Below are 72,089 nucleotides of genomic sequence, written 5' to 3' on the forward strand. Positions count from 1 at the left end.
CTGATCAGAGGGTCTCACTCCCATGGAGCCCAACAAGCTAAGAACCACTGGCTTGAAATTCTCACTGCCAGTACAGCAGTCTGAAGTCAACCTCGGATGATCGAGCTTGGTGAGGGAAGGGGTGTCTGTTATTACTAAGGCTTGAGTAGTCGGTTTTCCTCTAACAGTGCTAAAGAGGCCAGGAAGTTTGGACTGGGTGGAACTCAACAGAGCCAGCAAAGCGGCTGTGGCCAGACTGCCATTCTAGATTCCTCTTCACTGGGCAGAGCATCTCTGAAAGAAAGGTAGCAGCCCCAGTCAGGGGCTTATTTTTATTTATTTATTTATTTATTTTTGAGATGGAGTCTCGCTCTGTTGCCCAGGCTGGAGTGCAGTGGCACGATCTCTGCTCACTGCAAGCTCCGCCTCCTGGGTTCACGCCATTCTCCTGCCTCAGCCTCCGGAGTAGCTGGGAGTACAGGCGCCCGCCACCACGCCCAGCTGTTTTTTTCTATTTTTAGTTGAGATGAGGTTTCACCGTGTTAGCCAGGATGGTCTCTATCTCCTGACCTCATGATCCGCCCGCCTCGGCCTCCCAAAGTGCTGGGATTACAGGGTGAGCCACCGTGCCCGGCCCCCAGTCAGGGACTTATAAATAAAACTCCCATCTCCCTGGGACAGAGCATCTGGGGGAAGGGGTGGCTGTGGGCACAACCTTAGTGGACTTAAACGTTTCTGCCTGCTGGCTCTGAAGAGAGCAGCAGATCCTGACAAGGAGGATTTTCCCAGCACAGTGCTTGAGCTCAGCTAAAGGACAGACTGCCTCCTCAAGTTGGTCCCTGATCCCCATGCCTCCTGACTAGGAGAGACCTCCCAGGAGGGGTGGACAGACACCTCATACAGGAGAGCTCCAGCTGGCATCAGGCCGGTGCCCCTCTGGGACGAAGCTTCCAGAGGAAGGAGCAGGCAGCAGTCTTTGCTGTTCTGCAGCCTCCGCTGGTGATACCCAGGCAAACAGGGACTGGAGTGGACCTCCAGCAAACTGCAGCATACCTGCAGAAGAGGGGCTTGTTCAAGGAAAAACTAACAAACAGAAAGCAACAACATCAAAATCAACAAAAAGGACCCCTACCCAAAAACCCCATCCAAAGGTCATCAGCCTCAAAGATCAAAGGTAGCTAAATCCACAAAATGAGGAAAAACCAGCACAAAAATACTACAAATGCCAAAACCAGGATGCCTCTTCTCCTCCAAATGATAGCAACTCCTCTCCAGCAAGGGCACAAAACTGAATGGAGAATGAGTTTGACGGATTAACAGAAGTAGATTTCAGAAGGTGGGTAATAACAAAACTCTTCTGACCTAAAATACTATATTATAACCCAATGCAAGAAGCTAAGAACCTTGATAAAAGGTTACAGGAACTGCTAACTAGAATAACCAGTTTAGAGAAGAACATAAATGACCAGATGGAGCTGTAAAACACAGCATGAGAACTTTGTGAAGCATACACAAGTATCAATAGCCAAGTTGATCAAGTGGAAGAAAGGATATCAGAGATTGAAGATCAACTTACTGAAATAAGATAGGAAGACAAGATTAGAGAAAAAAGAATGAAAAGGAACAAACAAAGCCTCCAGGAAATATGGGACTATGTGAAAAGACCAAACCTACAATTGATTGGTGTGCCTGAAATTGATGGGGAGAATGGAACCCAGTTGGAAAACACACTTCAGGATGTTATTCAGGAGAACTTCCCCAACCTAGCAAGACAGGCCAACATTCAAATTCAGGAAATACAGAGAACACCACTAAGATACTCCTTGAGAAGGGCAACCCCAAGACACATAATCATCAGATTCTCCAAGGTTGAAACAAAGGAAAAAAAGTTAAGGGCAGCCAGAGAGAAAGGTCAGATTACCTACAAAGAGAAGCCCATTAGACTAACAGTGGATCTCTCTGCAGAAAGCCTACAAGCCAGAAGAGAGTGGGGACCAATATTCCACATTTTTAAACGAAATAATTTTCAACTCAGAATTTCGTATCCAGCCAAACTAAGCTTCATTAGCGAAGGAGAAATAAAATCCTTTCCAGACAAGCAAATGCTGAGGGATTTTGTCACCACCAGGCCTGCCTTACAATAACTGCTGAAGGAAGCACTAAATATGGAAAGGAAAAACTGGTACCAGCCACTGCAAAAACACACCAAAATATAAAGATCAATGGCCCTATGAGGAAACTGCATCAACTAATGTGCGAAATAACCAGCTAGCATCATGATGACAGGATCAAATTCACACATAACAATATTCACCTTAAATGTAAATGGACTAAATGACCCCAATTAAAAGACATGGACTGGCAAATTTGATAAAGAGTCAAGACCCATCAGTGTGCTGTATTCAGGAGACCCATTTCACATGCAAAGACACACATAGGCTCAAAATAAAGGGATGGAGGAATATTTACCAACCAAATGGAAAGCAAAGCAAAAAAAAGCAGGGGTTGCAATCCTAGTCTCTGGTAAAACAGACTTGAAACCAACAAAGATCAAAAAAGACAAAGAAGGGCATTATATAATGGTAAAGGGATCAATGCAACAAGAAGAGCTAGCTATCCTAAATATATATGCATCCAATACAGGAGCACCCAGATTCATAAAGCAAGTTCTTAGAGACCTACAAAGAGACCTAAACTCCCACACAATAATAGTAGGAAACTTTGACACCCCACTGTCAATATTAGAAAGATCAATGAGACAGAAAATTAACAAGAATGTTCAGGACTTGAACTCAGCTCTGGACCAAGCAGATCAAATAGACATCTACAGAACTCTCCACCCCAAATCTACAGAATATACATTCTTCACAGCACCACACAGCACTTATTCTAAAATTGACCACATAATTGGAAGTAAAACACTCCTCAGCAAATGAAAAAGAATGGAAATCACAGCAAACAGTCTCTCAGACCATGGTGCAATCAAATTAGAACTCAGGATTAAGAAACTCACTCAAAACTGCACAACTACATGGAAACTGAACAATCTGTTCCTGAATGACTACTGGGTAAATAACAAAATTAAGGCAGAAATAAAGAAGTTCTTTGAAACCGAAGAGAACAAAGACACAATGTACCAGAATCTCTGGGACATAGCTAAAGCAGTGTTAAGAGGGAAATTTATAGCACTAAATGCTCACATCAGAAGGTGGGGAAGATCTAAAATCAACACCCTAACATCACAATTAGAAGAACTAGAGAAGCAAGAGCAAACAAATTCAAAAGCTAGCAAAAGACAATAAATAACTAAGATCAGAGCAGAACTGAAGGAGGTAGAGACACAAAAAAGCCTTAAAAAATAAATGAATCTAGCAGCTGGTTTTTCGAAAAGATTAACAAAATAGATAGACTGCTAGCTAGACTAATAAAAAGGAAAAGAGAATAATCAAATAGACACAATAAAAAATGATTAAGGGGATATCACCACTGATCCCACAGAAATACAAACTACCATCAGAGAATGCTATAAATACCTTTATGTGAATAAACTAGAAAATCTAGAAGAGATGGATAAATTCCTGGACACATACACCCTCCTGAGACTAAACCAGAAAGAAGTTGAATCCCTAAATAGACCAATAACAAGTTCTGAAATTGAGGGAGTAATTAATAGCTTACCAACAAAAAAAGCCCAGGCAGCACCAGACTGATTCACAGTTGAATTCTACCAGAGGTACAAAGAGGAGCTGGTACCATTCCTTCTGAAGCTATTGCAAATAACAGAAAAAAAAGGAATCCTCCCTAACTCATTTTATAAGGCCAGCATCATCCCGATTCCAAAACCTGGCAGAGACACAACAAAAAAAGAAAATTTCAGGCCAATATCCCTGATGAACATCGATGCGAAAATCCTCAATAAATTACCGCCAGACTGAATCCAGCAGTACATCAAAAAGCTTATCCACTACAATCAAGTTGGCTTCATCCCTGAGATGCAAGGCTGGTTCAACATATGCAAATCAATAAACGTAATCCATCACATAAACAGAACCAATGACAAAAACCACCTGATTATCTCAATAAATGCAGAAAAGGCCTTTAATAAAATTTAACATCCCTTCATGCTAAAAACTCTCAGTAAACCAGGTATTGAGGGAGCATACTTCAAAATGAGAGCTATTTATGGCAAACCCATAGCCAATATCATACTGAATGAGCAAAAGTTGGAAGCATTCCCTTTGAAAACTGGCATAAGACAAGGAGGCCCTCTCTCACCACTCCTATTCAACATAGTATCGGAAATTCTGGCCAGGGGAATTGAGCAAGAGAAAGAAATAAGGCATATTCAAATAGGAAGAGAGGAAGTCAAATTGTCTGTTTGCAGACGACATGATTGTATATTTAGAAAACCTTATTGTCTCAGCCCAAAAACTCGTTAAGCTGATAACCAACTTCAACAAAGTCTCAGGATACAAAATCAATGTGCAGAAATTACAAGCATTCCTATACACCAATAATAGACAAGCAGAGGACCAAATAATGAATGAAATCCCATTGACAATTGCTACAAAGAGAATAAAATACCTAGGAATACAACTTACAAGGGACGTGAAGAACCTCTTCAAGGAGAACTACAAACCACTGCTCAAGGAAATAAGAGAGGACATAAACAAATGGAAAAAATGAATTCCATGCTCATGGGTAGGAAGAATCAATATTGTGAAAATGGCCATACTGCCCAAAGTAATTTAAAGATTCAATGCTATTCCCATCAAACTACCATTGACTTTCTTTGCAGAATTAGAAAAAACTACTTTAAATTTTATGTGGAACCAATAAAGAGCCCATGTAGCCAAGACAATCAGAAGCAAAAAGAACAAAGCTGGAGGCATCATGCTACCTGACATCAAACTATACAGCAAGGCTACAATAACCAAAACAGCATGGTACTGGTGCCAAAACAGATACGTAGACCAACAGAACAAAACAGAGGCCTCAGAAATACCACACATCTATAACCATCTGATCTTCTACAAACCTGAAAAACAAGCAATGGGGAAAGGAATCCCTATTTAATAAATGGTGCTGGGAAAACTGGCTAGTCATATGCAGAAAACAGAAACTGGACCCCTTCCTTACACCTTATACAAAAATTAACTCAAGATGGATTAAAGACTTAAATTAAAACCTAAAACCATAAAAACCCTTGAAGAACACCTAGGCAGTACCATTCAGGACATAGGCATGGGCAAAGACTTCATGCCTAAAACACCAAAAGCAATTGCAACAAAAACAAAAATTGACAAATGGAATCTAATTAAACTAAAGAGCTTCTGCATAGCAAAAGAAACTATCATCAGAGTGAACAGGCAACCTACAGAATGGGAGAAAATTTTGCAATCTATCCATCTAACAAAGGGCTAATATCCAGAATCTACAAGAAACTTAAACAAATTTACCAGAAAAAAACTAAACTAAACGACCCCATCGAAAAGTGAGTGAAGGATATGAACAAATACTTCCCAAAAGAAGACACATTTATGTGGCCAACAAACATATGAAAAAAGGCTCATTATCACTGGTCATTGGAGAAATGTGCAAACCAACACCACAATGAGATACCATCTCACGCCAGTTAGAATGGCGATCATTAAAAAGTCTGGAAACAATGGATGCTGGCTAGTATGTGGAGAAATAGGAACACTTTTACACTGATGGTGGGTGTGTAAATTAGTTCAACCATTGTGGAAGACAATGTGGCAATTCCTCAAGTATCTAGAACCAGAAATACCATTTGACCCAGCAATACCATTTGACCCAGCAATCCCATGACTGGGTATATATCCATAGGATTATAAATCATTCTACTATAAAGACACACGTACATGTATGTTTATTGCAGCACTGTTTGCAATAGCAATGACTTGGAACCAACCCAAATGCCCATCAATGATAGATTGGATAAAGAAAATGCGGCACATATACACCATGGAATACTATGCAACCATAAAAAAGAATGAGTTCCTGTCCTTTGCAGGGACATGGATGAAGCTGGAAACCATCATTCTCAGCAAACTAACACAGGAACAGAAAACCAAACAAACACCACATGTTCTCACTCATAAGTGGGAGTTGAACAATGGGAACACATGGACACAGGGTGGGGAACATCACACACCAGGGCCTGTTGGGGAGTGGGGCAAAAGGGGAGGGAAAGCATTAGGGCAAATACCTAATGCATGTGGGGCTTAAAACCTAGATGATGGGTTGATAGGTACAACAAACCACCATGGCACATGCACACCTGTGTAACTAGCCTGCATGTTCTGCACATGTATCCCAGAACTCAAAGTAAAATAAAATAAAAAATGTTGTAAAATGATGCCTACAATGGATACAGAATTATAAAATTTTTCAAAAATTACCTTCAAATCACAAAGGATTTTGCTCACATAAAGATAATATAGATTTCTCAATAAATACATTATAAAATTAAGTGTATTTTTATGACTTCTCACCTGAACAGGATAAAGCATCCTTTGACACCAGCCAAGAAACAAGAAAAAAATTAAACAAATTTAAAAGCATGTCATTCTCATGGATAGGAATAATCAATATCATGAAAATGGCCATACTGCCCAAAGCAACTTATAGATTCAATGCTATTCCCACTAAAGCACCATTAACATTCTTCACAGAACTAGACAAAAACTATTTTAAAATACATGTGGGAATAAAGTAGATCCCAAATTGGCAAAGCAATCCTAAGCAAAAAGAAGAAAGCTAGAGCCATCATGGTACCCAACTTCAAAGTGTAATACAGAGCTACAATAACCAAAAGGGCATATCACTAGTATAAGAACACATAGACCAAACGAATAGAATAGAAAACCCAGAAATAAGACTGCACACCTACAACTATCTGATCTTCAGCAAACTGGATAAAACCATGCAATGAGGAAAAGATTACCTATTCAATAAATGGTGCTGGGATAACTGGCTACCCATACGCAGAAGATTGAAACTGGACACCTTCCTTACACGATATACAAAAATGTACTCAAGATGAATTGAAGACTTAAATATAAAACCCCCAAACTATAAAAATCCTGGAAGACAACCTAAGCAACATCATTCAGGAGCTAGGCACAGGCAAAAATGTCATGACAAAGATGCCAAAAGCAATTGTAACAAAAGCAAAAAATAACAAATGGTATCAAATTGAACTAAAATGCTTCTGCACAGCAAAAGAAACTGTCAACAGAGTAGACAATCTACAGAATGAGAGAAAATTTTTGCAAATTATGCATCTGACAAAGGTCTAATATCCAACACCTATAAGTAGGTTAAACAAGTTTATAAGAAAAAGAAACCCTATTAAAAAGTGCGCAAAGGAGGTGAACAGACACTTCTGAAAAGAAGACATACAGATGGCCAATAATCATGTGAAAAAAGCTCAACATCACTGATGACTGGAGAAATGCAAATCAAAACCACAACAAGATACCATCTCACACCATTCAGAATGTCTGCTATTAAAAAGTCAAAAAATAATAGATGCTGGTGAGATTGTAGAGAAAAAGAAATGCTTATACACTGTTGGTGGGAGTGAAAATTAGTTCAACCAGGTGGAAGAGAGTGTGGCGATTCCTCAAAGACCTAAAGACAAAAGTACCATTCAACTCAGCAATCTCATTACTGAGTACATACCCAAAGGAATATAAATCATTGTATTGTAAAGACACATGCAAACACGTTATTGCTGCGCTATTCATAATAGCAAAAACGTGGAATCAACCTAAATGCCCATCAATGATAGAATGGATAAAGAAAATGTGGTACATATACACCATGGAATACTATGCAGCCATAAAAAAGAATGAGATCATGTCTTTTGTAGGGACATGAATGGAGTTGGAGGCCTTTATCCTTAATAAACTAATGCAGGAACAGACAACCAAATACAGCATGTTCTCACTTATAAGTGGGAACTATGTTATGAGAACACATAGACACACAGAGGAGAACAACACACACTGGGGCCTATCAGAGGGTGGCAGTTGGAAGGAAGAAGAGGATCAGGAGAAATAATGAATGGGTACTAGGCGTAATACTGGGGTGATGAAATAATCAGCACAACAAATCCCCATGACACATTTACCTATGTAACATACCTGCACATGTACCTCTGAACTTAAAAGTTAAAAAATAAATATATACAAGGCAAGACGTGAACAAAATTGAGGCCTGTAGTCCCCAACTGGACACCTAACTTTTTTCTGGTGTGTGAAAATTGTTATTAGTCCTTGAGGCATAGATGACTTTTCTCCCGGCCTCCTTGCTTGCTTGCTCCACATGTTCAGGAACTAAGATCTGGGCTGGTCCTCTGTCTCTAACAAGCCAGGCACCTCACTATGAGAATGAGGAGGAGTGGGGTTTGAGGAAAGTCAGAGGAGAAGGTGAGCTGTGGGAGAAGGGAAAACAGGACAACCAGGCACCTGGGGCCACTTGGTGGCAGTGTGGGCAGGAACGGCTGCTATCTAGGCAAGGTGGTCCGGGGTGCCAGGAGTCATTGCTATTCCCAACCTCCATCCAAGAGCACCAGGGCAAATCTGAAGTCATTCCTAAACTGGGTGCTCAAGAAACTGAAGAAGCAGCAGCTTCAGCTTGGAGTGGCATGAGGGTAGGTGCATTGCCCACCACCTGATGCCCACAGCTTTGTCTGCAGCCTGGGCCAGGGTGCCCACCAAAACAAGGTTGGTGCAGCTGCCCTCGTACTTCTCTCACCTTCTTCTGTTGTGCAAAATGTTCAGGTGGCTGCATCGCAGGCAGAGGGGTCAGAGATGTCTACAAGAAGCCCTGCTTGTGTTCTTGGCATGGAGGAGAGAGAAAGGTGGCCAGCTGGTTTGGGTTTTAGGGGGTAAAAACCTATAAGACCCTGTCTCTTCAGGGGTTTTTCACTGAAGTCTTAACTGGTCTCCACTCACCTGAGCCTCTGAAAACAGAAGAAATTGGCTCTTTTAGATTTTCCCAGCCATAGTGGTCAGGACCCTTGTGTGTGTGGCTCTCCGGAAGCCATTCTACTTCAGGAATATCCAATCAGGTGTAGTCAGGGCCTCCCAGCAGAGTTGCTGAGATGTCTGGGCAGATCTTCTTATTGAAACTGGCCTATCTAGCCTTCAGTGTTGCAGGCCATGTCTGTTGCTTGCAGAAGGCCCCTGCAAGCCTCAGTGTTGCTGGTCCCAGGCCCTGACTCCCTCTTTTTTTGTGTCCCATCTTTCTTTTTCTTTTTCTTTTTTTTTTTTTGAGACGGAGTCTCGCTCCGTCGCCCAGGCTGGAGTGCAGTGGCGCGATCTCGGCTCACTGCAAGCTCCGCCTCCCGGGTTCACGCCATTCTCCTGCCTCAGCCTCCCGAGTAGCTGGGACTACAGGCGCCCGCTACCACGCCCGGCTAATTTTTTGTATTTTTAGTAGAGACGGGGTTTCACCGTGTTAGCCAGGATGGTCTCGATCTCCTGACCTCGTGATCCGCCCGCCTCGGCCTTGTGTCCCATCTTTCACCTCAACACATGATCCAGAGCACTGACTCTGCCCTTCCTTCCCTTTCCCAGGACAGGACCCACACCCACTCCACTCTATCAATCAGGGCATGTCTGGACCATATGTGTGTCTCTTTGTTGTTAAAAAAGAGAAAATGATTTAATTGGCTTTTTCTTTTAACTTCATAGAACTGATTTATTATTAAAATGTTCATTTTATGGGTAAATATGCATGGAAATTTATACAAAAATGCTAATGATGTGAGATTAACATTCTTACACTTTGTTTGATGATTATGGAGTTGCTATTTCACCTTTCCCTATTTTTATCTTTATGTTTATATGTTCAATGGAAAAACATCCAGTGAAGTCTCCTCAGTATGATAGACAAAAGTTGTGCAATCAATCACTGATAGATGCACAGTAAAGCGACTTCCAGTTCCCATTTGGAGCTAGAATTAAAAACTCTTGATGGTAAACTCACATGATGAGGAGTTATAGAATGCTATCATTTTCTACACATCCATCTGCCTTCACAGTTGCTGTCTGAACTTGCCAAGGGAAAAAGTGGGCATATGTTTTCCTAAGACCTACTCTTCTCCATTTTATAGGTTTCTAGTTTGTGCTTTGTTCAGATTGCCCAGAAGCTGATGATCACAGAGAAGAGGTCATATTTGTCATGAGAAAGCTTTCCTGCACCAGGATTCAGTAAAGGCGTTTACCACCAGGGCCCATGGTGCCTCCAGAGGCAGGATGGTGCTCAAAACCCATCACTGAGGCCAGGAAGTGAGGACAAAAGTTGAGGACTGCCCATAGGAAAGAGAAAAAATGCTCCCTTTGGGTTTCCAAGTAGTTACTGCTTATTCTTGCATCAGTCTTGCTCCTGACCACGATGTGTTCCTTGTTCATTCTCCTTGGTATCCCACTGATTGTGCATCTACGAAAAAGAAGACTGGATGGGGGGTGGTGCAAAGAACAACTGCATCCTTCTAGAGCTGATGCCCTGGTGAGCTCTGAAGCACACTTAGCAGAGCCTGAAATCTACTCTCCCTGTGGGGTATGTTGTGAAAAAAAAATCCCCATCTACTCCCATGGGAATGGCAGCAGATTCAAGAGGCTGAGGAAGGGACCCAGAGCCAGTGAATGAGATATGGAGATTTACTGGGGGCTTACATAGAGGGGAGGGAGTCTAGTGTCAGTGGGCTGAGCAGGAGAACCACACTCACTTGCAAAATGCATGCAGTTTGTATAGCATTTTTATTTAGCACCTTCACCTGAACAACCTTCACCAGGCAACCTTCGTTTAACACAATGTGAAGGGCTTCAATATCCTGTATGGCCTGCATTCCATGGCCCAGGATGAGACAGGCCAGAAGCTCAGAGGTTCCTTATAGATAAATAGTGAATCTCCAGGTTGGCTGCTCCTAGATTCCTTAGCTCAGAACTCTGAACACTCATTCAGAAGCATTTTCCATACAGGGTCAGTCTTCAGGTATGCCCAAGTCAAGTTACCATTGTCAACTGCATCTGCCATACAGGGTGGTTCAGGAAGTGGAGGCTGTTTCTACTGAGCATCTAGATTCAAAAGTTTGTGCCTCTTTCTACATCTCTGGGTTGATAGGAGCTTATCCAAAAGGCTTGAAGTTTGTACACATTGCTGGTGTGGTTTTTCAAGTGAATGAGATGGCTCTTTAGTTGGTGGGTTTCGTTACTAAAACAGGTGTGACTGAATGTGTAAAGGCTGCTGGGGTGCTCCTTCTCCAGGTTACCATTGGACCATGAAATTCTGGGGCTCCTTGTTCCAGCCCAACTATTTTCCAAGATGGGACATGTCATGCTGAACCAGACCCTCAAATTGTGGCTTAGGGTGACCAGCCTGAAGCTGCCCTTTAAAGGGCAGAACTGCCAGGTCTGTGTCTTATTTTCCTTTTCATTCTGCTATATTCCTTGGTATGGAAGCCAGAAACGAGTCTGAGTATGTGAGAGCTCTATTCCTAGAGTTGGTACTATTGATACAAGTGTCAAGGTAGGTTGAGAGATCTCTCTTCCTGCCACAGCATGAGTGAGCAGGAGGATTGTGACCCTTAGTGCTTGGCAAACCATAAGATGTGTGGGGTAGAGAAAGAGCTGGTACAAATGACAAGTTGCAGGTCAAATAATTGGAGGCAGAAAGAGGATGAGACCTACTTAGAACAGTACACACACTGCCTGGGTGCAGCAGAACAGTCAGGCCAGTTCTCTGATTTGGGCCTTGTGCCATGGAATGAACAGGCCCATTTCTGCTCTGGCCTGGGTGCTGAATTATTTGGTTCTGGAACCAAATGTGAATTCTGGACTCTGGAATGCCAGTTGGGTTTCACAGGCCAGTAGAGTGAGGAGGCCCAGGTGGGCCCACAAGAGTGACTGTGGGTGGGCTTACCACACATGAGTGGTGGCTTCTACATCAACACTCACAAGGAAGAGGGATCTTCTCCCAGTTTCAGACAAGCCCAGGAAGGTCAGAGGCCTATGGAGGCCAGAGAACAAAGAAGGTAATGCCTCAGCCCAGTGCCTTTGCCCTACGTGGCTTGTGGTTTTGGAGACTCAATTTGCTGATCAGGAAAATGAACTGACTGGCTGCTCACTCCACTCTCACCAGGCCACTGCACTGTGCCCATCATGCAGCTTGAGGTACGGCCTGTGCTTTCAAAGGCTGAGGAGTCTCTGGGATAAGTTCAGGGCCCTGAGAGGGTTCTACCCCCAAGGACCCCTCATGCCTACCCCTCTGTGCCCACCTGACAGCTCAGCATGTCTTCTGGATGCCACCTTCATTGTCTGCTCTGGCCAAGAGCATGTCTCCCCAGGAGAGCTGGGGGCCCAGGATCACTGAAGCCCAGGTGGGCTGTCCAGCCTCCCTCCAGTGCACAGCCTCAGGCAGCTGCTACCCAGGTTCCCTCCTGGAATGTGATCCCAGGGGACCACAGCAGCACATTCTTTCCTAACCTATTTACTAATCAGTCACTTAATGTTCCAAGATGGATGTGGGCCCTGACACTTTTGATCCTTTCCCTAGCAAGGCTGCATTGGGGTTGCCACCTTGATTCCTCTGTTTAAAAAAAAAAGCTAGCAGGTGAGATAGGACCCAGGGGCCACGGACAGGACAGGGCACCCTCTAAGGCCCCCGTAGGCAGGAGGGCTCAGTGGAGTTCCAGGACCCTCTTCAAGGATGGTGCCCGTAGCCCCTCCCTGGACCTCCAAGAGGGTCAACTCCCTCTGCAACCTGCACCCACTAGTCTCTTGGAGGTGAGCATCCATCCATCTTTGTGCACATGGCTGTCTGCTTTATTTCCACTGGATAGTCTCCTTGGCAGAAACACCCAGGGAATCCTGGTGGGCCTGTGCCGGATGTTCTCTAAGTACCAAGGTCAGTAAGAGGGGCTTGAAAACTCAAGAATATAATTAATATTATTTTCTGCACTTTACTATCTCAGGGTTACTTTCCCTCCAAAATGTGTAAAAACAAATAATTGAGATCTCTATCCTTTACATTCTTTTAATTAAGTCATCATACAAACCTTTCATTTTCTTGAAATTTATTTTTATGCCATTCATTAAATTTTTGTTTTCTTCATTCAAATTGTTACCTGTTTTAGAGACAAAATTTTTAACATTATATGCTTCACAAATTCTAATAGGAAATGGCATTTTATTTATGTAATTACTAATGTAATTAATAAGCATATTAAAGAAGTAAATAATTGAAGTAAATTTAGTTTATATTATATGAATTATTTTACATTTTATCTTCTATCTTAAAAAAATTGTAACTAGTTATGCAATTCAAAATTGACAGATATTTTAACTCAGAACTTTAAACATAATATCCATTGATTTGTGAATTCTATGAAGATGTCAAAATATGAGTTAAAAATCTGTTGTTGCTTTGTAGTTAACATTTTATATTTCAATGATCCTAAATCACTTCATTTTGGTGTTAAGCTTTTTAGTTATTATGATGTTTTTAGATATTTGTTGTACTTTCCTTGGTTGATATTTTATTAGTTCTTTAAAATGTTTAAGCATGCCATATTTTCTCTATTTTGTTCAAAAAATCATTAGACAAGGCCAGGCGTGGTGGTTCACATTTGTAATCCCAGCACTTTGGGAGGCCAAAGCGGGTGGATCACCTGATGTCAGGAATTCAAGACCAGCCTGGCCAACATGGTTAAACCTCGTCTCTACTAAAAATACAAAAATTAGCTGTATTTTTGTGGCGGGCATGTAGTCCCAGCTACTCGGGAGGCTGAGGCAGGAGAATCACTTGAACCCGGGAGGTGGAGGTTGCAATGAGCCGAGATTGTGCCACTGCACTCCAGCCTGGGTGACAGAGTGAGACTCCAACTCAGAAACAAAACAAAACAAAAACCATGCAACAACAACAACAACAAACCATTAGACATAGCACTCTTATTTCATTTTTAACTTACTCTGACTTGTATATTTTCCACTCATTTTTCTCCTTTTCCTGGCATCTAAGTATTTCTTTTAGATCTTTCTTTTTTTTTTTTTTTTTTTTTAGATGGAGTCTCGTTCTGTCGCCCAGGCTGGAGTGCAGTGGCGCGATCTCAGCTCACTGCAACCTCTGCCTCCCAGGTTCAAGCAATTCTCCTGCTTCAGCTTCCCGAGTAGCTGGGATTACAGGCACGTGCCACCATGCCCGGCTAAGTTTTTGTATTTGTAGTAGAGATGGGGTTTCACCGTGTTAGCCAGGATGGCCTTGATCTCCTGACCTCGTGATCCGCCCGCCTCGGCCTCCCAAAGTGCTGGGATTACAGGCGTGAGCCACCGCACCCGGCCTTTTTAGCTCATTCTTTTACTTCTACTTTAGCTCATATTTTTTACTTTGCTCATATCCCTTATATTTATCTAAAAAACTATGTATATATTTTTTCTTTTTGTATTTTTGTAGAAATGAGGTTATGCTATGTTGACCAGGCTAGCCTTAAACTCCTGGCCTCAAGTGATTCTCCCGTCTTGGCCTCCCAAAGTGCTGGGATTACAGGCACGTGCCACCATGCCTAGCTTACATATTTTCGGCACATCTGCTTTGGAATTCCTTGACGTCTAGTTGTACAAGTATTTTATGATGTTATTTCTGAACAAAATTAATTTTTGTGTCCTTTAGTTTGCATATTTAAAAAAATTACATTGTGTGATTATACTTGACAAGTCTGAACTTAAAAGATTTTCAGTATCTTGGGTTGAGATTTTTTTCCCTCAAAAAAAATTGTCTGGAATTTTTGTTTTCTTCTCTACATGCATCTGGAAAACATTTAAATTAACTTATTAAATTTTTCTCTACAAAAACTCTGGGTCAATTCAAACCCCAACATATCAATACAGCTGGCCTTCCTTCCTACATCAGCCAAGGCACGGACTGACTAGTTTCACTATTTATCTCCCTTTGACTGCAGGCTGCATGTTCTATCTCATTTTTCTTAGATCCCCCTTACTTTGAATCTAGTGTGGCACCACATCTACCCCTGAGAGCTGTAAAAATCCAGGAAATGATTATCAACCTATTGTAGGAAGCCTCACCCTGCCAGATGTACTGTCTCATCCTCCCTTCTTTCTGCTGCTTGTGCTTCTTCATTTATTTTATTTTATGTTTTTGAGGTGGAGTCTCACTCTGTCACCCAGGCTGGAGTGCATTGGTGCTATCTTGGCTCACTGCAACCTCTGCCTCCCAGGTTTAAGCGATTCTTCTGCCTCAGCCTCCCAAGTAGCTGGGATTACAGGCGCCCACCACCATGACCAGCTAATTTTTTTTTTTGGATTTTTAGTACAGAGGGGGTTTTACCATGTTGGCCAGGCTGGTTTCAAACTCCTGACCTCAAGTAATCTGCCCACCTCAGCCTCCCAAAGTGCTGGGATTACAGGCGTGAGCCACCATGCCCAGTCTCCTTATTTTTACTTTAGCATTTAGAACTAATCTCTGCAGTTAAGCACATGTTACATTGTCCAGCTGTTATGGTGTTTTTTCAAGAGAACTATTTTTAAACATGTAACTTTTCAGAATATTTCCAGAATCCCAGATAGCCACATTTACCTTTGGAGGAATTGATTATCAGAATAATCAACACAATTATCTTTAGAAAAATCATGTGTCCCCAGGGAAAGTTCTAAATTTTTGGAGTGTGTATTGTGTGACATTTTTAGTAGAATGCAGTTATGACAATGTTACCATATGTTTCAAATATAAAATACTTTCTGTTATGTATTACATAAGGATTTTATGTGATCATGCCTTTTCCTGGGGAGAATGCACCTGTGTCTTGTTAAAATTGTTGATAATAATATTTTAATTGCTAATAAGAAAATTAATAATACCAAATCTTGTCATTCTCAACAGTACTACTCTTTTTGATCCCAGTTTCCACTTTTATCATATGCAACAGAAACATTTTTAGAAGTGTTTTCTTCTAGGTAAATAAATTATCTTTATTATGTATTATTAATTTTTTAAAACCATTAAGTAAGGAATATAAGTATGTCCTCTATTATACCTTACTGGAATGTGTGAAATTTTTATAGATTAAGCAAGATTAAGGAGAGGTTAAGCAAGATTTTTCTATTCCTAGATTTCTGGAGGTATTATTGTTAACGAGTAATGAATTTTGTCAAATGCTTTTGTGTGTCTACTGAAATCATTATGGCTTTGTCCTCTGTTCTATTAATATGGTATATTACAATGACTAATATTTGAATATTAAAATAAATTTGCATTGGTGAGTTAATTCCACTTGGTCATGTTGTCTAACATTCTTATGTGTTGCTGAATTCAGTTTTCTAGCGTCTTTAAAGATTTCTGGCCGGGTGCGGTGGCTCACGCCTGTAATCCTAGCAGTTTGTGAGGCCAAGGCAGTGGATCACGAGGTCAGGAGTTCAAGACCAGCCTGACCAACATGGTGAAACCCTGTCTCTACTAAAAAATACAAAAATTAGCTGGGCGTGGTGGTCTGTGCCTGTAATTTCAGCTACTCAGGAGGCTGAGGCAGGAGAATCACTTGAACCTGGGAGGCGGAGGTTGCAGTGAGCCGAGATCGCACCACTATACTCCAGCCTGGGCGACAGAGCAAGACTCCATCACCAAAAGAAAAAAAAAAGATTTCTGTGTCTATATTTATGAGGAATAATGGTTTCTCTTTTTTTTTTTTTTTTTGATGCTTTCATCTGGTTTTGTTTTCTGGGTGATACTGGCCTCAACAAATGAATTGTTTTCTTTCCCCTTTTATATTTTGCAGGTGTTTGTGTAGCATTCCTATTAATTATTCATTAAATATTTAGCAGAATTTACCAGTGAAGCTATCTGAACCTTTTTTATGGGAAGGAATTTTATTAACCTCTTTACCTGTTATAAGTATATTAATATATTCCCTTTCTTCTTGGATTAATTTTGATAATTTGTGTTTATCTGCAAACTTGTTTCTAATTTCTAGTATTTCATGCCTCTAGATTTTCCTGGAGGTTGAGATGTAAGAATAAAAAAAATAACGTTGAGAGAATAAAGCTTTGGGTAATTCATGAATGATCGAATATCTCATGATCTTCTGTTGTAAGATGGAGAAGCTTATTCTTCATGCTGTACTTAATATTCACATTTATATTGTAAAACAAATATGATATTCTATCTAAAGTGAACTAGGAAGACATGTTAGTTAACTTTGTGTTTAATCAGGATGGAAGTCTGAGTCTACCTTCTCTCTTCCATGAATATGTAGTCAGGACAGAAACATAATTTGAATAAGGACAAACACAAAATGATGGTAAGTGGAGAAGCGTACAACAGATTAAAATGTGATGAAACAGCACTGAACACGTACATAGAGTTCACAATGTGTTACGCACTATTCCAAGTCATTTGCACATACAGTTTTAATGCCTGTAAGACTAAAATAAACAACACAAACATTCATGTAAATGAGAAATTGAAACATTAAAAATAATATTAGGTGACATTAAACTGTCATAAAAATAAACTGTTTTCATATACAACAAATAAGTTAACATAAAGAGTGCACATTAACATTTTAAGACAGTTTGGGCTGGGCGCGGTGGCTCACACCTGTAATTCCAACACTTTGGGAGCCCGAGGTTGGTGAATCACCTGAGTTCAGGAGTTTGAGACCAGCCTGACCAACATGGAGAAACCCCGTCTCTACTAAAAATACAAAATTAGCCGGGCATGGTGGCACATGCCTGTAATCCCAGCTACTGGGGAGGCTGAAGCAGGAGAATCACTTGAACCTGAGAGATGGAGGTTGTGGTAAGCCAAGATCATGCCATTGCACTCCAGCCTGGGCAACAAGAGTGAAACTCCATCTCAAAAAAAAAAAAAAAAAAGTCAGTTTGATTAGTTATCAGATAAACAAATGGATAGCATTATAAACCTGTATAAAGAGCATACATATTATTTTCTTATTTTCAAATTCCATAGAAAATATTTAAAATTTTAAAATGTTGGATTCAAAATTATGTCAGTAACTTCATGAAAGTAGACATTCAATAGGTCATATTGTTTAGACATTGTGAAATGACATCAGAAGCCGTGAATTAGAGTGCAACCCATAAACAATATCTAGCCACAGACAAGTTTAAGACCAAGTTGAATAATTATTGAATTTCAAAGGAAATTCATACTGAGGTTAATTTAGAGATTCAATGACATGCCAAGAAAGAAGCATTGAGACTGGAACCAAATCACCAAATATTGCAAAACAAATTCTACCAGTACTAACTTACTGTTAAAGACAGAAACATTCATTTTAGCCATGTGCAGCTACTAATATTTTCACATATTAATAAAGTAAAGTAATCACACTGTTATGTGTGCAATGTGAATGTTTGTGCATCCCTACAATGCCAAATAGGGCTAAAAAAAGTCAGGACTTTGCAGGAACACAAATAAGAAAAGATTCAAAGGAGTTGTCAACATGAGAAGCCAATGGTTAATCACAAAGCAAAACTGATAATCTTGTGTCAGGTCAAGGAGAACAAACAAATAAAATATACAGACTGCAAATATTTATAAAAAAAATCTCCAAAACATGAGATCTAAATGATAAATTATGACATATACAAGCAAATAAGTTCTCAGAATTTTTTTTATTATACTTTAAGTTCTAGGGTACATGTGCACAACATGCAGGTTTGATACATAGGTATATATGTGCCATGTTAGTTTGCTGCACTCATCAACTTATCATTTACATTAGGTATTTCTCCTAATGTTATCCCTCCCCCAGCCCCTCCCGCCGTGACAGGCCCTGGTGTGTAATATTCCCTGCCCTGTGTCCAAGTGATCTCATTGTTCAATTCCCACCTATGAGTGAGAACATGCGGTGTTTGGTTTTCTGCCCTTGTAATAGTTTGCTGAGCTTGATGGTTTCCAGCTTCATCCATGTCCCTGCAAAGGACATGAACTCATCTTTTTTTGTGGCTGCATAGTATTCCATGGTGTATATGTGCCACATTTTCTTAATCCAGTCTGTCGAGTTCTCAGAATTTAGAGTAAGAAGAAATTGAATGTTGCATACATTTATAATATTAAAATTGTATTTAAAATGTTTAAATCAATTAAATGGTAAAAGAAGAAACCAAAATAATATTGAAAGAGGAAAACACTTTATTTATTTATTTATTTATTTATTTTTGAGACAGTGTCTCCCTCTGTCATCAAGGCTGGAGTGCAGTGTCTGCAATCTCAGCTCACTACAACCTCTGCATGCTGGGTTCAAGCAATTCTCCTGCCTCAGCCTCCTGAGTAGCTGGGACTACAGGCATGTGCCACCATGCCCGGCTAATTTTTGTATTTTTAGTAGAGATGGGATTTCACCATGCTGGCCAGGTTGGTTTCAAACTCCTGACCTCAGGTGTTCTGCCCGCCTCAGCCTCCCAAAGTGCTGGGATTACAGGCGTGAGTCATAGCACCTGGCTGAAGAAGAAACTTAAAAGTTGAAGAGTGTATGTGGAAAGAGCCAAATGTAAATTGAATGAAAGAAAAATAAAATTTATAAATTGGATATACATTGTATGGGTTAACTATTAACTTATAACAAGCCAATGAGAGAAACAGCTAACTGGGAGATTAAGCCGAGCAAATCTATGGTAATTAAAGACAAACTGATATAAAATGCAAATATATTTACAGATCTATAAAGACTAAAACTAGAAGGAATAAAATATACTCAATTGCTTTACAAAAATATATTTCAAAAATAGAACACAGTTTTAGTCAAAAAAAATTTTTTTGGAAAATTAAAAGCCAGAAATAAATTCTTTTATGCAGAAATGCAAAGTTTTCAACAAAAAAGCAAATAAAGGTAATAATTCCAGCAGAAATAATAGTCAAACTGTGTAACATTAAAGGGACAGAAAAAACCGAAAAGTAGGGAGATGGAAAACAGAAGTAAACCACAAATTTGTGAGCATCATCTCTACAGTCTCGATAGAAGCCAGAACACAGAGAAATATATATTGAGTGTAAGAATTTAATACTCAGCCAAATATTTTTAATAAATAAAGACAAGCCTGTAATCTCAGCACTTTGGGAGGCTGAGGTGGACAGATCACCTGAGCTCGGGAGTGAGACAAGCCTGTGCAACATGGAGAAACCCGTCTCTAACAAAAAAAATTAGCCAGGTGTGGTAGCATGCACCTGTAGTCTAAGCTACTCAGGAGGCTGAGACAGGAAGATCACTTGAACCTGGGAGCTTGGAGGTTGCAGTGAGCTAGATCACCCCCACTGCACTCCAGGCTGGGTGACAGGGCAAGACTGTCTCTAAATACATACATACCTACCTACTAAAAAATTATCCAAAATACCAACATGGAGAGATTTTATTGCCAGAAAGAGATTCTTTTTTTTTTTTCTATTTTATTTTTATTCTTTTGGAGGCAGAGTCCCATTCTGTTGCTCAGGCTGGAGTGTAGTGGCATGATCACGGCTTACTGCATCCTTGATCTCCTGGGCTCAGGTGATCCTCCCACCTCAGCCTCCTGAGTAGCTGAGACCACAGGTATGCACCACCACACCAGGCTATTTTTTTTTCTTTTCATTATTTTTTGTAGAGCTGGGGTCTCTCTATGTTGCCCAGGCTGATCTTGAACTCCTGGGCTCAAGCAATCCTTTCACCTTGGCCTCCTAAAGTGCTGGATTACGGGCGTGAGCCACCGTGCCTGGCCTCTTGCTTCCAGGTGAGGAGCAGCACAGGTACTCCACTGAGAGTGTATTAGGCCAGAGCCCAAGCCTACTGAATGAGAATCCTTTTATGAGAAAATTATGCCTTGGAGATTCTTATCAGTCTCTCTCAGGAAGTAGACATTTTCGTTCTCACGAAACGCTGTTTTTAATAGAATTTAAAGGCTGAACGCAGTGGCCCATGCCTATAATCCCAGCACTTTGAGTCCCAGGCAGGAAGATCACTTGAGGTCAGGAATTCGAGATCAGTCTACGCAACACAGTGAGACTCCGCATCGCTTTGGAGGTCCCCTCGTGGTCGCCAAAATGTTACCGGGGGTCCTTGTTCACAGAGCTCCCAAGATGGTGGTGAGCCACTTCTAAGATGGTGGCGGGCCGCTTCCAAGATGGTGGCAAGCCTTATGTTCTCTGACCTGGGATTCTTGGCCTCATGGATTCCAAGGAATGGAATCTTGGGCCATGCAGTGTTATAGCTCTATTAGAAGCTGTGGGTCACAGAAGAGAACAGTGGAACCCAGTGACTAGTGTTCAGCTCAATTAGGACGAACCCAGGCACTTAGCCCTGCAGGAACAATGGCAGCCTTCAGCACGAGTGGGAGTGGCAATGGGAGTCTCGTTGGATCCGGAGCACAGCGGACACCCTGCTGGATCTGGAGGGATGGGAGTCAGTGGCGGGATGGGAGTCAGCGGCGGGTCTGCGACAGTGGCAAAGAGCAGTGGTGGACAGCCAGCGAAAGCTCAGCTCTAGCCGTTAACAAACATGGACCAGAAGAGCGCAGTTGCAAGATTTAATAGAGTGAAGCAGAGTGAAAACAGAGCTCCCATACAAAGGGAGGGGACCCAAAGGGGGTTGTCCCAGAAAGATATTCTTAATATAACACTTCAGAAAGAATAAAAACTTTTCTATATTAAGGCCTGAAAATCAAAATGGAAGAGGAAGACACTTGTAAACAGATGGGAATATCAAACGATTATATATATATTAAGCTAGAGAAACCACGAACAATTGGCACAGTTTTAAAAATATTTAGAAATATTGAAAGTGTAAATCCATATATTTAAGTTAAATTAGATAGCAGGTTCTATGCTACTTAAATAACTTAACTGGTGAGAGAATAATCTGTTTTCAATAAAAAGAAAACTGAAACTTCTGTCTCACAGTTTGCATCACATTGGTTATTATTACTATTATTATTATTTTTTGAGGGAGTCTCGCTCTGTCGCCCAGGCCGGAGTGCAGTGGCGCGATCTCGGCTCACTGCAAGCTCCGCCTCCCGGGTTCACGCCATTCTCCTGCCTCAGCCTCCGGACTAGCTGGGACTTACAGGCGCCCGCCACCATGCCCGGCTAATTTTTTGTATTTTTAGTAGAGACGGGGTTTCACCGTGTTAGCCAGGATGGTTTCGATCTCCTGACCTCGCGTGATCCGCCCGCGTCAGCCTCCCAAAGTGCTGGGATTACAGGCTTGAGCCCCCGCACCCGGCCACATTGAGTATTCTTTTATCAGATCTGAGGAACACCAAAGGACTGACAGTGGCATATACGGTGCACACAAGCCTCTGGACACCCAGGACAACAGGGTCATATGCCCATAGTGAGGCTGAGGAGAATGAGATGATGAAATCGACCGAGTACACGACCACAAAGAAACTCACTAGCAGCAGGATGGTCTGAGTGGCACTCTGCTCTGGGGAAGGTCTTGGGGAGAGGCCGGTGCTGTGAAGGTACCAGGATTTCTTCTGATGGCTGAGCAAAAGAACCACCATGTATGCACTTGAAAGCAGCATCGGTCCTGCAAGAAAAACATATCTGGATAATGACAGAATAAGAAACAGTCCTCTGACCTCTGATGGTGGACTTCATGGGAAAAGCAAGCAGTATTTACTGAAATGCAGAAGATTGCTCAAGGTCCCACCTTATTCAGGTGAAAAAGATACTTTATACTTGAAGTCATTCTGAAACTACAGTGACTCAAACAGACCTGGAGACAACAGTGAAACCACAGCCAGGAGCATCACTATGTGGATGAGGGTCAGGTGACAGATGGTCACGTCAGTGGCTTAGGCCTCTGATCTAGAAAAAGTGTGAAGACATGGAATAGAAGGAGGAAACTGTTGGTTGAGATCCCAATGCCAGCTTGAAAAAAGAGGCATTTTTAAAATGGAAGCAGTGGAATGTAATAATCTAAATTGTAAAAAGACACATATTTTGAATATCTGAAAATAACAGACTTCACATCATATTATTTATTGTATGTTCAAAATCATCACTATCATGTTTTTATCTCACTAAATTTTTTTGATAAATCCTATTACATAAATTTTTTAAAATACAGTCTCATCATTATTTTATACACCATCTACTATCATCTATCTATCTATCTATCTATCATCTATCTATCTATCTATCTATCTGTGTGTATACTGGGAATATATATATTGTTTGTGTGTATATAAATTATATATATAAAATTTAATAATTCTTTCTAAAAAATCTGATTGACTCTCTCATATCACAGAATTCAGTTTCTCAGTCTCTCTTTCACATTTCAGGACTCTTGTGATTACCTGAGGCCCAAACTCATAATTTAGTTGGTGGCCCCCCAAATTAAAAGCTGTCATTTGTATTTAAATGTTCACTTAGACCCTTCAAGTTTGTTGTGCTCATTGGTGCGCATAGTTTCGTGATGACCCCAGCTGCACCCCTGGCCTAGCTGGCTGCCTGGTCTGCCATGCAGACCAGGCCATGCCTTTGCTTTAGCTCAGCTCTCAGGGGCTCCTGTGGGCTCCCACACGTTGGCCTGAAGTCTAAGCATAGCACCTGGGCATGCAGAGGTGCACACCACACCGTCAATGCAGATGCAGTCAGGTGGCCTTGGGTCTGGTGTTGCCCATTCTAAACTTTTGATAGCTGGATAGTATTCTATTCTACAGGTATACTTTTTCCCTTTGATTAGCTAATAGTTATTTGCGTTGTTTCTACTTTGGGTTACTGTGAATACTGCTGTTATGAGCATTCATATGAGTCTGTGTTGACATGGGTTTTCAATTATTCTGGGAACATTTCTGGCAGTAGAACTGCTGGATCATATGATAATCCTACATATGACACTCTGAAAAGCCACCAAATCGTTTTTCAAAGTGACTGCATTAGCTTACGTTTTTATGGGCAATGTACAGGGAGTCTGTATTCTGCCCCTCCTTGCTATCGTTATTGTCGTCTATTGTTTGGTAAGAGCATTCCAGTGGATGTAAAGCTGTATGGTATTGTAGTTGTATGGCATCTTTTTGCAGAAACACATTTTGCATTTTCAATAGTTTATCTTTTTTTAATGAGTAGTAAGAGAAGCTTTTGTCTGGATAGAAGCCCATTCTTAGATATATCCCTTTAAATATTTTATTCCTTCTGGTGGCTTCTCTATTTGAACAGATGAATATACAAAGAGATAACAGCCAGTCTATATAGAAAAAGATAACTCTGAATACGAACTACAATAACCAGTCCCAAACAGCCAAGTTCAAATCAATAAGTCACAGCTGTTCTGTTGCCTCTTTTTCCAAATTAGAACTAAACTGAGAAAGCCAAGCATACATCCTCACCAAGTAAATGGGATATTGTTTCTGGTTAGCCCTCCTACAGCTTCCCCGTGTCAACAGCCTCCAATAAAGGCCCATCTGAAGTCATGTCTTTTTTCACTATAAAGCTTTCCCACTCTTCTGCTGGTTTGAGTCTCCACCAAACATAAGTGATGGTGGCTAATTCCCCTCCTAGGGCAAAGCTAAAATACATAGTCATTTCTTGTTTTCATTTGGTTGATCTCCATTTATTTTCTATTATAAGTGTCACTGAAATTTCTGCTGCACTAACCTACTTGAGTCACACTGATGGTGATGGCATGGAAGTCACTAAAGAGGGAAGTGGTGTTAATGGTTCCACCTCTGCCCATTCTGTGAACACAGGAAAGCAGTTTGCATCCAAAATTACTAACGAAATGTTTCCATTTTCAAGGTGCCATGATTTCTGAGCCTTTTCTAAAGAGAATGATCAAGAATTTGCTGTAGTTAAGTGACAAAGAATATACCTGTGGACTGTAAACTGCACTCATAAAAATAAAAAGGATATAGTACAAAAGTGAGAAAATCTCTAAGACTCCAATATCAATCTGGAAAAGAAAAATCTTTCCAAATCTTAAATCCACAGAGGTTTTTCTTCTTGTTCAACATTTAACAAACACACTCAAAAATAAAAGATCCTGCATAAAAACATAAGTTATCTTATAAGCATTTCATTAAAAAATTCAAACTCCATCACTTCCCATTACCTCTCAAATATTTATTTCTAAGATATATTTTCTTTTAACAGCTTTCCAAATTCTGATGTGCTTCTACATATAGTGCTCACAATTTATGGCCTACCGTTATTAATGTTTTAACTATTCTAACTAATTTTATATTTGCCACACTTTGTGTTGGGATCTAATAACATTTTTCTTTTACAAAAGATGCTGATTGATTTAAGATTCTGGTCTGTGGAAAATGCATCATTCTTCTTATCTCAATTAGTTGATGCATTTACATCACTTAATGGTGCATTTACAACCCATAAATGACCTTAAACTTTCCGGGTTTTTTTTAAAGCATTTTACTGATTACAAAATTCCAAATATGTCACCAAAACCTACAAGTACTGTGTGAAATGACGCAGGCTGGGGAGAACAGTGAGAAAGCTGTAGCCATACTGCAGGCAAATAAAGTAAAAGGCTGTGATACCTATGTAGCTGGAGATGAATATAAAGAAATAGAAATAGACTAACAATATTTACAAAGTGAAAGAAACAATACTTTCTTCTAAATGTAGAGAGTCACTTGTGCAGCATGGGTACAGCTATTTTCTCTTCATAGGCAGAATCAATGTCATTTCTTCACTATAGGTATTTTCAATCTTTCACCTGAGGGCACAGGCTAACTTTAACAAGAATATTCATTATTAATTATTTAGCTTCTAGTACATAGCTAGCATTGTCCTGTGTTTGTTTACTTTATATATATGCCAAAAAGACCTCATGACTTATGAAGCCTCCAACTGTTTACTTGAATGAGTTGGCCCAATAAATTCAATAAACTCAATTATGCCCATTTTAAAAAGTAAAACGAACAATAACTAAACAAAATTGGATTAAACAGCATTCCCTAATTGAAAGAAAAATATACAACACATGAACTAAATAACATATAATAATACACTCACTGTGAAATTACTTACATCTTAAAATTATTTTGTGGACACCATTAAATTTTATAAAAGTCAATTTTATAATCCTAAGGGGATAATATAAAAAATACTTCATGAAATTTGACAAAAAGATAATTATATATTAGGTCTAGGGCAACAGGCAAATAAACAGAAAACAAAAATCTGCATAAGATTCTAAGCCAGGAGCAATAATATTTTAGATAAATGAATTCAATATAAAGCAGAGAAAATAGGTTTGCTTTCAAAATCTTTGAAGTTTCTGGTTTGCTGGTTAATTATCAATACTTGTAACATCATCTTTTTTATTGTATTATTTTTCTTTTCTTCTCAAAGTGGGTACACAGCTATACACAAATATATTACTTTCTCCATAGATCTGTTACACCTAAAGTTTATTTTAAGTGACACATCTGTATATTTAAATCCATGTAAATCAAAACTAAAGGTCTGTATGTGTTTTGCAGACCAGTCACATGTTCGACAACAAAAAAATGTAGGATAGTTGTTCAGAATTCAGAAACATATAGCTCCATTATACTTGTATAATCTTTTTTATAACCATCATAGTTACCTGTAGTTACAAAAAGAAAAAAATGAAAATGCAATTTGTAGGAAAAATATCCTCCAAATTGTTTGAAGTTTAAGGCCACTGACAAAAGGAATCACTACACATGTTATTCCATTGTCACCCAATAGTATATTGTCACCATCTGTTACCTACAACCTTGAGTCAGATAGAATAAGTTAATGTCAGTGACAAGATACATATTCAATGTAAAACACATTAAATATAACTTTAATTAAAACAAATTAAGTTGGCCAGGCGCAGTGGCTCACTCCTGTAATTCTAGCACTTTGGGAGGCTGAGGCGGGTGGATTGCCTGAGCTCAGGAGCTCGAGACCAGCCTGGGCAACACGGTGAAACCCCGTCTCTACTAAAATACAAAAAATTAGCCTGGTGTGGTGGCGTGTGCCTGTAATCCCAGCTACTTGGGAGGCTGAGACAGGAGAATCGCTTGAACCCGGGAGGTGGAGGTTGCAGTAAGCAGAGATTGTGCCATTGCACTACAGCCTGGGTGACAGTGCGAGACTCTGTCTCAAAACAAAAGACAAAAAACAAAAACAAATTAAGTTCACATTGTCATATAAAAGTATTTTGAAATTCACTGTATTTTAATTACCTTAATGTGCAAATGATAAAACAATTTACTTCTAAAACTAAAAATGTTTCTCTTACTTTAATGCAGAAGGGCATAACAAAATGATATAGGATTAATGATCCTAAATGTGTATGCACCCAACACAGAAGCACCCAGATTCATAAAGCAAATTCTTAGAGAGCTTCAAGGAGACACGGACTCCCATACAATGATAGTAAGAGAATTTAACACCCGCTGACAATATTAGACAGATAACTGAGACAAAAAATTAACAAGGATATTTAGAACCTGAATTCAGCACATAGTCAAATGGACCTGATAGATATATACAGAACTCTCCACTCAAAACAACAGAATATACATTCTTCTTATCACCACAAACACATACTCTAAAATCAGTCACATAACTGGAAATAAAACACCCCTCAGCAAATAAAAAAAAAAAACTGCTATCACAGCAATATCTTGAACCACCAAATTCAAAATCATGACTAAGAAATTCAGTCAAAACTATACAATTACATGGAAATTGAATAACCCTGCTCCTGAATGACTTAAGAGTAAATAATAAAATTAAGTCAGAAATAAAAAAGTTCTTTGAACCTAATGAGAATAAAGATATAATACAACAAACCAGCATCTTTGGGACACACCTAAGGCAGTGTTTAGACAAAAACTTATGGTACTAAATGCCTACATCAAAAAGTTAAAAAGACCTCAAGTTCACAACCTCACATCACAACTAGAAAACCAAGAACAAACAAATCCCAAAGCCAGCAGAAGACAAGAAATAACTAAAACTACAGCTGAGCTGAAGGAGACTGAGACATGAAAAACCATTAAAAAAGTCAATAAATTGTGGAGCAGAGGTACAAAAAAATCTACACTTCAACATTAGAAAACATATATAAGAAAATCAAAAAGCTAAGCAAATTTCAACTAAAATTAACACAAAGAGATTCCTAACAAGATACAATATAGGCAATATTTTGAAAGTCACAGACAAGAAAAGAATCTGGAATGCAGAAAGAGAAAATAGATGTGTCATTCATATTCATCCTCCTGCAAAATTACCAGTAAATTTATGAACAGAAGAAATATTTCAGGCAAGAAGAAAGTTGGATGCTATAGTTAAAACACTGAAAAATACAAAAATGTCCAACCAAGAATACCATATCCAGCAGAAGTATTCTTTTTTGTTTTGTTTTGAGAAGGAGTCTTGCTCTATTGCCCAGGCTGGAGTGCAGTGGTGCCATCTCGGCTCACTGCAACCTCCGCCTTCCAGGTTCAAGCTCCTGCCACAGCCTCCCGAGTAGCTGGGATTACAGGCACCCAACACCACACCCAACTAATTTTTGTATTTTTAGTAGAGAAGGGGTTTCACAGTGTTGGCTAGGCTGGTCTTGAACTCCTGACTTCAAGTGATCTGCCCACCTCAGCCTCCCAAAGCGCTGAGATTTCAGGCATGAGCAACCATGCCCAGCATATCCTTTAAAATACGGTAAAAAAGAGATTTTTCCAAGATGACCAAATGCAGAAAAATGTATCATCAGAAGAACTTTCCTACAACAAATGCAAAAAGGTCCCTCCCATTGAAAATAGTGTATCCTATAAAAGAAGAAAAAATCATGTAAAAATACATAAGTCTGGAAAAGATACACACATACACCAAAATAAAAATGTACTATACTATAATGATGATTCAAATAGCACTTTGAATTTGGCTCTAAAATTTGAACAATGTGTTTCAGCTAGTTCCTAATTTGTTAAACAAACAAACTGAAAAAGACTTCAAATAATAAAAGCATAAAAATAATTTTAAAAACTATTAATGTATATGCAATATAAAATATATTATTAGTGGTGTTGATAAAAAGGGACAGGTGTAATGAGTATCAATTTTTGTGTGCTACTAAAGGTAAGTTGTTACCAGTTTAAAGTAAATGGTAATGTTAAAAGGATTTATGTAATTCCCATGTTAATTACATTGAAAATAATTGTAGAGATAAAAAGTTAAGTTGAAGTCAAAGCATGTCACTAAATATAGAAAGACAAGAAAAAAGAAAAACAGAGACAAATTAGCTCAAATAGCCAAATAATAAAATGATAATAGTATGTTTTCTTTTAGAAAATTATTTAAATATTCATGAACTAAACTTCCTAATCAAAACACATACATGAATATATAGGAATTTTTTGAAAACTAAAAAAAAATTAACTATATCATGTCTCCAAGGGACTCACTTCAGATCTAATGAAAAAAATAGACTGAAAATGGGAGGCTGGAAAAAACATTCCAAAGAAGTGTTAAGCAACTGAGAAAAGGAGAGGCAACAATTATATTGTCAAAAACTGTTCATATTTTATATAATTTACTTTAAGTCAAAATTCACAAGAGACAAAGTAGGATGTTAACTTATAATAAGAGGGTTCATTCACTGAGAAACTATAAATATATCTGACATCAGTTTTCCCAAACACATAAAGCAAACATTGAAAGAATTGAAGCAAAAAATAGACAGCAGTATTATAATGGTAGGATACTTAAATATCCCACTTTTAGTAATGAATAATACTGAATACATAGGGATTTTTGACACAAGACAGAATATTAATAAGGGAACAAAAAACTTGAATGCACTATAAAACAATTACACTTAACAAATGTATACAGACAGCAAAATACACATTATTTTCAATAGCTCATAAAACATTTTCCTAGACAGACTGCTTGTGACACCACAAAACAAGTATCAGCAAATTTTTTAAAACTGAAATTTTACAGAGTATTATTTATGGCCCAAATGGAATGAAACTAGAAATCAGTAACAGAAGGAAAACTAAAAAATTAACAAAATATAAAAATTAAACAACATGGCTGAGCACAGTGGCCCATGCCTGTAATTCCAGCACTTTGGGAGGCCAAGGCGGGTGGATCACGAGGTCAGGAGTTCAAGACCAGCCTGGCCAACATAGTGAAACCCCGTCTCTACTATAGATTAAAAAAATTAGCTGGGCATGGTGGTGTGCGCATGTAATCCCAGCTACTCAGGAGGCTGGAGCAGCAGAATTGCTTGACCTGGGATGCAGAGGTTGCAGTGAGCCGAGATCGTGCCATTGCACGAGCCTGGGTGACGGGGCAAGACTCCACCTCAAAAAAATAAATAAATAAAAATAAAATAAAATAAAAAAACAACACACTCAAGCATGCTTTTGTTCAAGAGCTGGAAGACATAATGCTGTGAAGATATCCATACTGCCCAAAGTGACCCACACACTCAAGATAACCCTTTTCAATTACCCAAGAAGAAAAATACTGCAAGCATTACACTTAATCATTTCAAACACAAAACTAAAGCAGAGTAATCAAAGCACTTTGGTACCAGTATAAAGGCAGAACACCAAAGCAATGTAACTGAATGCAGCACGGATATAAACTCCTGCATATATGGTCAAGTGAGTTATTTGCTCACCATTTACTGACGCATTATCCACAAAAGCCAATAGGTGAAAGAAATTTAAACTTTTTTTTTTTTTTACCAGATGAACAGATGAATATAATTTGGAATACAAAAAAATGGAATATTATTCAGCTTTTTAAAAGCAGAAAATCTAATACGTGCTATAAAGACAAATTTTGAAGACATTATGCTAAATTTAATAAGGCAGCCATAGCCACAAAAATACTGTATGAGTCTATTTACATGGAATATCTAAAGTAGTTATACCCTTAAAAAAGAAAATAGAATAATGTTTGTAAAAGGCAGGGCAATGGGAAAAATGAGTAGTGGATTCACGTGTATTGCATATTGCTTTTACAAGAGTAAAAATGTTTTAGAGATATGTTGTTAACAATGTCAATATACTTAACATAACTAAACTATATAATGGAAAATATTAAAGATTACACATTTTGTAATGTATGTTTTACATTAAAAATAAAAATATCATTGACTACCCACCAAAAAAAGCAAATACACAAGTCATAAAATAGGGGTAATATTTATACAGGCAAACAAACATAGAAATAATTGTATTGGCAATAGATGTATAGCTGATTAATATATGTCAATGTTTAAACATTGTCCTAATGTGTACAGAGTTGAATATCGGCATACAAAATTATAATACATAAATAAAACTAAAAACACAATTAATCGGACATAGCCTAATCTAAAACATGAGACAAAGGAATGTAAAATGATAGAACAAATTTCAACAAAAAAATTAACCAAAAAATACTGAATAAACATAGTGTACCACTAAAGAATTTTTTTCAGATATCTACAATTTTCAGCTATGACTGTACATTCACAAAAAGCACGTATTTTGGTGTTTTTAAAGTTTCAACTTTTACTTTAGGTTCAGAGGGTTCATGTGTAGGTCTGTTACATGGGTATATTTTGTATTGCTAAGGTTTGGGGTACTACATCTACTACTCAGGTAGATAGCATAGTACCCAAGAGGTAGCTTTTCTGCCCTTGTCTCTTTCCTTGCCATCCTCCTCTAGTGGTCCGTAGTGTCCATTGTTTTTATCTTTACATCCATGTATACCCAATATTTAGCTCTCACTTATAAGCAAGAACATGCAGTATTTGGGTTTCTGTTTCAGCATTAATTTACTTCAGATAATGGCCTCCAGCAGCATCAATGTTGCTACAAAGAACATAATTTTGTTTTTTTTATGGCTGTGTAGTATTTCATGGTGTATAAGTACCACTTTTTTTTTTCAATCCAATCAACCACTGATGGGCATCTAGGTTGATTCCATGTCTTTGCTACTGAAGACAATAAGTTTGAATCATTAGTATACAATTAGAGCAATAAAATTTCATAGAAAATCCATCATAATCATTCGTGAAAAGCTCTGATAAAATTTATTGGAATAAGCATTTAAATAATACTGGAGAAACTTCTTATGTGATTAATATTTTGCTGTTATTTTTAAATAAAATGTAAAAGCTATAATGTAACCTTTGGAAGCAAAGCAAAGCATTGCATTTCAAAATAATATAAACAACATAAATACGATACAATATGGTAAGAAACACTAATATACAAAATGAACAATTAGAAATAAATTTATATAATCATTTAGATAAATTTTGAGAAAAGTGCACGAAAATGCTAACGATAACTTTTTGCATGCAGTAAACTAAAAAATTAAATCAAATATTTAAATAAATGTGGCATGCCTATTATCTAACTCACTTTTTATATAACATACATTCAAGCACACTATCTCAGAACTTGTGAAACTACAGGCAAAGTTGGCATACAGCAGATCAGAAAATGAAAATACATATAGGACACAGTTTTAGTAATCTTCATAGTAAAGAAAATAAAATCATAAAATAATAGTTATTAAGAAATATGTAACAATTGGAAATTTACTATATGCTGGGCAGTGTTCTAAGTAACCTATGGTATTAGTGTTTTTAAGAATTCTATGAGGTGAGTAGATAAAACCAACTTTTCTACCGTAGAGGTATTTATCATATTGCATTTAAATTTCTAAGCTTGGTTTCTACTAAGAAAAAGATACTTTTAAAGTAAAATAGATGTTTAGATTTTCTTGTACTTAATTAGATGCTTTGTGCTCTGATGAAAGTTTTCAGTCTCATTTTCTAAATGATCAACTGACTGAAAATTATAAAACAGAAAACAAAGGATATCTGTCTCCAGTGTCTCTGGAATCTCTTAACCAAATCCCGATGTCTCCCTTACTCCTCTCACAGATGTCTAACACGAGGCACAAACAGATCTTTTAAAACAGCTTAACATAGTGGTCTCCAAAAATGTGCACAAATTTTCCTAGGTCCCTCAAAGAAATGGAAAAGGCATGAGATTATATGGGTCCTCATATTATAAAAAGAGGAGTTTGCCTCTCACTATGAACGCATAGATCATTGAATGGACAGAAGACTTAGAGGATTTAAGACCATAATAAGCATACATCAGAAACTTTTCCTCCATGACAGTAAGAGAAATATACCTAGGCTTTCAGAATCAATTCCACTGAAGCACAGCCTCCCAATCCACATTTTATTTTATTTTTATTTTATTTATTTATTTATTTATTTTGAGACGGAGTCTCGCTCTCTCGCCCAGGCTGGAGTGCAGTGGTGCGATCTCGGCTCACTGCAACCTTCACCTCCTGGGTTCAAGCGATTCTTTGCCTCAGCCTCCCGAGTAGGTGGGACAACAGGCATGTGCCACCACACCCGGCTAGTTTTTGTATTTTTAGTAGAGACAAGGTTTCACTGTGCTGGCCAGGCTGGTCTCAACCACATTTTAAACTCTGGTTTTCTCCTTCACCTTTGGACCTTTCACATGTGTTATCTGCTAAATCATTCACACCTATCTGAGTGTATAACTATTCTTTCCTCTCTTTTCACATTTAAGGAATATTTTCTATGCTGCAGAATGTAACCAGGTCTAGCATAAAGACTGTCCAACACAACCCTTCTTTCCCTGAACAGCAACTGAGCTAAGAAAAACACAACCAACTCCCAGTATCTCCCTAAGGAGAAATATAGTACAGTGGATCCGTTCAAAGTTGTGGCATTTTAGTGGACTGTCTAATTACTACATTCTGTCTCCCTGAGAAGAAGGTGAACGCTTGTTACAATACTAAAGTAACTGCAATGCCACAGTCAACAAGGGAAGCAAAAGAATAGACAATCTGAAAAGAAAATGAAAAAAATATATATTGTTAACTTGGAAATTACCCACAAAGGTCCAAAGACACAACTGAGAACATGTTTGTGAAGCACTGAAAATCTATTGCTTGGTTAGTTGCTATAACCAGTCTTTAAGCAAGTCTTTAAATATTAGATTAGATGTCTGTGTATAAGTTGCCAAATTTTATCAAAGGATCACAGGACATAAAAACAAGGCACCTGAAGAAACAAAATAAATCTTCAGAACTCAATCCTTAAGAAAAGATGATCTTTGCATTATCTGACAAATATGTCAAAATAATGATACTAAATATGCTCCAATAGCAAAAATAGAACACAGACAGAAAGCAAAATAAGAAAAATTATGCATAAAAATGAGTTAACCAAAAGATAAAAACTATTTTAAAAAGAACCCAGTAGAAATTGCCAAACTAAAAAAAAAATTGTTATAAAGTTTACTAGAGTCACAATAGATTTAATGAGACAGAAAAAACTAAAAACAGAAGACATTATTTATAAATATTGAGCCATGAAAACAAAAAAATTGAGAAATATGAAACATTGGATACTATCAAGTAGACTAACATATTCATAAAAGGATTATCTGAAAAAGAATGCAGGGGAAGAGTGGTCAAGAGGTTATTTGAAGAGAAAAGGGACTAAGGACTTCCCAAATGTGAACGTGATCAAGAAAAAAATACTGCCGACCAAGGATACATAATCTGGGAGGCATTTACTTTAAAAATAATAAAAAAAAGACTTTCCAATATAAACAAAAGCTAACGGTGTTCATTACCCCCTAGAACAGTCTTATAAGAAATACTACATGGAGTTCATTATGTTGACAGACATGGTGGTTCACACCTGTAATCCTACCAACTTGGTAGGCTGAGGCAGAAAAATCACTTCAGGACAGGAGTTTGAGATCAGTCTAGGTAATATGGCAAGAACCCTTCTCAAAAAAGGAAACTTTATAATAATTTTGTTTCAAAGGGAGAAGGTTTTAAAAACCTGTTAATGTCAAAGACTACCTGGAGCCATTTTGAGAAGGCAGGCACTCATTCAAGTGACAAGCTTGAGAACCTTTGGTCTTGGCTACAAGGCAAGAAATTATCCACCTATCTTGACCCCAACCAAAATTCTGCAGTGACTCTGTAACCATCTCCAGCTCCTTCCAGCCATCGTGTAAAAGTCTTGCACATTCAGAGACCTGGGGGAGATGCCTATTTGTGGTTATAGAGGTAGGCCTGCAGAACGTGGCCTTTACTGTGACAGTAAACATTTCAGTGACTCAGTTTCAGCACTCGTAGCCACAGTTCATGGCTAGTTCTGCCCAGTTAGGAACCCAAAGAGTAACCTGGGGAAACCCTGCCAGATACTCAGGGAGAGTCACACTCAGCACTCACCCCACACCTCACATCGGATCCAACACATGCTGACTCAGCTGCAGAACACCCCCCTAGTGCTGGCCCTGTGGATCAACGTCCTGAAGGCAATCCAGTCTTCCAAAAAATAAGAGAAGGTTAATAACTACCCAGGCTAGTGGTAACAAGCCCACTAATGGCAAACTCCACTCAGACCAAGAAGCAGTCACATGACCCACCTACAACCCACATACCACTGCAAACCCAGAAGGGATGTTATCAGCCAGTCAACCCAAGAGAAGATCTATGCCTGCTGAAACCAGTCTATAAAAATGGAAGAGGTGTTTGGTCCTTCAGTTTCAAAGAAACCAATACAAGGGTACATTGTGACCATTAATGCTTCTATTTTTAACATAGTACTGAAATCCTAGGCAGAACAATTAGGAAAAAAATTTTTTAAAGCCATCCAGCCAGATGCAGTGACTTATATCTGTAGTGCCAGCACTTTGGGAGCCCAAGACGGGAGGATCAAGCCTAGTAATTTGAGACTGGACTGGGCATTGTAGTGAGACCCCATCTCTACAAAACATTAAGATATTAACCAGGTGTGGTAATGCATGCCTGTAGTCCCAGATACTTGGGAGGCTGAGGTGGGGGGATTGCTTGAGCCCAGGAGATTAAGGCTGCAGTGAGCCATGATCACGCCACTGGATTCCAGCCTGACAGAGTGAAACCCTGTCTCAATGGAAAAAAAGCATCTAAATTGAAAAACAAAAGTAAAAATGTCACCAAAAGACTGTTTCAGCTAATAAACACACTGAGTAAATTAGAGAAATATAAAACTGATATATAAATCATTTGTGTTTCCATACACTAACAACAAGCTATCAAATAGAAATGAAAAAGAAGATCTTAATTAAATAGCATCAAAATAATAACTTTCTTAGCAATATATTTAACCAAGGAGGTGAAAAAAATTTTTATTGAAATAGTTAAGATATTAATGAAAGAAATTGAAGATGACACAAATAAATGCAAAAATATTTCATGTCTATGGATTAGAAAAATAAATATTGTTAAAGTGTCACATTATTTAAAGTAATCTATAGATTTAATAAATATCCTATCAAAATTCCAGTGGAATTTTTTAAAGTAATAGAAAATGCAAACCTAAAATTTTTATGGAGCTGCAAGAGACTTGCTTGGAATAGCCAAGGCAGTTTTGAGGAATAACAAGGCTGAGGGCATTATACTTTCTGATTTCAAACTACATTTGCAGACTATTGTAATAAAAACAAGATGTCTGTGTGTAAAAAGGCACACCAAGGCCGGGTGCAGTGGCTCACGCCTGTAATCCCAGCACTTTGGGAGGCTGAGGCAGGCGAATCACCTGAGGTCAGGAGTTCGAGACCAGTCTGACCAACATGCAGAAACCCCGTCTCTACTAAAAATGCAAAATTAACCAGGCGTGCTGGCACATGCCTATAATCCCAGCTACTCGGGAGGCTGAGGCAGGAGAATCGCTTGAACCCAGGAGGCGGAGGTTGTGGTGAGCTGAGATCCGGCCATTGCACTCTAGCCTGGGCAACAAGAACTTGAACTCTGCCTCAAGAAAAAAAAAAAAAATGCACACCAAAATCAGTAGAGCAGAACGGACAGCCCAGAAACAAACCCCTCCATATTAAATCGACTTTGACATTGAGGCATTGAGAATACACCACACGGAAAGTACAGTCTCTCCCATACTTGCTGCTGGGAAAACTGAATACCCACAGGTAAAATAATAAAATTAGATATTTTTCTTACACTATATTTAAAAATTAACTAAATATAAAATAAAGACTCTAATGTAATACATAAATCCTTAAAAATCTTAAAAGAAAACATATGAAGAAACCTTAATATTGGTCTTGAAACTGAATTTTTGGATACGACAGCAAAAGTATAGCAATAAAAGCAAATATAAAAACGTTGGACTGCATCAGATTAAAAAGCTTCTGCACAACCAAGAAAACAATAAAATTAAAAACCCATATCTGATTTTAGTATCCAAAATATATAAGGAACTCATATAAATCAAAGGCAAAAACCTTAGTAATAATGGTAATAATACAATTGAAAAACAAGCCAAGGACTAAATATATGTTTTTTTCAATGAAAACATACAATTGGCCAGCAGGTATGTGGAAAGAGGCTCGATATCACCAATCTGGCAGTTGCAAATTAAAACCATGGTAAGGTATTACTTCACGCCTATTATGATTGCTAACATCAAAAATAAGTGTTATAAAAAGTGATGACATGAATATAAAAAAAGAAATGCTATACACTCTTGGTGATTTGTAATTTTTTAGAGTCATTATAAAATCAGTATGAAAGTTCTTTAAAAAATTTTTAATAATACTACTATACAATCCTGCCATTACATTTCTGCATATATAATAAATTTAGTATCTCAAAAAAATCTGCACCTTCATGTTTATTGAAGCCTTATTTGCAATTGCCAAGATATGAAAGCAACCTAAAATGTTTGTGGACACTGACTGGATAAAGAAAACATGGTATATATACAGAACAGAATATTATTTAGTCATGAAGCATAATAAAACCCTACCATTTCAACATAGATGGACCTAGATGACATTAGACTAAGTGGAATATGCCAAAAGCAAAAAGATAAATACTGTGCCATCTCGCTTTTAAGGGGAATATAAAAAGGTTGGACTCCTAGAAGCAGAGAGTTTAAAGCTGAGTACTAGGGCCTGAATATGGGAAAAATGGGACATGGTCAAATGGTACAAATTTTTAGTTATAAAACAAGTTATTGTGACCTAGTGTACAGCTTCATGACTATAGTTAATAATACTGTTAGGTATGCTGAAAATTTGCTGAGAGATCTTAATTGTTCTCACAACAAAAAGGGTAAGCATGTAAGGTGATAGATGTGTTTGTTCATTAATTTGATTGTATTAACCATTTCACTATATATATATATACACACATATAAAATAAATACATAGTAAACAGTAAACATACAGGTATTCAATTATTTGTGAAAAGATCCACATGTTACATACCCATACATATATACATGTGTGTACATATATGTATCTGTCTATGTGTATGTGTGTGTGTATATATATACATATTTGACACAGTCCCAGTAAGCTAAATACAAAATAAGAGAAAACTGTAAAATAACACTTATTTAAAAATAAAGTTAAAATTGAGAGTTTAATATATGCTCAGCAATGTTTTAAGCTCTTCAGTGACATAGTATATTTGATAAATGTGTGGAGTAAATATATCAAACTTATTACAGTTGAGGAATTTGGGTATACAGACTTTAATTTATCAATATTAGTTTATATAAAAAGAATAATATTTTGAATTAATGTAATTTTAGAGTTTCTTATATTTAGGGAGATGGTTAGTGTTTTGATAAAATTACTGAGTATAAATTCCTCTAAAATTCCATTTGAAACCACTGTAGAATAAAAAATTATAAAGCAGGAAACATATATCTTTTTGTGGTGTTCCTGGGATTTCTGAACCAAATCCCAATATCACCAAAACTCTCATGTAATTTAGACATTATCCAAAAAAAGAACCTTAAGAATGGTTTAACATACAGTTTCTCAAAAATACAGATATTACTGTTTCTCCCAAAGCAATGGAAGCCCGTCAGATCACACATTCTTAAGTTATCATTAAAACTTTTATTATCACTGTAAACTCAAAGGAAAAAATAAACCTTACTGAAGGGGAAGTACAGCACTTAAAAAATTTATGAGAATTGGACAAAAGATGCCTCTATGTCAAAACAAGAGAAAAAATGCAGGGTTCTAGAAACTGCTTTCACTGGAGGAGAGCTATTCAAACCGTGTGTAAAAGTCTGGCTTCCTCCTTGACATTGGGAACTCTCATTTGTGTCATTTCCTTCATTCACTCCCACCTACCTGGGTATTTGACTACTGTCTTCTGTCTCTTCACATTCCAGGGCTGTTTGCTCCAGAAGGGTAATCAAGTCTGGCTTGGAAATAACAAGACCTGTTTTATTAGAAAAGAATAACATGATTCTTGCTAGGATACTCCAATTACCAATCTAGTAATGTGCTCATTAGAGAAGAGAAAACATTATAGAGATTTTAGAAAATTAATACCAATATACTATTTCCTAACAGGAACTTTAGAATATTAAGAAAAAATTTTGGCCAGGCACGGTGGCTCATGCCTGTAATCCCAGCACTTTGGGAGGCCGAGGTGAGTGAATCACTTGAGGCCAGGAGTTCAAGACCAGCCTGGTGAACATGGTGAGAGCCCGTCTCTACTAAAAATACAAAATATATATGTGTGTATATATATATATGTGTGTGTGTGTGTGTGTGTGTGTGTATATTAACTGGGCATGGTGGCACAAGCCTCTAGTCCCAGCTACTCAGGAGGCTGAGACAGGAGAATTGCTTGAACCCAGGAGGCAGAGGTTGCAATGAGCTGAGATCATGCCATTGCACTCCAGCCTGGGTGACAGAGTGAGACTTCGTCTCAAAACAAACAAAACAAAACAAAACAAATTTTTTTTAGTATGTGGGTTCTTAGCTCTACTACTCAGTAATACTAAATGAAAAATTGGTGGTAAAAATTGGATTTTAAAGTGTGGGTAATGATATTTTATGCCACTAAATTTTTTGTATTACCAGTAATTTAGACTGAAGTATACAGATCAGCTCAAAAAAGGGAAAGATTAATGTTAACATGAAACATCTTAAACATTTTTTTCTACCTCAACAGATACCCAACTTTTTTTGTTTTTGCTTTTTTGAAGATGAATTCTGAAACTCATTTGTGCAAAGCAGAAACTCCCAGAAAAGGAAGAAAATAAAATATTTAGTGTGGAATGTGAATTGTATATTGAAGATATCCTCACCCAGAGACACCAGGTTTCCATAGTTCTCTAACATCGCATCCCTATGCAAACGCTGCTGAGCAGAGTCCAGGCATTCCCACTCTTCTGGGGAGAATTCTATGGCCACATCCCTGAATGGCAACACTCCCTGAAAAACAAAACATATTTAGCAAATGGTCATAGGAAGAATTCTCAATTTTACATTAGGTAAACAGAGAGCAAAGAGAACTGGTTCTGACTTATGTGAGTGACTGGAGTTATCCAATAAGATGCTTTCCAGCAGAAAAATATTCTCTACTGTATTCTTTAACTCTGAGAAAAGAAGATGGCATAAGATCTACAAAACCAGTGTAGATGCATTACTTTTCTTGATAATAAAATATACAATAAAGGGCACAAACACAGACATGTATATTTTTGAATGCTATATTTACATGATACAAGATAAGTTGTCCATAGCTAATAAATGGAAATTTCATGGTGAGTTAGAAACGTACTGCTCGAATCTTAATTGTGTACAATGATGAACAAGAGATCTTGTTAAAATGTAGACTTTGACTCTGGATTTAGGGTGAAACTTGAGTTTCAGAATTTCTAACAAGTTTGCCAGTGGTGTTATTGCTTCTGGCCCAAGGGGAATATTTTGTCAGAAATCTAGTAAGTGGCACAGCCTAGGTTTTCAGTTTATTTAACCAGTAAACAAAGATGAGAGCCTTCATTCTCCATATCTTCAAGCTGTATGCAAAGAGAATCTAAAGAAGGAAGAGCTATCAGATTAAATGTGGTTCAATACTGGTTTTTGTCCATCAGTTGACAAACCTCCCCAAGGTGCCTATTAATAATAAATAGAAAAATAACTCTAGAGTGAAAGAAAGTCTGTCAGAGAGCTTATTTACCAAGTGAATACAATTAACATCAACTATAAGAAATTTGTCTCAGGTGCTGATGCACACAGGATGATACAACACTACTGTGCTATTACTAACCAAAAAAAAGAGTCGACTTAATCTGAGTCTAGTCATGAAAAAAAACATCAGTTTTAAGCAAAGTTTAAGCTGCACATATCTCCCCTGTTTTGTAATCTCTAATGCTGTATGTATATAAATAAGTCTTTCTTTAGCATCCTAGAAAGGAAGTCTCTTCTAATTGTTTGTTATTCAGCACTTCCTGAGTTATCATGGGCAATAAAGGCCATTCTCATTAAAAGTGCATTTTTATAATCTGCTTTGCATAGAGTTTGTGGAAGCTAAAGAGTACATTGTCTTTTTCTTAAGAACCTGATTCCCATCTCCAGTAGGAGTCTTGGGCATCCAAAACTTCCCAGGTTCAACAGTCACAAAAGGAACATTTTTAATGCTGCAGGTCAGAAATTCATGGTGACAATTTTTCTTGGCTTATTAGAAGCTGGGATGTAGAGGATGAAGAGCAGGCTCTGGTATGTAAGGAAGAAGTATTTCTCAGAGCCCTTTGACTATCATAAGAAGAAAAAGGGGAAAAATAGTTAAAACAAATTGACTAGGCAGGAACATCAGCAGTAGAGAAGTAAACATTTTCAAGTTCTACAAACATAACATTTCAGAACAAAAGTGAACACAGTCCCTGACCTGAAACACATTCACCTCAGAATAAGCCATTGCTTTGTTTTTCTCCTTTTTCTCTGTGATCCCTTCTCAGGTGTGAAAATCTGCACAAATTACACCTGCATCATGAGAATATGCCTTTGAAGCATCAGCCAAGCTTCTTCCCCTAATAACACTGCACCTGCAGGTAGAAGGACCTAGAATTGTGGATAAAGTCTGCATTTTTCTGTCCTTTATCACAGGAGAGGTTCAGAAACAATAAACTCTTACATAGAAAAACCAAAATGTGAGTTTCCCCTTTCCAACACTCAGGTGCCCTCCTCTGTCAGGGATGGCAGCAATTTCTGCTGCAGCAATAGGAATATGGGCCACCCTTACCTGCCCATACCAAATCCATGCATAGCAGTCCCTATGATCTCTGTTTTAAACTAAAGCTAAGTGCACCTCTTTCAAATGTATCTGGAAGCACTCGTGATTGACCCTGGGGTCACCTTTGCCTCACATGTGGCACTTAATTAAAATAACATGGCTGCAGGAGGGAATTGGGGCAAGGGGACTAAATAGAACCCTCTAACAATCAATCATGTCCCTGATGGAACACCAAATTTAATGGCTATCCAAATAAGAAGCATCTTCATAAGAACCAAAATTCAGGGGAGTGACCACAATGTCTGGTTTTAAAAGCACATCAAAGAAAAAGCACTGAAGATGATAAAAAAAGAAAGTCTTGAATTGCCAACAGCACCTCTCCTCCATTCCCTGGTAGAGCAGCTTGGCAAGAAGAGCAAACCTGTGCACTTACAGGAGGGAGAGTGCAGTGATTGGGAGACTCTGCAGTAAAACTCAGTGCTGCTGGTCATAGCAGAAAGCAACACGGGGCAGAGTTCAGCCAGTGCCCCCAGAGGGAGCACCCAGACTAGCCCTAGTTGAGAGAAAGTGTCCATTTCAGTGGCCAAAACCTGAGTTTCAGGTAGCCCCACCACCATGGGCTAAAGCACTCTGGGGTTCTAAATAAACTTGAAAGGCAGTCTAAGCCACTGGGACTGCAACTCCTGGGCAAATCCTGGTGCTTTGCTAGGCTCAGAGCCAGAAAACTTGAAGTGCATGTGGCCTTATGAGATGCCAACTGGGGTGACCCAAGGAAGTGCCTGCATTGTCCTTAGCCCAGCCACAGGCAATGCAACTCAAAGCTCTGGAAGAAACTCTTCTTCTACTTGTGGAGAGGGAAGAGGAGAGTAAAGAAGACTTTGTCTTGCAATTTGGATACCATCTAAGCCACAGTAGAATATGGCACCAGGAATGGTTTTAAGGCCCCCATTCCAAGACTTAACTCCTGGGTGACAGTTCTAGGCACACCCGGGGACAGAAGAGAACACACTGCCTTGCAGGGAAGGACTTAGTCCTGGCAGGATTCATCACCTGCTGACTAAAGAGCCCTTGGGCCTTGAATAAATGTTAGCAGTAACCAGGTAGTACTTGCTGCAGGCTTGGGTGAGACCCAGAGCTGTGCTGGCTTCAGGTATGACCCAGTGCAATTCAAGCTGTGGCAGCCATGTGGAGAGACTCCTTGCTTGAAGAAGAGAGAGGGAAGAGGAAAGGGGACTTTGTCTTGAAGCTTGGTTACCAACTCAGCCACAGTGGAGTAGAGTAACAAGAGGGCTCCTGAGGTCCATGGTTTTTGGCCTTGGCTCCTCATTGGCATTTCTGGAACCACCCTGGGCCAGAGAGGAGCCTACTGTTTTGAAGGAAGAGATGCAGGCCTGTCAGAATTCACCACAAGCTGACTGAAGGGCCCTTGGGTCCTCAGTAAATTCCAGCAGAAACCTGGAAGTACTTGCTGTGGGCTTTGGGTGGTGGTGGCCACAGGGAGTGGCTTCTTATGCTTGAGAAAGGAAAGGGAAGAGTAGGAAGGATGTTGTCTCCTGGCCTCAGTGCCAGCTAAGCCACAGTAAAATAGGGCACCAAGTAAATGCCTAAGGTTCCTGACTCCATATTCTGGCTACCAGATGGCATTTTGTTATGCCCCAGCCCAGGGTGGGTAAGAAAGCTCACTGCCCTGAAGAAAAGGACATAAGCCTGGCAGGATTTACCACCTCCTGACTGAAGAGAACATGGGCCTTGAGTGAACATCAGTGGTAGCTAGTCAGTGGTCACTGTGGGCCTGTGTGAGACTCAGTCTTGTGCTGGCTTTGAGTTGCACCCAGTGCAGTCCTAGTGATGGTGACCACAGGGTACTTGTGTCACCCCTACCCCAGCTCTGGGCAGCTCAGCATGGAGAGAGACTCCATTTATTTGGTAGAATATAAGGAAAGAGAAAAAGAGTCCCTGCCTGGTAATCCAGGAACTCTTTTAGATCTTACCTAAGACCACCAAGGTGGCACTTCTACAAGTCTGCAAGCCTCGCTGTGTTACTGGGGTTGGGGTGTCCCTTAATGCAGATATGACTGCAATGACTGAAGACTTAGATTACAACACTGTTTTGTTTGAATACTTAGAAAGCCCTTCTAAGAAGGACAGGTTAAAAAAAAAAGCCCAGAATGCAAAGACTAAAATAAATACCTGACTCATTAATGCCCAGACATCAATGAACATCCACAAAAATTAAGACTATCCAGAAAAACACAACCTCATTAAATGAACTAAATAAGGCACCAGTGTGCAATTCCTGAGTGATAGAGACATGTAACCTTTCAGAGAGAATTCAAAATAGCTGTTTTGAGAAAGCTCAACAAAATTCAAGATAACACCAAAAAGAAATTCAGAATCTGATCTGGTAAATTTAACAAGTTAATTAAAATTATTTTGAAAAATCAAGACAAAATTCTGGTGCTGAAAAACTCAAATGACATTGAAGAATGCATCAGTCTCTTAACAGCAGAATTGATCGAGCAGGAGAATTAATGAGTTTGAACACAGACTATTTGAAAATATTCAGTCAGAGGAGACAAAAAATTAACAAACAATAAAACATGCTTATGAGATGTAGAAAATATCCTCAAGAGGGCAACTCTGAGTTATGATCTTAAAGAGGAGGGAGAGAGAGAGTTCAGGATAGAAAGTTTATTCAAAGGGATAATGAGAACTTCTCATACCTAGAGAAAGATATTAATATTCAAGTACAAGAAGGTTATAGAAATGAAGCACAATTAACTTAAATAAGACTACCTGAAGGCCTTTAATAATAGCCTCCCAAAAGGTAAAGATAAAGAGTCCTAAAAGCAGCAAGAGAAAAGAAACAGACAGCATTCAAACAGACAAACCAATGTTTGATCGCGGACTCTTCAGTGGAAACCTTAGAGGTCAGGAGATAGTGGCATGATATACTTAATGTGCTGAAGGAAAAGACTTTTGTCTAGAATAATATATCCAGCAAAAATATCCTTCACACATGAAGGGGAAATAAAAACCTTTCTAGACACACACACATGCACACACACACACACACACACGGATTTTATTAACATCAGGCCTGTCCTACAAAAAATGCTAAAGGGAGTATTTTAATCTAAAGGAAAAAAACATTAATGAGCTACAAGCAAGCATCTGGTACAAAATTCACTGGTAATATTAAGTGCACAAACACAGAATTTCATAGCACTGCAAATGTGGTGTGTAAACTATTGCTATTTTGAAAAGACTGAAAGATTATTCTATAGTGACTTGTATAGTTATTAAAAAACAATAACTCTTTCTCTACCTCCTCTTTAAGGCCATAACTCTTACATTTCCATTTGAGGCTGTTGAAGTTATTAAAAATACTAACCATAGCAAGTTCAAGACACAGACAGTATAATAAGATATAAATAGAAACAAAAAGCCAGGCGCAGTGGCTCATGCCTGTAATCCCAGCATTTTGAGAGGCTAAGTAGGGCAAATCATCTGAGGTCTGGAGTCTGAGATCAGCCTGACTAACATGGTGAAACCCCATCTCTACTAAAAATACAAAATAAGCCTGGCGTGGTAGCACATGCCTGTAATCCCAGCTACTTGGAAGGCTGAGGCAGGAGAATTGCTTGAACCCCAGAGGCGGAGTTTGTGGTGAGCCAACATCATGCCATTGCACTCCAGCCTGGGCAACAAGAGTGAAACTCCATCTTAAAAAAAAAAAAGAAAGAAAGAAACAACAAAGTTAAAAAGTGGAGGAATAAAGTTAAAGTGTATTTTTTATTTGTTTCCTCTTTTCTTTTTCGTTTGTTCTTTTTTACAATATGTTAAGTTGCCATTAGTTGAAATGGGTTATAAGATGTTATTTGCAAGCCTTGTGGTAACCTCAAATAAAAAAATCTGTAACAGACACAAACACATAAAAGCAAAAAATTAAAACATACCACTGGATAAAATCACCTTCACTAAATGGAAGACAGGATGAATGGGAGGGAGGGAGGGAGGAAAGAGCACAAAACAAGAAATCAGATAACAGAATGGCTGAAGTGGGTCTTCACTTATCAATAACAACATTGAATGTAAATAAATTAAACTCTCTAATCTAAAGACATAGATTGGCCAAATGGGTAAAAACAAGCAAACGAACAAACAAAACAACAAAACCCAACAATCTGCTGCCTGCAAGGCACACACTTTACACTTTACCTATAAAGACACACAGAGACTGAAAATAATCTGATGGAAAAAGATAGTCCATGCAAATGGAAACCAAAAAAGAGTGGGAATAGCTATACTTATATCAAACAAAACAGATTTCAAGACAAAAACTATAAAAAGAGACAACAAAGGTCATTATATCATGATAAAGTGGTAAATTCAGCAAGAGGATATAACAGTTGTAAATATATATGCGCCCAACCCTGGAGAACTCAGATATCGGAAGCAAACACTAGAGCTAAGGAGAGAGATCAACCTCAATACAATTATAACTGGAGCCTTCAACATCCCACTTTCAGCAGTGGGCAGATCACCCAGATAGTAAAATCAACAAATAAACACTGGACTTAATCTGCACTATGGACCAAATAGATCTAATAGATATTTACAAAGCATTTCATCCAATAGCTACGGAATACAAATTCTATACCTCAGCACCTAAATTATTCTTAAGGATAGACCATATAGTAGGCCACAAAATAACTCTTAAAAGATTCCCTTCCAAAATGAAATCATATTATTTTCTCTGACTATAATAGAATAAAACTAGAAATCAATAACAAAAGGAACTTTGGAAACTATACAAACACAGAGAAACTAAAATATGCTTCTGAATGACCAGCGGGCCAATAAAAAAATTGAGAAGAAAATTTGAAATTTATTTGAAACAAATGAAAATGGAAACACAACATACCAAAACTACAGATACTGTAAAAGCAGTACTAAGAGGAAAGTTCGTAGCAATAAGTGCCTACACAAAAAAGTTTTCAAATACCAAAATAAACTATTAATGTATCATAAAGAACTAGAAAAGCTAGAACAAACCAAACCCAAAATTAGGAGAACAGAAATAACAAGGATCAGAGCAGAAACAAGTGAAAATAAAACAAGAAATACAAAAGAAGAGCATAATGTAAAGTGAGTTTTTTTGAAAAGATAAGCAAAATTCATAGAACTTTAGCCAGGCTGTTTGGGATTCAGGGCCCCATGGTGTTTGAATTATCTTTAGGTCTGAAGATGCCAAGTGCATTGAAAGATGGAACTGGAATGGCTGATTGCTCTTCTGTGAAGGTATTTTTCTAGAAACCTGGTTGAACTGCTCCAGAAGGGACTGTATATCACAAACAGGCAGCGAAATATTCTGCCCGCAAATTATGGGGCAAGCCAAAGAGAGAAAAGCCTCTCTGAACTAAAGTATTGTGGGCACCTCATATGTTTATATCCCGTCTGGTAATTCTGTACAGTGTTTGAATAACATAATTAAAATCAAAATTATCTCCAACCTCAGAGACACTCAATAATAGCAGAAGAAAAAGAACATTGCTTTATTAAATAAACCAGAAGGTGATCTGCATCACAGCAAATCTGCCAAGATTGTTCTTAAATAGACTTAACAGCACAATTGTCATATATAGTTGATCCTAAATTCATTTGGTGATTGAGAAAGCCATCTGTATATTGGGCATATTCAATGAAATTTTAATTGGCTATATTCAGGAGAAAAATTAACTTTTTTTGTCTTCATAGAAGAAGATAGTTTTACAACTTGAAGTCAAGTGTCTGCTGAAGGTAGGCACCTACTATCCAACAGAAACTGTGGCATAGGGTACTATCTTTTTTGCTGTTTACATTTCAAAGCAATGGTTTCCAGGTCCTAGAGAAAGGCATTTCTAAGTTAAAATGATTGACCAAGTCCTATTTAGCTATTAAAATGATTTACATATATTTCAAAGAGTCAGAGAAAGAATTTACATAGCAAAGTTTTCTAAGTTAAATCCTTTAAGAAAAAAAGAAGAACAAAATCTCTTCCTTTATTTTCAAGTTGGAGAATTAAGTCTGCTATTTCTAATTTCTATTTGCCTTTACAACAGCCAGGTCTAAGTCTATGACCCTGAACTCATGGACATCTGAATTCCAGTAGGTATTGGAAGCAGGCACCTGAGTCATGGTACAACGTGTGTGTATGAAAGAGGATTTAGTTAGAAAGTAAAGGCAGAGGCTGGGTGTGGTGGTTCAAGCCTGTAATCCCAGCACTTCTGGAGTCCAAGGCAGGTGGATCACCTGAGGTCAGGAGTTTGAGACCAGCCTGGCCTACATGGTGAAACCCAGTCTCTACTAAAAATTCAACAATTAGCCGGGTGTGGTGTTGGGTGCCTGTAGTCCCAGCTACTCAGGAGGCTGAGGCCAGAGAATCTCTTGAACCCGGGAGGTGGAGGTTGCGTGAGCCGAGATGCGCCATTGCACTCCAGCCTGGGTGACAAGAGTGAAACTCCATCTCAAATTAAAAAATAAAAAAGAAAGTAAAAGCAGAAGACAGAAAAAATGCTATGAAGGGCTGTCAATCTAAAATAATCAAAAGGCTCAAAATTCAGTTTTAGAGTTTATTCAAGTTAAAAGCAAGAAACAGTCATCCGGGAGACAAAGACTCCAGGTGTGGTGGCACGTGCCTGTAGTCCCAGCTATTCATGAGGCTGAGGCAGGAGAATCACTTGAACCCAGAGGATGGAGGTTGCAGTGAGCCCAGATCACACCAGTGCACTCCAGCCTGGATGACAGGAAAGAAAGAAAGAAAGAAAGAAAGAAAGAAAGAAAGAAAGAAAGAAAGAAAGAAAGAAAGAAAGAAAGAAAGAAAGAAAGAAAGAAAGAAAGAAAGAAAGAAAGAAAGAAGGAAGGAAGGAAGGAAGGAAGGAAGGAAGGAAGGAAGGAAGGAAGGAAGGAAGGAAGGAAGGAAGGAAGGAAGGAAGGAAGGAAGGAGACAGAGAGGGAGGGAGACAGGGAGGAAGGGAAACTTAACAAAATTTTCCAAGTCCCCATCTCATCTCTGTCACATTTGTTCACGTGATGACACCACTTGTAGCTATCCTAAGACCTCAGAGTGATTACAGGGAGCTCACTTCAATTTCTACCCCATATTTCAAACGTGTCTGCTATATATTTTTTTCAATAGGCCTCATCTACCTCACTAAGAAAGACACCATTATTAGGTTTAATCTGTCTCCACATCTGCCACAGTGCTGACTGCTTGATCTGATCCTCTGGACTATTGCATTACTACTTCAATTAAGTGATCAGAATGTGGTATTTAAAACCTATAAGTGGCCTCAAACTCTTCAGTAAAAAACAATTTATCATTGCATTGCAAAAATTCCAAACTATTCATCAGAACTGCAAAAAGTCTTGTGTGAGATTCCATGGGGTAAGGAGAGCAGTGAGAAAGCTGTAACCGTAAGACAAGAAAGTGGCTTTGATGCATATGTAGCTGGGGATAAAAATAAAGAGTCTGGGCACGGTGGCTTATGCCTGTAATCCCAGCACTTTGGGAGGCCGAGGCAGGCAGATCACGAGGTCAGGAGATCGAGACCATCCTGGCTAACATGGTGAAACCCCGTGTCTACTAAAAATACAAAACGAAATTAGCCGGGCGTGGTGGCGGGCGCCTGTAGTCCCAGCTACGCTGGAGGCTTAGGCAGGAGCATGCGTGAACCCGGGAGGCGGAGCTTGCAGTGAGCAGAGATCACACCACTGCATTCCAGCCTGGACGACAGAGTGAGACTCCGTCTCAGAAAATAAATAAATAAATAAATAAAATAAAAATAAATAAATAAATAAAGAGAGAGTGAGAAACTGGAGATAATTATAAAATAAAACAAGCAGAATTTTATTTTCTAAATTCAGTCATTCAGTTGAAGAGCAGGTGTCCTCTCTCCACATGCACAATCAATGCTATTTCTTCACTTTAAATGTTTCAGTCTCTTACCTGAAACATGTAATATTACTCTAATAGAAACAGTTTTCTCGGCTGGCCGGGCGCAGTGGCTCACGCCTGTAATCCCAGCACTTTGAGAAGCCGAGGCAGGCGGATCATGAGGTCAGGAGATCGAGACCATTCTGGCTAACACGGTGAAACCCCATCTCTACTAAAAATACAAAAAATTAGCCAGGCATGGTGGCACACGCCTGTAGTCCCAGCTACTCGTGAGGCTGAGGCAGAAGAATCGCTTGAACCCAGGAGATGGAGGTTGCAGTGAGCCCAGATAGCGCCACTGCACTCCAGCCTGGGTGACAGAGTGAGACTCCATCTCAAAAAAAAAAAAAAAAAGCTTTCTCTTAAATGTTGAGTATCTGCTTCACACCCAGCACTGTCCTCTGTATTTGTTTACTTTATATAAACATTAAAACAACTCCATAACTTATAAAACATCCTACATTTCCACCGGAAAAAAGTCAGCCTGGTAAAATTTTAAAATTGTATGATGTCACTTAAAATAAATAGAAGGAAAAATTAACTAAAGAAAATTTTGACTTAAATAGTTTTTTCTCCAATCGGTAAGGGAGAAAATGGAATGCAATAGTGAAATAAAATGTAATATGCTCACTCACTGTAGAACTTAATCTTCAAATTAACTTCTGAGCAACATTAAATTTTATGAAATCGCCGGGTGTGGTGGCTCACGCCTGTAATCCCAGCACTTTGGGAGGCCGAGGCGGGTGGATCACGAGGTCAGAAGATCGAGACCATCCTGGCTAACACGGTGAAACCCTATCTCTACTAAAAATACAAAAAATTAGCCGGGCGTGGTGGCGGGCACCTGTAGTCCCGGCTACTTGGGAGGCTGAGGCAGGAGAATGGCATGAACCCAGGAGACGGAGCTTGCAGTGAGCCGAGATGGCACTACTGCACTCCAACCTGGGTGACAGAGCAAGACTCCATCTCAAAAAAAAATAAATAAATAAAAATAAATTTTATGAAAACATTCTTAAAATCCCTGAGCAGAAAATGTAAAAATATTTCACAAACTTTGGAACAAAAAAATTATATATTTGTTCTCATGTGAATAATATGCAAGTAAACAAAAAGTATACATAAACAAAACTATATATAAGAAAGATTCTGAACCCAGGAGACTTGAGATTTGGGAAAAATAAGTTCAGTGTGCAATAGAGAAACTAATTTTACTTTAAGCATTATGAAGTTCCTGATTTGCTAGCAAATTGCGGATTTGACACCATTTTTTTGGTCCACTATTTTCTTTTCCATTTAAAGAAGTGTGTACACACACACACACACACACACGTTTGTTTCTCTATATTTCTCTTACACTTATAGTTTATTTTTAGCTTAATATATTTGTATATTGCATTCAATGTAAATCAAAACACAAAAACATCTTTATGTGTTCAGTTGGAAAAATATTCAGTAATTTTTTTTTTTTTTTTGAGATGGAGTCTCACTCTGTCACCCAGACTGGAGTGCAGTGGCACGATCTCGGCTCACTGCAACCTCTGCCACCCAAGTGCAAGCGATTCTCCTGCCTCAGCCTCCTGAGTAGCTGGGATTACAGGCGCACGCCACCACTCTCGGCTAATTTTTTTGTATTTTTAGTAGAGATGGGGTTTCACCATCTTGGGCAGGCTGATCTTAAACTCCTGACCTCGTGATTCACCCGCCTCAGCCTCCCAAAGTGCTGGGATTACAGGCGTAATTTATAATCATTTAAATTAATCATTTAAATTTAATCATTTATAATGATTTGAAATTCAGAAACTATGGCTTCCAATTACATTCCTATATGATTTTTTTTTTTTTGAGACCAAGTCTCACTCTGTTGCCCAGGCTGGAGTGCAGTGGCATGATCTCGGCTCACTGCAACCTCCAGCTTCTGGGTTCAAGCGATTCTCCTGACTCAGCCTCCCGGGTAGCTGGGATTACAGGCACATGCCACCATGCCTGGCTAATTTTTGTACTTTTAGTAGAGACGGGGTTTTGCCGTGTTGGCCAGGCTGGTCTTGAACTCCTGACCTCAGGTGGTCCACCCACCTGTGCCTCTCAAATTGTTGGGATTACAGGTGTGAGCCACCCTCCTGTTCCTGTTATCTTGATTTCTGAATTTTATGCTAAACTTTATGAGATGGGACTGGGCACCTTCTAGAAGTTTGTTCATATTACTAAGTGTTTACTGAATATCCTGTTATGGAAATAAGTTAGTGATATGTGTATTGTCTGAAAGAGATAAATACTTTTGCTTTTCTCATTGAGCTATAAAATGTAAGCACCTTAAATTTTTTTCCCTTGCATAAACACTGCGTTTCAGTAATTTTTCTGGATTTATCTACCACTTAGTTTCTAAAACTAAGTGAACATCTCTGACTTGGAAATTAAAGCCTGAGCCCTGTGACTCCAAGCTAAGGGCAATATAGAGCCTGCAAAAGGAGGTTATTGAAGACCTTGAAGACCTAGTCAGTTCTTTCTAGGGAGCCTCTCCTGCAGATGTCCCCGCCTGCTCACCCCAGCCATGGAAGAAGTCTTTTTACTGAGATAAGCAACAGAGTCCAGGAAAGCTGGGGACCCACAGGCAGATGCAGTTAGAGTTAGAATAGATGGGAATTGGGAGGATCTTACTGAAAATAAAGGTGTTGCTGTTTTGGGGCAGTTTCTAGACTTTGTAAAATAAAACAAATTCAGATTTAGGTAAGAAGTTCTGAATCTCAACAACAGAAAAAAGTGCCAAGTATAAGATTTTTAAGGATATCAACGTGTATAGGCAGACAAGGACTTTCTTTCGTAGAGAATAGCAAACAAGTTTAGAAAGAAGATGGAGTAAGAATGGTATGATATAAGGGGGCAAAATTAGATTCTAGATCAGAGAATGTTTTACCCTGAAGTTAGCATGTTCTTAAGGAGAGACAGAAAATGGGGTTGTATGTTGGCTCAGACTGAGGGTACTCAAAGGTCAGGAGCCCTGAGATAAGAGAAAAATTTAAGCAAAGTTGATTTAAAAATATTTTTACCACTGAAGAAAAGTATTTAGCTGATTCTTTTATAAGAAACAGGTGGAAATTTGCAGAGTCTGTATCTGGCTATGTGATAAGTAAGAAAATACAAAACCATCTAAGTCATAATAGGAAAAAGTGTTTCTCTTAAGCTGTTGGTGAAGACCACAAAGGATGGAGAAATTTATTTATTTATTTATTTATTTATTTATTTATTTATTTATAGACAGTCTCGCTCTGCCACCCTGGCTGGAGTGGGAAAGAGTGCAAGGAATTTTTTTTTAGATGGAGTCTTGCTCTCTCACCCAGGCTGGAGTGCAGTGGTGTGATCTCGACTCACTGCAACCTCTGCCTCCCGGGTTCAAGCAATTCTCCTGCCTCAGCCTCTTGAGTAGCTGGGATTACAGGTGCATGCCACCACCCCAGCTAATTTTTGTATTTTTAGTACAGACAGGGTTTCACAATGTTGGCCAGGCTAGTCTCAAACTCGTGGCCTCAGGTCATCTGCCTGCCTCGGCCTCCCAAAGTGCTGGGATTATAGGCATGAGCCACAACGCCCCGCCAAATTTTTCTTTCTTTTTCCAAAAATGTCATGGCATAAAATATCGTTGCCCACACCTTAGAATTCAGTTGCTGCCACCAATTTTTGATTCAGTAGTACTGAGTAGTGAAATTAAGGACCTACAAATTTAAAATATTTTCTAAATATTTAGAAAGTTCTGTTATGAATCAATATTAATTTTTTAGAATTTTCTATTATATCCTCTTTACTAAGCATAATACTAGGTTGGTAATTAAAGAATTCAGTAAGATTTATGTCTTTTTTTTTCTTAATAAAACAGGTATTGCTGTCTCTAAGCCAGACTTGATCAACTGCTTGGGGCAAAACAAAGAGCCCTGGAATACAAAGAGAAATGAGATGGTAGCCAAACACCCAGGTAGGTGAGAGCGAATGAAGCAGATGACACAGATGAAAGGTACACAAATCAAGGAGGCAGCCAGTCTTTAAAATGTGGTCTGGGGAGCTGTGCTTTGATGGAAAGTTTCTGGGAAGCCCGAGTCATTTTTTTCTTTTTCTCTCACATAGGGTGGGACACGTTCTGCCCCATGCTTTTAAATTCTCTAAGGATTCTACTTTTGCTTCAGTAATCTTCCTTCAAGTTCACAGTGTGAGTCAAAGTTTTCTTTATGGCTTACCAGGGACTGCACAAACTGACTGGTTTGCCATTGCTTTTGGGGACATACAAATATCTGCATATTTTTGAGAAACTCTATGTTAAAACATTTTTTAAATTCTTTTTTTGCATCATGTCTAAAATGTGTGAGAATAGTAGTTTCTGTTTCATTGGTGATTGTCCATTTTTCTGCACATGCCATTCTGTTTTTATTACTATAACATTGAAATATAAAGTTTTTTTACTAAATTTTTTTATTTTTTAATTTTTATCCATGTTTTTATTTCTATAACATTGAAATATAAAGTTTTTTAATAAATTTTTTTATTTTTTAATTTTTATCCATGTATTTATTCATTTAGAGGCTGGGTTGTGAGACTTGCTGTGGGGGGATATGCAAGCAGGGTACTGCTTATGTCTTCATTTTACTGTGTTGCATACTTCATATATATAGATTCATAGATGGAATTGCTATATTATATGATAATTTCATTTTTAATTATTTGACAAACATTCATGATGTTTTTTATGATGGCTGCATCTTTTTTCTCATCAACAACTTACATAGGTTTCAGTTTCTTTACATCATCAACATAGTTGGTATTTTTGAAAAAATTTGTAGTGGCCATTCTAATTGATGTCAGGGAATTTTGTTTTGTATTGTGATTTTGTTTTTCATTTTTCTATAAGTTATTAATTATGTGCAACCTTTCAAATGCTTCTTCCCATTTGTGTATCTTTTTTTTAAAATTAAAATTTAGTCTAATCATTTGTCCATTTTTTTTTTTAAGATGAAGTTTCACTCTTGTTGCCCAGGCTGGAGTGCAATTGTATGATCTCAGCTCACTGCAGCCTCCGCCTCCTGGGTTCAAGTGATTCTTCTGCCTCAGCCTCCCAAGTAGCTGAGATTACAGGCATGCACCACTATACCCAGCCAATTTTTTATTTTTAGTAAAGACGAGGTTTCACCATGTTGGTCAGGCTGGTCTCAAACTCCTGACCTCAGGTAATCCACCCATCTTGGCCTCTGAAAATGCTGGGATTACAGGCATGAGCCGCTGTGCCCAGCTATATCAACTTTTAAAATTACAATTTAATAAAAACTAGAAAATAATAGCCAAATAAGAATTTAAAAACTCACCAATATGTGGACAGTAAACAACATGTTCCTGGACAACCAATAGGTCAAAAGAAAAAGCAAAGGGAAATCAGAAAGTATAATGAGAAAAAAGAAAATAGAAACAAAGCATACAATGACTCCTGGGATACAAAAAAAAAAAACCCACAAAACAGTTCTAAATCAGAAGTTTATAGTGATATATTTCTATATTAAGAAAAAGGAAAAGATGTCAAATAAAAAACATAACTTTAATCCACAGAAATACTTGAAAAAGAGCAACTAAATAATCCCAATGTAAGCATAATAAAAAAAATAGGTTGGGTGCGGTGGCTCACACCTGTAATGCCAGCACTTTGGGAGGCGAAGGTGGGTGGATCACCTGAGGTCAGGAGTTCAAGACCAGCCTGGCCAACATGGTGAAACCCCATCTCTACTAAAGATACAAAAATTAGCTGGGTGTGCTGGTGGGCTCCTGTAATCCCAGCTACTCAGGAGGCTGAGGCAGGAGAATCGCTTGAACCTGGGAGGTGGAGGTTGCAGTGAGCCGAGGTGTTGAATTGCACTCCAGCCTGGGCGACAAGAGTGAGACTGCCTCTCAAAACAAACAAACAAACAAACAAACGAAGACAGCAGTGGTTAACATTCCATAATGCCAAATCTAATCTTAGCTCAGAGGGACTTTACTGAGAGGGGCTTCTAACCCCCTAAATCTTAGGAAAGACTCTAACCTTTCAAAGTTGCACCTCAACCACAAATTTCGTTAAGTGTTCTTGCCTTTTATTAAAAAGGACCTTTTATCTTATCTGTCTTAGGAGACACTCTAACTCCCGTAAATTTGGCTACTAACCCAATCCCATTCCATACCCGGGTATGCCAACACTTGCAAAAGGTTAGCCAGTTGGTGATTCAGTCTATTTCCTGTGGGTTGGTGGTTTCCTTAGTATCATTCCTTTGTGATTCACTGAAAAGAAGCTTCCAGAAATGGTCCCAATCCAGAACCAAAGAGTGGGTTCTTGGATCTTGTACAATAAATAATTTAGAGCCGTGGGTGGTGGCTCACACCTGTAACCCTGGCAATTTGGGAGGCAGAGGCAGGAGGATCACTTGAGGTCAGGAGTTTGAGACCAGCCTGGCTGAGATGGTGAAATCCCATTTCTACTAAAAATACGAAAATTAGCCGGGCATGGTGGCGTGTGCCTGTAATCCCAGCTACTCCAGAGGCTGAGGCAGGAGAATCTCTTGAACCTGGAAGGCAGAGGTTACAATGAACTAAGATGGTGCCACTGCACTCCACCCTGGGTGACAGAGCTGGACTCTGTCTCAAAGAAAAAAAAAAAAAGAAAAGAAAGAATTTTGGGTGAGTCTGCAGTGCAAAGCAAAAGCAAATTTATTAGGAAAGTAAAGGAATAAAAGAACAGCTACTCCGTAGGCAGAGCAGCAGTGTGGGCCACTCAAAGAAGGATACTTACAGTTATTTCTTGATTATATTCTAACCAAGGAGTGGATTATTCATGAGTTTTACAAGAAAGGGATGGCAATTTCCAGAACTGAGTTTTCTCCTTTTTAGACCATGTAAGGTCACTTTCTGATGTTGCCGTGGCATTCGTTAACTGTCATGGTGCTGGTGGGAATGTCTTTCACATGCTAATGCATTATAATTCGCGTGTAACGATCCGTGAGTACAATCAAAGGTCCCTTTTGTTCACGACTGGTTTTGGTGGATTTTTGTGGCTTCTTTACTGCAAACTGTTTTATCAGCAAGGTCTTTGTGAACTGTATCTTATGCTAATCTATTTATCCTGTGACTTAGAATGCCTGACCGCATGGAAAAGCAGTCCTGTAGGTGTCAGCCCTGTTTTACCCAGAACCTATTCCAGATGCAGTTGCTCTGGTTCTAACGCCTCTGACATGGCCACAGAGTGCTGGAATGTGGCTGGTCTGAACTGCAATGTGCTGGAAAGGTAAAATGCAAGGGTACATTCAAAGATTAAGCTTCAAAAACATATATGCTTTGTTAACCATTATACACTAATCAGATATTAAAATAACAATATTTTGGATATATTGGACTGATTAAATTGTTACGATCAATTCCACCTGTTATTCCACCTGTTTCTTTCTTTTTTATTTTGAGACAGAGTCGCTCTGTTGCCAGGCTGGAGTGCTGTGGCGGGATCTCAGCTCCCTGCAACTTCTGCCTCCGGGGTTCAAGCGATTCTCCTACATCAGCCTCCAGAGTAGTTGGGATTGCAAGTGCCTGTCACCACACCCAGCTAATTTTTCTATTATTGGTAGAGCCGGGGTTTCGCCATGTCAGCTAGGCTGGTCTCGAACTCCTGACCTCAGGTGTTTCGCCATCTCGGCCTCTCAAAGTGCTGAGATTACAAGTGTGAGCCACTGTGCCTGACACCTTTTTCTTTTTACTTTTTAACATTTGGCTACTAGCACATTCAAAATTTACATGTGGCTCATATTTTACTGCAAAGTATTGCCTCCTTTTTGAAATCTCAGGCTGCCTGAATGTATTAGTCCATTTTCACACTGCTATAAACAAATACCTCAGACTGCGTACTTTTTTTTAAAGTGGTTTAATTGAATCATAATTCTACATGGCTGAGGAATCCTCAGGAAACTTAAAATCATGACCATGACAGAAGGTGAAGGGAAAGCAAGGCACATCTCACGTGGTGGAAAAAGAGAAAGAAATTGGGGCTGGGGGGGGACGTGCCACATTTTTAAACTATCAGGTATCTTGAGAGCTCCCTTACTATCACAAGAACACATGAGGATAATCCACCCCAGTGATCCTGTCACCTCCCACCCGGTCCCTGCCCTGACACGTGGGAATTACAATTCTTTTTCTTTGATAGGGAGTCTCACTCTGTCGTCCAGGCTGGAGGGCATTGGTGCCATCTCGGTTCACTGCAACCTCCGCCTCCTGGGTTGAAGCAATTCTCCTGCCTCAGCCTCCCGAGTAGCTGGCACTATAGGCGCGCGCCACCACTCCTGGCTAATTTTTGTATTTTTACTAGAGGAGGGGTTTCACCATATTGCCAGGCTGGTCTTGAACTCCTGACCTCGTGATCCGCCTGTCTCGGCCTCCCAAAGTGCTGGGATTACAGGCGTGAGCCACCGCGCATGGACGGGAATTACAATTTGAGATGAGATTTGGGTGGAGCCACAGAGTCAAACTATATCATATGCTGTGCAAAGGATCCACAGCAAGGAAGGTCACAACATCCAAATTTTAAAAATAATTGTCATTATATTCTTTCAATTTATGAGTAACTATATTATATATCATTTATAAATGCATATGACGTTATACACAAGGTTAAATGCAAATATCCTCCGGTGTTGGCCTGGCTGAGATCAGGGAAGAAGCCCTGCCTGTAAAGGCTGCAGCCCAGCCTGTTATTTTTGCTTCCTTCAGCCCAGTGATCAAATATTGTGTCATTCAGGCATGAAGGGTGGGGCCTGAAACTTTATCCAATCAGGGGCCGTGGACTAGAAACTGGCCAATCAGGCGTGCAGCTGGAGAGACCAGGACGCTTCCGTAAGTTTGCGGGTCCTTTTGTGCTTCTCTGCGTCCCGAGCTCCAGTTCTTTTCTTCAGGGCTCTGCGTTCTCTGCTCCTAGAGGCCAAGCCTCTGTGGCCTTGTGTCCTGCAGGTATTCGCAGATTTATGGCTGAAAGACCGGGATCCGCTGGAAGCCGAGAAATGGTGAGTGCTGGGTCTGTCATCGTGAGAGGGGCGGGAGACGGTTGGAACCGGCTGAAAGTGGCTGTAGCAGGACCCAAACTTCCTCGCAGTCAGCTCCGGAGTCTGAGGACCCAAATCCTCCTTGTCCCAGCTCGGCTTTTAGTCCCCTCGAACCGTAAGATGCTGCCTGGGCCAGCGGCTGGGACCCTGGGAGTTCTGTCTTTTTCCTCTGCAGTGGCTTTGCCCTGGACTGGAGGCCTCTCTGGGCAGCTCTGCACTCCCAGCGCCTCATCTCACCCAGATTGTACAGGGATGGGAAAGTCATCAGGGGAGAATCCAGACTCAGGGTGCAGGATTCATAAGTGGTAAGAGCTGTGGTCCCTGGGTTCCCTAGTTCACCATTTTTCCTTTTAGAGGTGTATGGGAGTCACTGTGAAAATATTAGAGAACTTGATCAAAGTGTGATTCAAGAGTCATAGAGCGCCCAGCTATGATTTGTGGGTTGTGATCCATGGGAGAGACTTGAAGGAAATTCTGTTATAAGTTGCGTGATGAAGGAAACCAAATTCAGTAATTGGTTTGGTACAGTTATGTAGTTTCCTTATTTGTAAGATCCAGGTGAAAATGCCTTGGTTATGTCATCAGAGATTAGTTGCCAGTCTGTGGTTGACTAGGCCTGAATTTTTTTCTTCAAGATAATAATTTACAAGAAATGTATTTATTTATTTATTTATTTTTTGAGAGGGAGTCTCGCTCTGTCACCCAGGCTGGAGTGCAATGGCGCGATCTCGGCTCACTGCAACCTCCCCCTCTCGGTTTCAAGCGATTCTCCCACCTCAGGCTCCCAAGTAGCTGGGATTACAGGAGCCCGCCACGACCAGGCTAATTTTTGTATTTTTAGTAGAGACGGGGTTTCACCATGTTGGCCAGGGTGCTCTCGAACCCCTGACCTGAAGTGATCCGCCCATCTTGGCCTCCCAAAGCATTTGCATTACAGGCGTGAGCCACCTCACCCAACCTTAAGAGATACATTTGAGTTAGATTTATTTTTTAAGTGAGAACCGAAAAAAATCAATCCACCTCAGCCTAATTACCTACTGTTTAAATATTTTTACACTGCAAAGGAAACTGCTTTTCCCTTACTTTTTGTGTGTGTGTGTGTGTGTGTGACAGAGTTTCGCTCTTATTACCCAGGCTGGAGTGCAGTGGCGTGATCTTGGCTCACTGCAACCTCCCCCTCCCATGTTCATGCGATTCTCCTGCCTCAGCCTCCCGAGTAGCGTCACCGCCCCAGCTAATTTTGTATTTTTAATAGAGATGGGGTTTCTCCATGTTGGTCAGGCTGGTCTTGAACTCCCGACCTCAGGTGATCCACCCACCTGGGCTTCCCAAAGTGCTGGGATTACAGGCGTGAGCCACCATGCCCGGCCTTTTTTTTTTTTTTTTTTTTTTTTTTTTTGAGAGGGAGTCTCGCTCTGTCCTTCAGGCTGGAGTGCAGTGGTGCGATATTAGCTCACTGCAACCTCTGCCTTTCAGGTTCAAGTGATTCTCCTGCCTCAGCCTCCCAAGTAGCTGGGATTACAGGTACCCACCACCACACCTAGCTGACATTTTTATTTTTAGTAGAGACACAGTTTTGCCATGTTGGCCAGGCTGGTCTCAAACTCCTGGACTCAAGTGATCAGCCTGCCTCAGCCTCCCAAAGTGCTGGGATTGCAGGAATAAGTTATCACACCCAGCCTGCATTTTTCAACTGTGTCTTTTTTTTGGGGGGGGGGGGGCGGGAGCAGGACGGAGTCTCACTCTCCGCCCAGGCTGGAGTGCATTGGTGTGATCTCACCTCATTACAACCTCCGTGTCCCGGGTTCAAGTGATTGTCCTGCCTCAGTCTCCAGAGTAGCTGGAATTACAGTTCCCACCACCACATCCAACTAATTTTTTATTTTTAGTAGAGTCTGGATTTGACCATGTTGGACAGGTTGGTCTTGAACTTTTGGCCTCAGGTGATCTGCCTGCCTCAGCCTCCCAACGTTCTGGGGTTACAGGCATGAGCCACTGTGCGCAGCCGAATTTTTTTTCTTTTACCTTTTATTTTAGGTTCAGGAGTACATGTGCAGGTTTGTTGTATAGGTAAGATCATATCATGAAGTTTTTGTGTACAGATTATTTTATCACTCAGGTAGTAAGCATAGTATCCAACAGATTTGTTTTCTGATTTTCGTCATCCTCCGACCCTCCACCCTGAACTGGGCCTCAGTATCTGTTGTTCTCTTATCTGTGTCCACGTGTTCTCATTATTTTGCTCCCACTTATAAGTGACAACATATAGTATTTGATTTTCTGTTCCTGCACTAGTTTTCTGAAAATAGCAGTCTCCAGCTCCATTGACGTTGCTGCAAAGGACATGATGTTGTTCTTCCTTATAGCTGCATCATATTTCATGGTGTTTACGTAACACATTTTCTTTATCCACTCTACCACTGAAGACATATAGGTTTATTTCTGGTTCTTGCTATTGTGAATCGTGCTGTAATAAACATACATGTGCATGTGTCTTCATGGTAGAATAACTTACATTCATTGGGTATATTCCCAATTGTGGGATTCGGAATGGTAATTCTGTTTTCAGGTTTTTGAAAAAATGCCAAACTGCTTTTCTCAATGTTTAAACAAATTTATACTCTCACTTGCAATGTATAAGCATTCAGTTTCTCCACAACCTCACAAGCATCTGGTTTTTTGTTTGTTTATTTGTTTGACTTTTTAGTCTAATTGTTTTTATTTGAATTATTTCTTTTTTCTCCATTAGTCTAGTGTTTTATCTATCTTAGTCATTTTTACATAGAATCAACTTCTGGTTTCGTTGAAATATATATATATATATATTTTTAAGATGGAGTCTCACTCTATTGCCCAGGCTGGAGTGCAATGGCAAAATCTCGGCTCACTGCAACCTCTGCCCTCCAGTTTCAAGAGATTCTCCTGCCTCAGCCTCTCGAGTAGCTGGGATTATGGGCATGTGCTGTACGCCCAGCTAATTTTTGTATTTTTAGTAGAGATGGGGATTCACCATGTTGGCCACGCTGGTCTCGAACTCCTGACCTTGTGATCTGCCCGCCTTGGCCTCCCAAAGTGCTGGGATTACAGGAGTGAGCCACAGCACCCAGCTCCTTGTACTATTTATGTCTCGACGTTCTTCATTTCAGCTCTGATTTTGGTTATTTTTTGTCTTTTGTGAGCTTTGAAGTTGGTTTGCTCTTACTTTTTTTTTTTTTTTTTTTTTGAGACGGAGTCTCGCTCTGTCGCCCAGACTGGAGTGCAGTGGCGCGATCTCGGCTCACTGCAAGCTCCGCCTCCCGGGTTCACGCCATTCTCCTGCCTCAGCCTCCCGAGTAGCTGGGACTACAGGCGCCCGCTACCACGCCCGGCTAATTTTTTGTATTTTTAGTAGAGACGGGGTTTCACCGTGTTAGCCAGGATGGTCTCGATTTCCTGACCTCGTGATCCGCCCGCCTCGGCCTCCCTGCTCTTACTTTTGAAATTATTTTAATTGTAACAATAGATTTTTAAATTGAGATCTGTCTAACTTTTTGATGTGGATGTTTAGTGACATACATTTTATTCTTAACACTGCCTTAGCTGTAACCCAGAGATTCTAGTATGTTGTATTTTGGCTCTAACTAGTTTCAAAAAATTTTTTGTGTCTGCCTTAATTTCATTATTTACAAAATAGCCATTTCAAAGCTGATTATTCAATTTTTATGTAATTGTATAATTTCATATGTTTTTTGTGGTATTGAATTATTATTCTATACGTTTTCTTTTTAAAAGTAATGATAGAGAAACATAAGAAGAAATAAAAATGCTGTGCTCTTAATCTAAATACTAAAAATTATTCAACACTTAGTAGCAACTCCCAGAGTGCTATGAAAATTAAATCACATTATGTGTTATTCCCAGCACAGTGTTCTGTGACATGCTCCAGAGCACATAGTACCTGCTTAATAAACATTTTTTTAGTACATGCATACACATTTCCCAAGAGCAGACTTACTCAGATATTGCTGTCTTCTGTTGTCCCTGTAAACTTAAAAAAGCCAACAAAAAATATTTCAGCATTTGATTGGTTGTCTTTATTTGTACCAGATGTATTTGTTTTGTGACAAATGTGGTGGGTGTAAGGGACTCTGCTGTGCCTGCTTTCTCTCGCTAATGCTAATAATGTGTCTGGGAAAGCACAATCAGCATTTACAGGGGACTTGTTGAAAAAGCCCATTCCTGGAACTTTTTGGATCCTGCAGAATCACATTGCGAAAAGCAGGGCCAAGATTACCAAGTGATTTATAAACTTGAGGGGTTCAAGATACATTCAGGAGAGTTTAGTTCAACCTTTGCATCAAAGGAAGGCTGCACTGCCTGCCCTGTTTCAGTTTGGTAGGAAGAGGTCAGTGCGGTACATGCTCCCATTACTGTAAAGAACATTGCTGGTGTCTGATAAGGGAGGGCAGGGAAAAAGAAACTTATATTTTATTAGTTATGGAGAAGCTCATTCTCTCATTGCTCTTAAATCTTTTCAGTTATAAACAACAAAAATGGGTGAATGTTTTCTGCAAGTCTCGGTCTTTCTGCCGTGGGTGTGTGTGGTGGTAGCAGGTGAATAGGTTGTGCTTTAAAGGCATATTCTCAAGATGCAGGTTTGATATGTCCAGAGCATCTTATCTGAAAATACATTCCAGAGAAAGAGGAGGAAAAGAAAAAAATCACTTTTTCTTGGTGAACATGTCTCAGATCAAGCACAGTGTCCACTCTGCCTTTTGGAATGCCATCTGTTTGGAACTTGCAAATTTTTACTTCTGTACTTGTACTGTTGATCCCTAATGAGTTTGTTTCAACTATTTTTTGTTATTTTTATGATAGTCAAGGCGTTCTGAAAAAAAATTTTTTTCTATATGCCATGGTGTTCTATACATACTTTTCATCTTGGGTTCTTGTATACCATGCAGAATTCTCACTACAAATTTATGACCTGCAATATTTAAAATGCTGTTGAACATGAGAAGGTGTAAATACTCAAGATTTCTATTGGGGAAACACAGTTGTCTTTGGATATTAGTGAAAAGTGAAACATGTCCTGTTGAGTTTTCATCTGTGTGCTCTATTAGTTCCATGCAGGACAGGATTTAGAAAATGCTCATTTATACAGAATGGCGTGTATTACCCAGAAAGTTCTGAAAAAGCTATAAGGAGATACTTGCTCTCCAGGGTGCTAAAGAAAGACTACTTAAAATTACTATTAAAAATTACAGAACAGGGAAGTTATCTGCACCTTCGACTTTGCATAAAACTGATGGTTTCTTTATAATTAAATTTAGGCCGGGCACAGTGTCTCAGGCTTGTAATCCCGGCACTTTGGGAGGCCAAGGCAGGCGGATCATGTGAGGTCAGGAGTTCGAGGCCAGACTGGCCAACATGGTGAAACCCCGTCTCTACGGAAAAAAAAAAATACAAAAATTAGCCAGGTGTGGTGCACACACCTGTAATCCCAGCTACTCAGGAGGATGAGGCAGGAGAATTGCTTGAACTCAGGAGGTGGAGGTTGCAGTGAGACAAGATTGCACCACTGCACTCCAGCCTGGGTGACAGAGCGAGACTCTGTCTCTTAAAAAAAAAAAAAAAGAAAAAAAAATATATATATATATAATTAAATTTGGATTACCATTTACTTTTCTGAGAGGTGAGAAATACCACAGCAGTGATGTTGTGTCCTGTGTGCATCAGCACATAATACAAATGTGTCCTAATAAAGGTGATAACAATTTTATTCACTTGGTTCACGATGTCTCTGACATTTTTTCCACTATAGTTAATTATTATTCTCTTAATTATTAAGTACACTTAGGAGATTTACTAGCTGAAGTGCATAAACCATCACATTTAATCTGGAATCTGTCCTTTCTTTTTAGATGACTTTTGCATATATTTGTCTTTTAAAAATGAAGGCTCTTATCTTTATTTACAGGTGAGAGAAACTGGGAAAAACTCAGACTCTGCCACTTACTGGATGTTTGACAAAATATTCTTACTAGGCTAGAAACATTGGTGAGCTTGCTAAAAATTCAGAAATTCAGGCTTTATCCCAAATCTCCTGAAACAAAATCTGCACAAGATGTTTAGTTTCTTGCACATATTAAGACTTGAGAGGTACCTTCCAAGTCATCATGACTGTTCTATCTGAGACATAACACAACTTATTCTGTATGATGTAAATATAGCCCTTAAAAATAGACATGTCCCACACTTTGGGAAGCCGAGGTGGGTGGATCACCTGAGGTCAGGAATTCAAGACCTGCCTGGCCAACACGGAGAAACCCCATCTCTACTAAAAATACAAAAATCAGCCAGGCGTGGTGGCTCACACCTGTAGTCTCAGCTACTTGGGAGGCTGAGGCAGGAGAATCGATTGAACCCGGGAGGTGGAGGTTGCACTGAGCCAAGATCATGCCACTCCCTTTCCAGCTTGGGCAACAGAGCGAAACTCGGTCTCAAAAAAAAGAAGAAAAGAAAAATAGAAAAAAAAAGACATGTCCATGTTGATGCCCTTAATTTTATAATTTATCATCCAGAAAAGTATCAAATCTACAGTGGTATTGTGGATCTTATGCTATTCTCTTTTCTTAGAGTTAGAGAATACTTCAGTGTTAAAAATTATCTTATCGAATAATTTTAGTCAGTCTTGTGAGAACCACTTCATTTTACTCTCTTTTTTAACTTGAGTCAAATACAAATCTCTGCCTATGGCCACATGGTAACTGTGTGTTCATGAGGGTTTTTTGTTTTTGTTTTTGTTTTTTTCAGAGACTGTTGACATTCAGAGACATAGCTATAGAATTCTCTCTGGAGGAGTGGCAATGCCTGGATTGTGCTCAGCAGAATTTATATAGAGATGTGATGTTAGAGAACTACAGAAACCTGGTCTCCCTGGGTGAGGAAAACTTCAATACACAATTCCTAATATATTGCCTTTCTCTCTTTTCTAAGATGATTTTGGTAATTTCTGCTTTGCATGAATAATTTTTAGCTCTCCAATTTTAAGAAAATCTTGGGGATTCACTGGTGTAGAACAGATTCTTCACGATGTTTTATCTTGACCTGAACTTTTCCCTTTCCTGAGCTTATGTATCTTTTGCTCTAGGTTAGTTGCAATTCCAAAAATGTCGTGGCATAAAATAGCGTTTCCCACGCCTTAGAATTCAGTTGCCACCACCAATGTTTGATTCAGTAGTACTGAGTAGTGAAAATAAGGACTTACAAATTTAAAATATTTTCTAAATATGTAGAAAGGTCTGTTATGAATCAACTTTAATTTTCTAGAATTTTCTATTAAATCCTCTTTACTAACCATAATACTAGTTTGGTAATTAAAGAATTCAGCAAGATTTATGTTACTTTTTTTTCTTAATAAAACAGGTATTGCTGACTCTAAGCCAGACTTGATTACCTGTCTGGAGCAAAATAAAGAGGCTTGGAATATAAAGAGAAATGAGATGGTAGCCAAACACCCAGGTAGGTGAGAGCGAATGAAGCAGATGACACAGATGAGAGATACACAAATCAACAAGGCAGCCAGTCCTTGAAATGTGGTCTGGGGAGCTGTGCTTTGATGGAAAGAGTTTCTGAGAGGCTCGAGTCATTTTTTTTCTTTTGCTCTCACATAGGGACACCTTCTGCCCCGTGCTGTTAAATTCTCTAAGGATTCTACTTCCACTTCAATAATCTTTCTTCAAGTTCACAGTGTGAGCCAGAGTTTTCTTTATGGCTTATCAGGGACTGCACAAACTGACTGCTTTGCCATAGCTTTTGGGGACACACTAATATTTGCATATTTTTGAGAAACTCTACGTTAAACTGTTTATAAAATTTTTTTTGCATCATGTCTAAAATGTGTGAGAATAGTAATTTCTGTTTCATTGGTGGTTGTCCATTTTTCTACACAGGCCATTCTGTTTTTATTACTATAGCCTTGAAATATAAAGTTTTTTTACAAATTTTTTTCATTTTTAAATTTTTATATATGTATGTATTTATTGATTGATTTAGAGGCTGGGTTATGATACTTGCTGTGGGGGGGATATGCAAGCAGGATATTTCTTTTGTCTTCATTTTACTGTGTTGTATATTTTAGAATATAGTTTCATAAATGGTATTGCTGTATTACATGATAATTTCATTTTTAATTATTTGAAGAACATTTATGATATTTTTATGATGGCTGCATCTTTTTTCTCAACAACTTACATAGGGTTCAATTTCTTTACATCATCAACATAGTTGGTGTTTTTGAAAAAATTTATAGTGGCCATTCTAACTGATGTAAGGTAATTTTGTTTTGTATTGTGATTTTGTTTTGCGTTTTTCTATAAATTATTAATTTTGTGCAACCTTTCAAGTGCTTCTTCCCATTTGCGTGTGTGTGTGTGTGTGTGTATATATATATATACATATATATATTTATACTTTAAGTTCTAGGGTGCTTGTGCACAGCGTGCAGGTTTGTTACATATGTATACAGGTGCCATGTTGGTTTGCTGCACCCATTAACTCGTCATTTACATTAGGTATTTCTCCTAATGCTATCCCTCCCCCATCCCCCCACTCCACGACAGGCCCTGGTGTGTGATGTTCCCCGCCCTGTGTCCAAGTGTTGTCACTGTTCAATTCCCACCTATGAGTGAGAACATGCGGTGTTTGGTTTTCTGTCCTTGTGATAGTTTGCTCAGAATGATGGTTTCCAGCTTCATCCGTGTCCATACAAAGCACATGAACTCATCCTTTTTTATGGCTGCATAGTATTCCATGGTGTATATGTGCCACATTTTCTTAATCCAGTCTATTCTTTATGGAAATTTGGCTTGGTTCCAAGTCTTTACTATTGTTGAGTAGTGCTGCAATAAACATACATGTGCATGTGTCTTTATAGTAGCATGATTTATAATCCTTTGGGTATATACCCAGTAATGGGATCACTGGATTAAATGGTATTTCTAGTTCTAGATCCTTGAGGAATCGCCACACTGTCTTCCACAATGGTTGAACTAGTTTACAGTCCCACCAACAGTGTAAAAGTGTTCCTATTTCTCCACATCCTCTCCAGCAGCTGTTGTTTCCTGACTTATTAATGATTACCATTCTAACTGGTGTGAGATGGTATCTCATTGTGGTTTTGATTTGCATTTCTCTGATGACCAGTGATGATGAGCATTTTTTCACATGTCTGTTGGCTGCATAAATGTCTTCTTTTGAGAAGTGTCTGTTCATATCCTTTGCCCAGTTTTTGATGGGGTTGTTTGATTTTTTCTTGCAAATTTGTTTAAGTTCTTTGTAGATTCCAGATATTAGCCCTTTGTCAGATGGGTAGATTGCAAAAATTTTCTCCCATTCTGTAGGTTGTCTGTTCACTCTGATGGTAGTTTCCTTTGCTGTGCAGAAGCTCTTTAGTTTAATTAGATCCCATTTGTCCATTTTGGCTTTTGTTGCTATTGCTTTTGGTGTTTTAGTCATGAAGTCCTTGCCCATGCCTATGTCCTGTATGGTATTGCCTAGGTTTTCTTCTAGGGTTTTTATGGTTTTAGATCTAACATTTGAGTCTTTAATCAATCTTGAATTAATTTTTGTATAAGGTATAAGGAAGGAATCCAGTTTCAGCTTTCTACATATGGCTAGCCAGTTTTCCCAGCACCATTTATTAAATAGGGAATCCTTTCCCCATTTCTTGTTTTTGTCAGGTTTGTCAAAGATCAGATGGTTGTAGATATGTGGTGTTATTTCTGAGGGCTCTGTTCTGTTCCATTGGTCTATATCTCTGTTTTGGTACCAGTACCATGCTGTTTTGGTTACTGTAGCCTTGTAGTATAGTTTGAAGTCAGGTAGTGTGATGCCTCCAGCTTTGTTCTTTTGGCTTAGTATTGTCTTGGCAATGTGGGCTCTTTTTTGGTTCCATATGAACTTTAAAGTAGTTTTTTCCAATTCTGCGAAGAAAGTCATTGGTAGCTTGATGGGGATGGCATTGAATCTATAAATTACCTTGGGCAGCATGGCCATTTTCACAATATTCATTCTTCCTATCCATGAGCATGGAATGTTCTTCCATTTGTTTGTGTCCTCTTTTATTTCATTGAGCAGTGGTTTGAAGTTCTCCTTAAAGAGGTCCTTCACATCCCTTGTAAGTTGGATTCCTAGTTATTTTATTCTGTTTGTAGCAATTGTGAATGGAAGTTCACTCATGATTTGGCTCTCTGTTTGTCTGTTATTGGTGTATAGGAATGCTTGTGATTTTTGCACATTGGTTTTGTATCTTGAGACTTTGCTGAAGTTGCTTATCAGCTTAAGGAGATTTTGGACTGAGACAATGGGGTTTTGTAAATATACAATCATGTCATCTGCAGCCAGGGACAATTTGACTTCTTCTTTTCCTAATTGAATACCCTTTATTTATTTTTCTTGCCTGATTGCCCTGGCCAGAACTTCCAATACTATGTTGAATAGGAGTGGTGAGAGGGCATCCCTGTATTGTGCCAGTTTTCAAAGGGGATGCTGCCAGTTTTTGCCCGTTCAGTATGATACTTTCTGTGGATTTGTCATAAATAGCTCTTATTATTTTGAGATACGTTCTGTCAATACCTAGTTTATTGAGAGTTTTTAGCATGAATGGCTGTTGAATTTTGTCAAAGGCCTTTTCTGCATCTATTGAGATAATCATATGGTTTTGTCTTTGGTTCTGTTTATGCAATGCATTACGTTTATTGATTTGCGTATGTTGAACCAGCCTTGCATCCCAGAGATGAAGCTGACTTGATCGTGGTGGATAAGCTTTTTGATGTGCTGCTGGATTCGGTTTGCCAGTATTTTATTGAGGATTTTTGCATCGATGTTCATCAGGGATATTGGTCTAAAATTCTCTTTTTTTGTTGTGTCTCTACCAGGCTTTGGTATCAGGATGATGTTGGCCTCATAAAATGAGTTAGGGAGGATTCCCTCTTTTTCTATTGATTGGAATAGTTTAAGAAGTAATGGTACCAGCTCCTCTTTATACCTCTGGTAGAATTCGGCTGTGAATCCATCTGGTCCTGGACTTTTTTTGGTTGGTAGGCTATTAATTATTGCCTCAATTTCAGAGCCTGTTATTGGCCTATTCAGGGATTCAACTTCTTCCTGTTTTAGTCTTGGGAGGGTGTATGTGTCCAGGAATTTATCCATTTCTTCTAGATTTTCTAGTTTATTTGTGTAGAGGTGGTTATAGTATTCTCTGATGGTAGTTTGTATTTCTGTGGGATCGGTGGTGGTATCCCCTTTATCATTTTTTATTGTGTCTATTTGATTCTTCTCTCTTTTCTTCTTTATTAGTCTTGCTAGTGGTCTATCAATTTTGGTGATCTGTTCAAAAAACCAGCTCCTGGATTCATTGATTTTTTGAAGAGTTTTTTGTGTCTCTATCTCCTTCAGTTCTGCTTTGATCTTAGCTGTTTCTTGCCTTCTGCTAGCTTTTGAATTTGTCTTCTCTTGCTTCTCTAGTTCTTTTAATTGTGATGTTAGGGTGTTGATTTTAGATATTTCCTGCTTTCTCTTGTGAGCATTTAGTGGTATAAATTTCCCTCTACACACTGCTTTAAATGTGTCCCAGAGATTCTGGTATGTTGTGTCTTTGTTCTCATTGGTTTCAAAGAACATCTTTATTTCTGCCTTCATTTCGTTATGTACCCAGTAGTCATTCAGGAGCAGGTTGTTCAGTTTCCATGTAGTTGAGCAGTTTTGAGTGAGTTTCTTAATCCTGAGTTCTAATTTGATTGCAGTGTGGTCTGAGAGACAGTTTGTTGTGATTTCTGTTCTTTTACATTTGCTGAGGAGTGCTTTACTTCTAACTATGTGGTGAATTTTTGTAATAAGTGTGATGTGGTACTGAGAAGAATGTATATTCTGTTGCTTTTGTGTGGAGAGTTCTGTAGATGTCTATTAGGTCTGCTTGGTGCAGAGCTGTGTTCAAGTCCTGGATATCCTTGTTAACCTTCTGTCTTGTTGATCTGTCTAATATTGACAGTGGGGTGTTAAAGTCTCCCAATATTATTGTGTGAGTCTAAGTCTCTTTGTAGGTCTCTAAGGACTTGCTTTATGAATCTGGGTGCTCCTGTATTGGGTGCATGTATATTTAGGATAGTTAGCTCTTCTTGTTGCATTGATCCCTTTACCATTATGTAATGGCCTTCTTTGTCTCTTTTGATCTTTGTTGGTTTAAAGTCTATTTTATCAGAGACTAGGATTGCAACCCCTGCTTTTTTTTGCTTTCCATTTTTTTGGTGAGGATGGATCTTCCTCCATCCTTTTATTTTGAACCTATGGATGTCTCTGCATGTGAGACAGGTCTCCTGAATACAGCACACTGATGGGTCTTGACTCTTTATCCAATTTGCCAGTGTGTGTCTTTTAATTGGGGCATTTGGCTTATTTACATTTAAGGTTAATATTGTTAGGTGTGAATTTGATCCCATCATTATGATGTTAGCTGGTTATTTTGCCTGTTAGTTGATGCAGTTTCTTCCTAGCATCGATGATCTTTATAATTTGACATGTTTTTGCAGTGGCTGGTACCGGTTGTTCCTTTCCATGTTTAGTGCTTCCTTCAGGAGCTCTTGTAAGGCAGACCTGGTGGTGACAAAATCTCTCAGCATTTGCTTGTCTGTAAAGTATTTTATTTCTCCTTCATTTATGAAGCTTAGTTTGGCTGGATATGAGATTCTGGGTTGAAAATTCTTTTCTTTAAGAATGTTGAATAGTGGCCCCCACTCTCTTCTGGCTCATAGAGTTTCTGCTGAGAGATCCGCTGTTAGTCTGATTGGTTTCCCTTTGTGGGTAACCCGGCCTTTCTCTCTGGCTGCCCTTAACATTTTTTCCTTCATTTCAACTTTGGTGAATCTGACAATTATGTGTCTTGGTGTTGCTCTTCTCAAGGAGTATCTTTGTGACGT

At 39.0% G+C, this 72,089-nt stretch overlaps 1 protein-coding gene across 1 annotated transcript; it reads right to left on the reverse strand.

The window, feature by feature from the left end:
* Positions 1–20,016: 20,016 nt before the first annotated feature.
* Positions 20,017–48,252, reverse strand: LOC106634965 (putative zinc finger protein 735). The gene is made up of 4 exons (XM_055115289.1): positions 48,172–48,252; positions 40,145–40,271; positions 39,177–39,267; positions 20,017–22,549 (listed from the first exon to the last, which is right to left on the reverse strand). Exons 1-4 carry the CDS (start codon positions 48,250–48,252, stop codon positions 22,339–22,341), a joined length of 510 nt encoding a protein of 169 aa, XP_054971264.1. The 3' UTR covers positions 20,017–22,338.
* Positions 48,253–72,089: the final 23,837 nt, after the last annotated feature.

The sequence above is a fragment of the Pan paniscus genome, chromosome 6, assembly GCF_029289425.2.
Source record: "Pan paniscus chromosome 6, NHGRI_mPanPan1-v2.0_pri, whole genome shotgun sequence".
In the NCBI taxonomy this organism is placed as follows: Eukaryota; Metazoa; Chordata; class Mammalia; order Primates; family Hominidae; genus Pan; species Pan paniscus.

Bases quoted from the DNA above. Each gene is read 5' to 3' on its own strand.
- LOC106634965 (XM_055115289.1), bottom strand. From the start codon at position 48,252: ATGACTCAGGTGCCTGCTTCCAATACCTACTGGAATTCAGATGTCCAT. The intron at 40,272-48,171 runs GTAAAGGCAAAT...TTTGTTTTTCAG, and splicing joins TAGACTTAGACCTGGCTGTT to GGAGTGTTGCCATTCAGGGA. The intron at 22,550-39,176 runs GTAGGTGGGAGT...TTTTTCTTGCAG, and splicing joins GACAGTAGTCAAATACCCAG to GACCGATGCTGCTTTCAAGT.